Here is a 72089-nt window from a genome sequence, read left to right as displayed (position 1 = left end):
ATTTCTCTATTTCATCACACATTCCATGATTGACTCTTCCGACGTTAACTAAAAGCTCTTCATTGTAATGTATTGCATTGGGACGGAATACTCCAATCTTCCCTTCCACTAATTTCTCCCTTGAACCCCACTACACAATCTTGTATTTGGTGTGGTGCATTACAAGCTCTTCTTATGCTTTCGTTCCAAAGATTTATATAAGTGTGTTGTTGTGTCAGTCAGAGAACAAAAATAGAAATCATTTCTATTGCGATATTACTACAAATTCCACATTCCCTTCATAATAACATGCGAATATGCTGAAAATACTGAATTGACTACCAGCTCAATGAAATGCAATTTGATTGAGTAAAGCAGTGCTTCAAAACAGTTGCTCAATACATAAGTAAGCACAATCCCTTCAAGTTATATGTTACTGCAGACAGCTTATTTACTATGAATGCTATGAAAACACACTATAAATCTTCTACATCTGGCAAGTTCTATACAATATGATCATAAATCACTCAATATAATGCATAGCTTTGCAGATAAATAACCTCTAAATATACAGTACATATCACTTTTATTTTTGGTAGACATGATTAATGCTGTCTTTAGTATGTACTCTCTTTGCACATGAAAGAATGGATCAATATCACACATCTTCAAGATGCATCACAACAAAACGATATTTGCTAATCATCTGTGATGTAAAAATCTAGACTTCTTCTGCTTGCGATACAGTGTTCACTGTGAAATATACATTCATCTGTATTGGAGTGTATACATATACTAGAAACTAGGACTAAACAGCATTTGCATGTGGCAAATGCTGCAAATTCATTTAAAAAAACCTTGATGACTAAAAAAGGTTACTCGTTCTGAATCTCAGACTTCACTTTCACTCCCACAATCAAACAACAAAGTTATCACATCGGTAACCCTGGCCCGCATCTAAACTGAGACATTTATATTAAAAGATGACTGAGAAATCTCTCAAACTCCTTGCGTGCGGTGAAGAGAGCCTTGCATGCGCCATATGAATGTGAGAATGTGGCAAATTGATGAAAAACCCTCTTGAAAACTGCAAAAATATTTGGGCAAGTATTGCTGCAAGTGTTGGAATTCCATTCATTTTTGTTTTGTTTTGTTTTGTTTTTGTTTTAAACAGCCAAGTCCCATACATGAGAAGTGACCTACTGCATGGCACTCATTCTGCCTTCTCTCACTTACAATTCTTTTCTTTAAAATGGCCTTTAAGCAATCAATGCAAATATTGCAAGATGTGAGAAAGCATGACACACAAACAGCATTAATCCCTGAAGGATTTTGCTCGCCAGCGTGAAATGGTTTAGTTATGGACCAGCCACCAAGTACAATCAAATATTGTGCTACATTTGTCATCAAAATAGAATAATCATAATATCCACACATTAAATATAGAATATATATGATTGAACACTATACTCTGTAGTTCCTATTCTGTACCTCAACTGGAATAAAACAAGAAAAAAGAAAATAAGAAAATTCATGGCAGGAGTTATGTACATACTTCTACTACTGATTTAAAACATACACAACAGTCTGAGAGTATTCATGAAACATGCCTCAGTTTATTCACATTTTGCCGTCGGAGAAGCAACGTCAGATCGATCGGCGCACTTGCCCTCTGCCTACGACCGATTACGCAACCTGATTGCGCTCTGCAACGAGGATGAATTAATCTTTGACAAATTAACGTCTGAAGTGACATGATTGCCTGACACAAGCTTGCTTCCATAAAAAAAAATCAACCCCCGAACAAGAGTACCACACCTGTCGGATTTTCCTTTCACTCCTCAAACGACTTCAGTAGCTGCGCCTGCTCGACCCTCGAAAAGCCGATCGACTCGAGGTAGTCTGGAACACTGCCATAACTGCAGAACAGGTGGATTATGATCAGAGGAGGAGAATGAATGAGAAAGTTACATGTTGTGGAGTTGTAAAAATTCATTTACACTTTGAAATGGATGCATCCATCACATTCATGTTCACTTTAACAGATATTCATCCACGTTCACGAATATTAGAAGATATTCGTTCATGTTCACTTTAAAAAAGTGAAATCAAACAAAAAGGGAAAGTTTTATTGGAATAGAGAAAAAAGAAAGAGAAACGAATAGAAACTTGTTTACTTTTCTCTCATATTTATTCCTTACTGACCTGCTGTGATTCGCAAAATTACAATGAATGCAAAAGTTCTTGTCTACATTATATGCAGTGAATGCCAGTGGAAATTTGCAAAAACTTCATGCCGCAAATTGCTTTACAGTATGTGATTGTGACCAAGGATAAGATAAATTTGTTGCTGTTTTTGTCTGATTTTCATGGAACTTTCACTTTTTCACACTTCATTCTCTTGATTCAAGCCAACTTGAAAAATCGTCGAGGCATGACATCGTGGTACCTCCCCGTTTAATACACAACACTTGACATATTTTATACACATGATGACCCGTCATGGTACCTGTTAAGAAAAGTCACAGAGAGAAGAGCAAAATGGGTCATGATTCTGTCGAAAAAATAAGAAGTTTTATGCTAAGAAATGCAAAGCTTGCAACCTACAAACTCTGAACCTGTTAGTAAAGAAAAAAAATGTTTAAATTTTTTTTTTTTCAATAATGCATATATTGGGTTTTTGAACTGACCTTTCTTGGATATACTGCAGCATGCCTTCCATAGTTTCTCTCTTGGCGTGGGTGAAGGATTCATCCATGTTGGTTCTCTCCACAATCTCCTTGTAGATTCTGCTTCGAATTGGGTTGAGGCCGACCTAAAGAATGGTGAGGAACGCAACCAGAAAAGGATAAGAACCCTAGCACAAAGAGAAAATACATTTACCTCCCAATCTGAATACCGGTACCTTTTAACTTCCAAGTAGTTCCCAAGGCCTGTCTCATTCCAATTTCAAGAAGTCTTTCCAGACTGTATCATTTTTAATCACTGCAGCAATGACAGGCTCAAGGCATAACATACATGTAGCACTGTAGCAGGGAATCATCTCCAACAAAGTAGAGTTGCTGTGATTCTAGAATCTAGGGACTAGGGTATACATGATACTTTACTTTGGAAGGTACAGGGTTCAATTAGCCCTGCCAGGGCACTAGCTTTCCTTGAGCAAGACACCTGCTCGATTCTCCCTTTCTGTATGTTGATGGGTACAATGCAGGCAGCTATTAATTAAGTTAAAGTGGCATGTGTATGCCGTAAATTGGCAGGCTAGCTAGAATCGTCCCCATGGAGTGGAGTGCACTGCAGTTGCAGTTTAAATTGACTAAACAGGAGAAGACCATAATACATACATTACATCAAATGCATTGAACATCATTGATAATATAATGGAAAGGCACTACAACATTGAAAGAAATATCATCATGAAAAGCCTAATATACTTTAAACTATACTTAATCATACAAGGTTGGTGATACAATGGTTTGAGATGAACTACTAATATGTTTAAAGTTAGCTAAAACACACACACACACACATACACACACACGCGCACACACACACACACACAGAAAATGGAAAGACATAATAGAAAGAGGTAATCTCAGAAAAAGGTGCATGCCTCATCTTTCTTCCTCAGATCTGTCAAGGCTTGGAACAACCTAGCTACCAGCAGATCCTACTAATTCCCCATCCCATGAAACCCTGCATCAGTCTATGTTGAGGGAGGCTTGGCTTATTCTTACAATTGTACTACAAATATCATCAGTCCATTTTCAGATCGGATCGTTTCTAAATGCCTTGATGGAACAAAAAATAAACTACACTTTGTATCTTGCACCAACCTATAAGACAGTGCACATAATAATGATACTTTAAAGAAATCTGATCGAGCAACAATTACACACACGTGATTCGAGCCATACTCGCAGACTGTGTAATCTTCAGGACTGAAGGTCTACATGTACTTTAATGGAAGAAGAAGAGGAGGAGGAGGAGGAAAGACATCATCTGACTCACCTCAGACAGGGCATACTCGGAGGAGATGTACTCCTCTGACTTTCCCATCAGAGACAGCACCATGGCAACCAAGATACCGGTCCTATCTTTGCCATGAGCACAGCTCACCAGAGCAGGCAGGTTTCCTGGGTCAGACAGGATCCTAAGGGCTAGATGAAGAAGATGAAGAAGATGAAGGAGATAAAGAATTGATCGAAGAAGAAGATGAAGGAGTAGAAAAAGAAAGAAGATAAAGATGAAGAAGATGAAGATGAAGAAGATGAAGTGGAAGGTAATGAAGAAAGAGATGAACAAATAGGAGATGGGGAAACGAGAAGGGGACAAAGAAAGAGACGAGAGGAGGGACAAAAGGGTGAATATCAATATCTGTGAATTTGATTCCCTTTCTTACTTTCTTATAAAGCTAACACTATCATTCTAATCTCTTGAAGCTGGGGTCGCCTACCTGGTATGATGTTGGATTTTGCCCCTACATCGTATGAACGGTTGTATTCGGTAGATGTACCTCCAAGTCCTACTATTTGTACCTAACAGAATCTCCAGGCCTATGTATCAACATGGATGCAGCAATCAATTGATACATTTTAAGATTTTTCTGATTTGTTTACTTTGGACAAAAATTCAGTTGCGCGTCATCATTCAGTAGGGGCCTACCTGCTTTATGAGAAATAGAATGTTGCACACTTGTGTGTGCAGTATCCAGCACTATATTGATTCAAACAAATAAATTAACAGACCTAAACAAATCTGTGGCCCACTCAGCTCCAGCATGTCAATGTAATTTGCAAGCAAGCCAGCTGGATTCAGACATTCCTTAGCAAAGAAGGAGACAAAGTAGCGGTAGTGTGTGCGGAAAAGGACATCGACGATGAGATAGAGCACTGAAAGCAAACGTTTGTAGATCGGAATTCTCATGAACACCGTCGCCACATAATTGAGCTTGAAGAAGTTGATGAGGTATCGTCGCCTCGCAGGCGTAGCAACTTCCTGCTGTTCAATTACGGATTCATGGCCAGGACCGCTTGCGCCTGCTCCATTTTGAATGGCTTTCGGTGAAAGTTTGTTCAGCTCTACCGGTTTTACGGGTACGTCCTTGACATTCTGCATGAATTTTCGTCCCTTTGGAATGATGACCTCGAGTATTTCAGAATTCTGATCGAATATCTTCTCCCCGTTGGCGAATTTGTACTCGGCTTTGGAGCGAAAGTCGATGATGGTGCGAATCCCCAACTCGGACAACCTCTGACTATCCGATCGACTCAGCAAGTCCTGCCTCGATGACCTGTACAGCTTCCCCGCCCTGTCCACCCGCCTGAGATTTGGGAGCGTCTCGATGGGAATCACCTGCTCCTTAAACCTCGCATCGCCAATCGTCATGTTCCCGTCGACCACCATTGTCTAACTTTGTGTGTACCAGCATTCAGTTGAAGCTTCACAGATTCTTATGGTGAAGACGTACTTCCTTGGTTTTTCAACGACAGATTCGTCACCCAAAATTGTCCTTTGGGTATCACTCGATCGACACACTATCTTCACGATACCGCCTGATCTCTTCATGTGCAGACCATTCGATCAATCAATTACGCACGCTCACATCACACCACCATGCATCGATAGGGATTTGTGTTTACATTAGTGGAGCTGCTGATCACTTGATAACGTACGCCCTCTCTTGATAGGGGTAGGATAACCCAACATTTGTAAAAAAAAAAAGATTCCCTCACATACTGTGAGTTATGTACTCTATTTATCGACCTGGATCAATACGCTGCCGGACCGTATGGTATAGTGCAGCGGGGAGAGAGGGCGCGAACTAAATTAATCGTAACGAAGGTGGCTTTTTTCTATCTTGCTTCTGAAGACTTCTGGAGATGGGCTGTTGATCACTGTTGCTGGGAGGTGATTCCAAGCGAGGGGGGTGCTCACAAAAAATGAATGTTTATATTGCTTTGTGTTACAATGATGAACTTTAAACCCTTTATCGTGGTTTATCACTTGTCTTTCAAGAATATTCTGAGTTTTGTGATCTTTGAACTGTTTAATTTTGATATTTCTTTTAGGTCTTGTTCTGGTCAGAAAATTGTCAATGGGTAGACCCGGGACCAACCCCTCGACCGCTTTGAAGAAGGATGATAATTTAAGTACCTGCCTTCTTGATGCTAGGGTGGGTAGGTTTAGCCTCTGCCTCATGCTGGTGATGCAGCCAGGGGTCCTAGATGTGTAGTCTCCTGTGATGAAACGGAGAGCCCTGCGTTGTACCTGTTCAAGGTTGTCGATGTCCTTTTGAAGATGTGGGTCCCACACACATGCTCCATACTCCAAAACAGAGCGTGTTAGGGCAATGTATGCTGTTCGTTTGCATTGCTCTGGACAAAATTGGAGATTGCGACGGAGTAGTCCTAGGACTGCATTTGCTTTCTTGGTGGTACTGTTTATGTGTGGGGTCCATTTCAGATCATCACATAGTGTAACTCCTAGATATTTCTCTTGGGGTGTTTGCTTTAGGATGTGACCGTCCATGCTGTAGAAGTGTGACGATTTCTGGTCAATACTCATCACTTGGCACTTTGCAGTGTTAAATCTCATCCCCCATGTACGTGCCCAGTCATGGAGTCTGGACAGGTCATCTTGTAATCTGACATGGTCGCGTTGAGATGTGATTGGCCTGTCATGTACAGGACACAGTCGTCTGCGAACAAACGGATCTGGGATTTGACAACATTTGGTAAGTCATTGATGTGACATAGGAAGAGTAGAGGGCCCAATACCGTTCCCTGTGGTACCCCAGAGGAGACTGCTGCTGAGCCGGAGAGTTCCCCTTCTACTACTACCTTCATCTGTCTTTTGGTGAGGAATGATGAGAGCCATTGGTGGATAGGGCCTTCTATACCATAAAGGCGAAGTTTTGTGAAGAAGGAGGGAATGAGGCACGGTGTCAAAGGCTTTCTCAAAATCCAGTATGATGATGTCCATCTGGGTCTTTTTATCGTGGGCCAGCAAGAGATCATGCGCTACAGTGAGGAGTTGAGTTTCAGTGGAGTGGCCAGATCTGAAGCCATGATTTAATGTGGATAGAATGTTGTTATCTTCAAGGTGCTTACAAATATGGCGGCAAATAATGTGTTCCAGTTGCTTACATATAACTGATGTAAGGGAGACTGGGCGGTAGTTACAGGGTTGATGAATGTCACCTTTTTTGAAGACTGGCGAAATAAGTGCATCTCTCCAGTCAGATGGTAACGACCCAGTGCTTAATGATGACCTGTAGATTGCAGTGAGGCCAGGAGCAAGTTCACCTAACCCTCACCTAACCATCACCAGGCTGTGGATTTTAGGACCGTAGTTCGTGCATCTACTTTATATTCCAGGTTGAAAACGACATCATCTGAAAAAATGAAATAAAAGGCCCTAGAGCAAAACTAACAAACAGCTCAGTATCGTAATAATGAGAAGTGTCCCCTTTTTTGTTTTGCTGTTTATCTCCGTATTTCTGTATTAAATGATTGATTGACTGATTGATTGATTGATTCATTTATTTATTTATTCATTCATTCATCTATCTTTCTATCTATTCATTTATCTATCTATTTGTCTGTCTGTCTATCTATCTATCTCTCTATTTATCTCTCTCTCTATATATATATATCTATCTATCTAACTAACTATAATTATGATTATTCATTCATTTTTTTTGTTCATTCCAGTTGTAATATAGGGACATGGAAACCCTAAGATACAGACCTGACAGAAAAGTGATTCTGCATGATAATTGGTCCATGTAAAGAGGCGAAAACCCTGATATAACACTACGTACTTATAATATTATCACGGTCCATTGTAAGTTTTAGTGTCTAGGCTACAGGTGTTATAAGTATAAGCACAGGAAATTGACTTTTACCATGAAGGGTAAAGGTTTAAAAAAATGGATATTATTCACAAAATAGTATTCCCTTTGACAATAGACTAAAATATTTCCTAATAGGAAATCACAGTGAACAAGAAAGTAAATAGAGCGCATATCAACACAAGTCATACACTCTGTGATACGCTATATAAGTGTTGTTAATATTGTTGTTGACATTATTAATTTTGCCATCTCTTTTGTGCTCCAAAATGGGCACAGAATCGTAAGAACCCACAAGCTCTCTCAAAACAAATAGATAGATAGATAGACAGATAGATGGTATAGATAGATAGATAGGCCTAGATAGATAGAAAGAAAGACGAATATATGGATAGATAGATAAATATGTAAATAAACAAACAAATAAATGAATGAATGTATAGATAAGCACTAAATTTACGGTTGGAAAGGACAACATCACAAAACTGAAATTTCGGAAGTCTAAAATGTGGGGCTCCTTTATCCATGTAATCCATGATGTGTTATGCAATCGGTGTCATCGAAACCGACATCGACAAAACAAGCTTCCCATAAAGCAGTATACGATTTGTAAACATTTCAGTTCGGCCATTAATCCTAATTCTCAACACGGACGTTGATTAAAGTAGAGATAAGGTGCGATCGTATGTACACACCCTCTGTGAAATACTACTATTTCTATTATACTACAAGTTCCTTCTCCCTGTTGCCAATGCCTGCAATAAATCACTGACATGGCTTGTCGAGGAAGTTGCATTTGTTAAAATTCAGTTTATTCATTAATTCGGCTTTTGCCGTAGAAGATTGTTGGCTTTCTGCCATCATGGAGCTATATGCCTACTCCATGCTCGCATCATCTCGGTGGTCATTGATACGTCGAGATTATTGAAAAGTGTAAAATAAAACCCCTTTTATAGGACAAGCCAAATGATATCATGGGGAAGACGGGACGGATTCTAATCATACTGCTAACATCATGCCTCAGCGTGGGACGGGCTGAAGGTAGCTGTGAAGAACCTACCGGTAAGTTTAGCCGATTCGTTGTTGGGTTTGTTGTTGGTGGTGGTGGTCATGCATATGTCACAATACATCGGCATTATTATTATAGATGTACCTTGTCACTATTAGTAACAGCTCTCATTACAACAATGGCGTCAAAACTTCCTTTGTAGGCCTACAGAAAATAAATGATACAAACACACATACTGTACACACACACACACACACACACACACACACAAACACACACAAACAAACAGACAGACAGACGCAATTAATTTTGATTTTGTTCACTGCTGTTCATTTCCAGTATAGTGGCAAGATTTATGATGTACTTTATGATGATAAAATCATATCAAACCATAACGAAATAAGTAATATTTCCTGTGATGGATCCATCTTAAAGAGATCGTACAGTTTTGGTTGAGACCTATTTTCAGGTTTCTAACATTTTTTGTTGAAATAATGAGAAACTTCTTATGAAATATGAAAGAGCATGCAATTCTATGAGGAATTCAATGTTTATTTGATGAAAATTGGTTTTGAAATGGCTGAGATATCCAAAAATAGTGATTCTAATTTATAAAGTGTGGGACCCACACTTTATTCAGATCGCTTTGTTTTCCTTTGTTTTTTGATGTTTCAGTCATTCCAAACCCGATTTTCATCAAATAAACTTTGAATTCCTCTTAAAATGGTATGCTCTGTACTACATCATAAGTGTTTTCTTAAGTATCTCGCAAAAAGTCAAAAGTCCAATTCTCATCCCCACCAATACTGTACCATCCCTTTAATCATAGTTAAGCTCGTCTGCTTTATATGAAGATGGTCCCCTGCATTACCAATATAATTTTTTCAAAACTTTATTCGAAGTGTTTCCTCTGCTATAGTGTGGACTGTATACCTTCACTATGACATTACTTTATAGCCTTACTTTGTTTTTCCTACGATTACACTATGCAAATAATTCACATAATTATACTATAGTAATTATGCGTACACTATAATTTAGATTTTGCTATAATGTATTGGCATGTATTAGTATGTATTGGAATGCAGAAACTTAAAGAAAAACTTATCTATGAACTGCACTGAAAAGTCAAACTTCAAAACTTCAACTTCAAGTTTATTTTTCATTTCCATTAAATAAACAGGGATAATTATATACATGCATTAACAACAGAACATATTTATAACAGTTTCCAAAAACGTACATGATTGTGATCACGAGCAACAACATAAATGAAAGGTCCCACTAAAAAGCAAAGCTTGTATATAAGGTATGGGACCCTCGGAAAATACATACGAGAACAAATAATGACTTAATGAAACTACAAACATTATATGAAACAAAATTAAAGAAACCAATGTCAACTGACATGAAATCAACTTAGGAAGGAAAAAAGAAAAAAAAAGAAAGAAAAAAAGGAAAAAGAAGAAAAAAAGGAAAAAATGAAACTACAACACGCGCCATCGTGGACACAATTCTAGCAGACTGGATTTTATGATGTAAGTGTAATGATAAGACGCCCCCTGGATTGATATTGCGAAGGATTGGGTACATAGGCCCTACCGGTATAAATGCAGAAGAGCGGACATACAAGAGAGAGAGAGAGAGAGAGAGAGAGAGAGAGAGAGAGAGAGAGAATAGACACACTATTATACGGTACAATAAAAGTAACATCTGAGGAGGACATATGTTTGACATATTGTTTTTCTCTCTCTAAAAAAAAAAATTAAAAAAATGATTTCTGTATGATTCTTAATGCTTGTAAAAAAGATGACTTGTTTGAGACAATAAAAACGAACCTAATTCGGTTGTATATCATAAGATTTCAATAGAAATGATTTTAATTTGTTCTTGAAAGAATTCAAAGTTTGTGCTGATACTATGTCGTTGGGAAGTGAGCTCCAATACTTTGGCCCATCGTAGATGAAGGTGTGCTGAGCCAGCAAAGTCCTATACTAAAAAAATGGCAAATGGAATTCATTGGATCGCCTTGTTGGATAATTGTGAACGGATTGATTTCTTGAAAACATTGTTTCAAATATATTTGGAAGATTATTTTTATTATAATTATACATAAATTGTCCTAAATTGAACAAATACAAATCTTTGATTTCAAATATTTTGTTTAAAAAAATAACGGATCAGTATGAGACAAAAATGCAGTGTGACATATAATACGCAGTGACTTGATTTTTATGTTACACTTTGCATACTTTGTGACTTTTTTCACTTTTCTTTTTTTGCGTTCGTATGTAACTATTATGGCTTTTCTTGTGTTTCTCTTCATTGTATGATTTCTATGTTTTTGTTATCATTTCACGGCCTTGCTGAAAAACAGCTTTTAGCTGATAGCAAGCTTTTTACCGTGGTAAAATAAATAAACTCAAACTCAAACTCAACTTCTTTTGTATAACAGAAGTAATTTATCTAAGAGCGTTTGATATGTATTTCCCCACACAAGAATACCATAATTTAGATAAGGCAATATGAGGGATGAATATAATGGAAGTATAGGGATGACAAATGAAGGCAAAATTTAATCTTGTCAATTATACCAATATTTCGTGAAATAGTCTTACATATACTATCAATATGAAGTTTCCATGAAAGCTTATTATCAACTGTTATTCCCTGAAATTTAACATGGGAAACATTTTACATTCTACAGTATCATCGAAAACAATATCAACAGGTAGTGCCTCTATGGAGTTGCTAAAAGAATATACATGTATTTTGTTTTTTTGAAGATTAAAAGATAATTTGTTAGGTTTCATCTATTGAGCGACCGACTTTTTCTAATTCAAAATTTATTGTATTTACAAGGGTAAGAGGTTTATTATGCGAAAAAAAAAATAAATTTGAGTCATCTGCAAAGAGAAAGAATATTCATATTCATCATATTCATACATCATTCGGATGTATACATATCCACAATGCAAATAGACATATGAATATGATATATATGTATAATGATTCTGTTTGTGATCATCATGCTAAGACAATATGATTATTATATGGCAGCATTATGATATAAGAATTTATTTATATATATACATTTTTGGACATATGATGTTATTCTGATGATGATTTGAGGTTAGATTGGATATTTGTATTGAATTGAATGATTGATTTGTGTATATAAAGGAAATGATTTAAAAGATCGGTAATATGTGAAATTGCATTATATATTATATGACACATCAGGTTATTCATATAATAATCGTTCTGTTGGTAGGTCCTGACGAAGGCCCAATGACGGGCCGAAAGCTTGACAAATAAAAGGGAGACTAAGATCGAGAGCAACGTCCCGCCTCAGTCCAATTTCTTTCAACTATATGCATCCAACAATGCGGCACCGCGTACGTTCGGGACCCAGGGAACTATTTCTCACATTATATATATATATATATATATATATATATATATATATATATATGTATGTATGTATAACGAAATTTTCGCTTCTGGGAATTCAGGAAACTTCGCTATCAGTTTACTTAGAGTATTATAATAGATGTGTTGCAAAGCATCACTTCGCACCACACACAGCACGCAGTTCAGTCGGACAGGTTCGAGAGCAGTTAATAAGTAGAGTGGACACAGTATTTTTCGGGCATGACAGCAAGTTTATTAGTCGCTCTGTAGCATCTAATCTAAACCTGTGACACGTCTCTAACCAGACTCCTCTCAGCAGACTCACCCGATTTTCTACAAGGTCCGGGAGTCAATATTTATACCAACAGAAGCAGGAGTCGGAAGACAAGGATCTGGAAGGGAGAGAGGGAATTGTCGAAGACAGAGTAAATGGACAGATAGGGGGAGGGGGGGGGGGCGAGACCAGGGAGGTGAGACGAAAGCGTTACATAACCGTACTTGTTGGCCGACATAGCCTAACTCACAAGACGTTGGTAGTTATTTGTGAATACTGTATAAATCATCAAAATCTGTAACACTACTCACATTGTATCGCACTATATTGCATGTTCCATGTACTTATATAATTATATTCATAGGCCATATTTGCTGGAAATAAATGTCATTGAACCTGAACCTGAAACTGAGCCTGGAATATAATAAAGACAGTATGTGCATATAATCATGTGCATATCTTTGCAATATTTTTTTTCTTCTATTTTTCTCAGCACATTGTACTGTTCCAGGAATTGTTAATGGTAACGCGTCACTTTTACACGGCACATCGGTGATGAGCCAAGGGAGAATGACGCTTTTATGTGACGATGGGTTTACTCTGATTGGTCCCCGAGAGGTCACGTGCCATGATGGGGAATGGAAACCGTTCATTGGCCAATGCTCTGGCAAGTAGTCTGCAATTCACAAAGTCAGTTTGACTCAGTTAGTTTGTTTGTTTATCTATTTTCCATTTCACATTAAACAATACACAGAAATAATCAAAGATTACAAGATGGATGGGTTGCTAATATTGTCAGATTCATTATCATGATGATTCTGTTCTTCCATTGGGTCCAAAACTCAATTGGTATTCCTTGTTACTTGCTCCCGTACGCAAGATATACTGAATTATTAATGAATACAATATGCATAAACTTCAGACAAATAGACATGCATTTCTTTTTATTCTCTCTTTCTCTCTCTCTCTCTCTACACACACACACACATACACACACACATATATATATATATATATATATATATATAAAACATATGGTTAAAAATATAGAATTTATACATTGAAAAATGAATATATACATTTATAGTGTGTGTGTGTGTGTGTGTGTGTGTGTGTGTGTGTGTTCCGTGCGTGAGAGTTGACTATACAAGTGTAATCAACATACCACTCACGTAAATCTATCCCTTCTCAGCTAAATCTTTCTTGGGGATATGAATTAAAACACAAGAAAAATTCGAAATAATTATATGAGCTGTGATGAGGGCATTTATAAACTAGAATCAATCAACGATGATAAGTATCGTACTGCCTTAAATGTATGTATGGGATGGACGACAAGTATAGCAGTGATCATCGAATTAGTTTGCAGTCATCTACCACAATTACTTGGGGTATTGTAATTAAAAAGAACAACTGACCGATTGGAAACGTCCCTTGTTGAGTGTCTCCCCAAAAAGACAACTTTACCAAATCTACGCAGAAGTATCTGATTGTAAATTTCAGAGCATTGTTCCTACCCAACGATCGCCAATTCGAACCACGCAGAAGACGGCAGCGGCCCCATCGCACACGGAGATTACGTGATCGTGGAATGTGACGACGGGTATACTTCCGGGTCAGACTTCCCTACTCCCATGACCTGTGATAATGGACAGTGGGATTCTGACGTCACATGTGATGGTAATACAACAACAAAAATAACAAACAATGTTAAGATTGATATAAGTTGCCCTAAGAATGATCCAGTAATTACATTAGAGAACTGAGATGTACCAAAAATCAGATCCACAACCACTCTTCAAATGCGTTCTATAGTACTTATTATTGTCCTGTTTTATTGCATTTCTAATGTGAATACAAGTATGAATCCGAAAGCATTCATTCAATTCTGAGAATGGATGTTCATTTCTGGAGGAAGAAACTTTGTAAAGACAATGACAGGAGAGATGATATGTGTACGATATGTGCGAAATGAACGTTATATTTTTAACGACAGCAATGCATGATTCCTTTGCGCTACAACGGACACTTTAGCTATTACACGCTGGGTTGTGCACCCATGACGTCACATCACTGGCATTATTCATCGAAAGCCGTGATATGAAATTGGAATTTTGTATCATTCATTTCTTTTTCCAAGAGTAGCTTGAGTGTATAACTTTGTGATGCCATTACTGACTGAATTATTGTTAACAGAATACCGTAAACATCAAACTTTTGTTTTGGAAGGGGTCTTTGTTCATGTTATTTTGTTGAATTGTTGAAAGTATAATTTTGATACAAGATGACTGACTTCTTCCACAGAGGAAGGTGTGAACAAGTCGCCAGCAGTATACGTAGTTCCGGTGTTAGTGTCCGTGCTCACTATCGTGAATGTCGTGGTGGTATCCTACTGCGTGGCCGTGAAGAAGAGAAAGAGTCAGTAAGTTGTTGCTTTTAATTCCAATACTGAACATAGCAATTCAAATCACGTCGTCATTTTTATGTACCCATGTACTGTATTTGGGTGGAGACCATTACTCTAGAGAGAAGGAGACTCGACACGTCTGACTTTGTGCTGCTCTCAGAGGCAATCTGTTTATTGTAGCCAACAGGCTGGTTATATAACAAGTTCAGTGTATATCGTACATGTGTTTACAATCATGGGATGAAGAGGGTGGGTGGCAGAGGAAGTGAGATGGACAGGTGGTGGTGTTTGTGTGAGGTAATGAGGCATGGTGGTGGCTGGAGAAAGGAATGTCGGATAGACCGTGAGAAAGACAGGATAGAGTGACCAAAGCAGTGATGGTGGAATGATAACATGAGATGGTACAATCATGGAGGTACAACTTCTTGGCATTTATATACATGTACAAACACAATATCCCTCCCCTTGTTGAAAGAAAAAGTGCATAGTGTATCAGATTGAAGAGTCAAGGAGTCTAGAGGAAGAGTGAGTTAGAAATTAGGACAGTCAGAGATCAAGACAGAGGAAATCAGGGAGGTTCACATAACAATAATACAACAGAGCATGATTACAGTTCTCTCGTTCGTAACTAGGGCAGTATGTAACAATGCTTAGGTACTTGACAAGACAAGAATTTGCAAATATTCCTTGTTTTTCTTTTGTTTCGAGAGTGGGAGAAGAGAAGAGAAGAAAGGAGAAGAGTGTAGGAGCGAGTTTGAGAGCATTGGACAGTAATCAAAGGATATGAAACTGAACACAGAACTGAGAACATGATAAAATGATATTTTTCAGAGATATTTTTTTTTATCTTCTAGAACTTCGAACAATCTCAGATCTTCTAGAACTTCGAACAATCTCAGAACTTCTTAGTTAACCACAGAGCTTTGAATAAGCACAGAGACATACACAGAGACATATTATAGTATACATAATAAATGATCAACACTTTTCCTTTTCTTTTTTCTTTTGATTGTAAAAGAACGATTTCCATCTGAGCAGGCAAATAGGCTGTAGGAAAGAGTGAGAAGTGAGAAGTGGAGATAAGGAATAGTATGAAACAAGAAGAAACAAAGTATAGCCATACATGTATATACAAGACATGAACATACAATGCATGTACACACACAAAACATGGCATGATAAACATGAGTTTCACTGTTGCTTCATTATCGTTCAGTTTGTTCAGATTTTGTGTTCGCTGCTTCTTTTTACAGTCTTTTAAGTCATTATGTCACACTTTCTCATTACAGTTCACAGTTCGACACATCTCGAATGTCCGCGTTTCAGTTACGCAATTATTATCTGAACATATTTACACCGGCAGATATCTACATTGCTGGCCCACCGCGATAGTACGTAAATCTCTGCGGTTCCCGCCGTTGTCGAAGCGATCGCCGCGGTTGTTCGAGGTGTGTAGGTGTTGGGCGATTAACGACCGGCGGGGGCGGACGGCGGAGTTCGCGATTGTCGTCGTCGAATTCGTCTCGCTCTTGGGCATAGCGTTGCGATCCGTGCAGCTTCTTTACCCGCGACAGACGTCTCATGGTCTGTGAGTTGTCGCGCGCGATCACCACGCTGTGTCCCTTCCGTTCGACAACGGTCCACGGGCGCGGGTCGAACTTTGTCGCGAACTTGTCGGGTCGAGGTCGAGTGATGACGACCGTGTCACCACGCTTTATCGAGCTCTCGCGTGTTCTCGCGCTTCGATCTGCTCTCTGTTTCATTTTTCGTTTGTACGTCGCGTCGCGTCGAAGAGCTTCGCGGTAAGCGGTGGTTTTCGAAGGCGTTGTCGCTGATGGCACCTTGGTTCGTAGCTCGCGACCGAGGAGGAGTTTGGCCGGGGTCTCATTCGTCGCGGGATGGACAGTACTCCGATAGGTGAGCAGTATGTTCGGAAGAGAGCGGTGCCAGTCGCGACCGTCGTTGATTGCGGCTCGAATTCCTTTCAGAATCGTTGCATTGAACCTTTCCACCTCCGCATTCGCCTGCGGGTGGTACGGTGTCACCTTCCGATGTACAATGTCGCGATCGCGAGTGAAGTCGTGAAATTCTGAGGATGTGAACTGGGGCCCATTGTCCGTTACTATAGAAACGGGTAGTCCTTGCGTAGCAAATATGCGATCTAGCTTTGCTGTGATGCTGGTCGTCGTTGTGGATCTCATTACTTCAACTTCCGGCCATCGACTGGCGTTGTCGACGACCACCAAGAGAGTTTCGCCGTTTGGAAGAGGGCCACATAAGTCTACGTGCAATGTATGCCATGGGTGTGGGGGCATAACTGTCGGTTTGAGGGGCTGAAGAGGTGGTAAGCCACTTTCTAGTTGGCAGCTGCGGCACTCCTTTATGAGTTTCTCGATCTGTTCGTTGACTCCCGGCCACCACACCTTCGTTCTGAGGACCTGTTTTGTCCTCACCACTCCTTGGTGTGATTCGTGCGCGAGATCGAGCGCTCGTCGACGCAGTTCTCGCGGCATGACAATTCGTGCTCCGCGAAGAAGTATGTCGTTCTTAATCGCGAGCTCGTGGCGGACCTTGAAGTATGCATCGATTTTGTCGAAATTGTCCCAGTTGCCGGATTGGACGCTGGACATCACGCGTTGGAGTTCGCGATCGGCAATCGTCGCTCTGGCGATCTCGCTTTGTGACATTGCTCACGGTACCGCGTACGTTAAGACCGCGTTGATGTATTCCTCCGCGATCGCTCGCTCTCGGGATGCTTGATTTCGTAGTGGTAGGCGGGAGAGCACATCAGCGGGATTGGTTTTTCCCGGCTTGTACCTGATTCTATACCGATACTGCTGCAGGCGTAGTACCCACCTCTCGATGCGTGCGTGCGGTTTTCCTCGCGGTGTATACAAACACTCTAGCGGTTTGTGATCCGTGACTAGATCGAAGTCCACCCCGTAGAGATAGAGGTGAAAGCGTTCGCATCCCCAAACTACTGCGAGGGCCTCTTTCTCAGTTTGCGAGTACCTGCGTTCCACGTCCGTCAGTGTGCGACTAGCATATGCAACTGGCCGCGTAACACCGTCACGAGTTTGCATCAGAATTGCGCCCAGGCCGACTGGGCTGGCATCCACCCGGAGCTCGGTAGCTGCTCCAGTCTCGAAGTGCGCCATCACGTCGTCGCTAGATAACGCGTTTTTCAGCCGATCGAATGCCGTTTGCTGGGCCGTGGTCCACTTCCATTTCGCGTTTCCTCTTGTTAATTCTCTCAGCGGTTCGGAGATGGTCGCGAGATTCCGAATGAAGCGGCCACAATAGTTGACCAGACCTAGGAAAGATCGGACTTCCGAGGTCGTTGTCGGCGTGGGAGCGTCTCGAATTGCGTCAATCTTGGTTTGGTCAGGCGCCAGACCATCTCCCGATATGACGAATCCGAAGAACTTCAGGCTGCGAGCTCTGAATAGGCATTTGTCTCAACCCACGATCTCGCAGACGCTCTAGGGTACGCTCAAGTCGTCGATCGTGCTCCTCATCGTTCGCACCGAAAACGATGATATCATCCGAAATGTTCCTCACGCCTTCCAAGCCCTGCAAGGCTTGCTGCATCGCGTATTGGTATATCTCGCTGGCGGACGATATTCCAAAAATCAATCGCTTGTACTGCATGATGCCGTTATGTGTTACAAACGTCGTGATGTTGCGAGATTCTTTCGCGAGTTCGACTTGGTGGTATCCCCACTTAAGGTCCAATTTCGAGAACACAGCGGCACCATGAAGCGACTCGAGTGTCTCCTCCAATGTTGGTATTGGGTGACGTTCGCGCACAATCGCCTCATTTGCTCTCCGCATGTCCACGCAGACACGAACATCGCCATTTGATTTCGGAACCACGACCAGGGGGCTTGCCCAGGTCGTCGCGTCGCTGACGGGCTCGATGATGTCCATGTCCTGTAACTCTTTGAGCTTTTCGTCCACCTTCTTTCGAAGATGGAAAGGGATCCGACGCGGAGGCTGCGCGACTGGTGCTACGTCGGGCTTCACATGAATTGTGATTTCGAAGTCTTTAAGCCTACCGACACCGTCGAAGACTTCGGGGTATTTCTCTATCAGTTCCAGTTTCAGTCCCTGGGAGTCATGGGGTACATTCCCCACGTGAACGTTGTTCGCGTGCAATGTCAGCAATCCCAGATCGATGGCAGTGTCTTTGCCGAGGAGGCATCCTCCGGTACCGTCGACGACAACGATGCGAGCAGACACTCGCTTATCTGTCGCAGGTGAAATGATCGTGTGTTTGAACTCACCCTTCAATGGGAGAGGCTGTCGACTACCGTAGCCAAACAGGCGTACATGGCTGGGTGCAAGACGAATCCGCGGGCGTTGCTGATTGAGCTTATTCCAAGTCGTCGCATCGATGAGGTTAGCTGTTGCTCCAGAGTCCACGATCATGGAGATCGTGTGATCACCGATGTTGACGTCGGCGCGTGCGAGGGTGACATTCGCGGTGTGTATTTGGTAGTTGTATTCTTCGTCAGAAGATCCGTGTGGGGAGTCGCCATCGTGGTGGTGGTCGTCGATGGCTCGAACGGGATTTGGGCGCGACTGATACCGTCGTGAACTGCGACACACACGACCGAAGTGCCCAATTTTTCGACATTTGCGACAGGTGCGGCCTCGGGCAGGACAGCCAGAATCGCCAGGCTGATGACCATCGTCAAAACCGCAGTTTGTACAGGCCTGCGTCGATTTCCTGGTCGATTGGGACGAATGTCCGTGCTCCTGGTTGTTTCGTCGGGCTCGAAAATCATGTGGGATGACTCGTGGAGGGGCCTGATCACGAGGACGATTATATCCACTGCTGCGAGGCCGGGCAGCAAGGTTGATGTCCGAACGAGGTCGGGCAAGAGGTGTCAAACCATGCCCTTCCATGATTGCTGCTTGCTGGTCTGCCGCCTGGCTCGCCCGAGCGATGTCCATCAACGATGCGAGCGTCAAATTCGGTTCCCGAAGAAGACGTCGGCGCAGACCCGATGATGCACATTTGTCCACGAATTGGTCCCGGACGTGCTCATCCCTCTCAGTGAAAGCACAGGACGCTGCTAAGCCTTTCAGTCTGGTGCAAAACTCGTCCACCGATTCATCCGGGCGTTGAGCTGCCTGCCTGAATTGGTGGCGTTCGAAGGCAATGTTCGGTGTAGGCGAGAAGTATTCTTTAGCGCACTTAGCGCGATGTCATATTCGTTTTGGCCGGCGCTGGCGGCTGGGAGAGTGAGGGTTTCGAAGAGTTCCTGGACCTCTGGGCCTGCAATGTGGAGAAGGAGGGCCTTTTTCTGGCTCGAACGTGTTATGCCAGATGCCTCTACATAGTAACTGAACTGCTTCGTCCACCTCGTCCACGCAGTCGAGGCTCTCGCCGAGGTCATTCCAAAGGGAGCCGGCGGAGGGACGTCGATGCGTTGTGCCATGGTTATATTGCAGGTTCGAATGGTCCTCGTCGCCACTTTTATGTACCCATGTACTGTATTTGGGTGGAGACCATTACTCTAGAGAGAAGGAGACTCGACACGTCTGACTTTGTGCTGCTCTCAGAGGCAATCTGTTTATTGTAGCCAACAGGCTGGTTATATAACAAGTTCAGTGTATATCGTACATGTGTTTACAATCATGGGATGAAGAGGGTGGGTGGCAGAGGAAGTGAGATGGACAGGTGGTGGTGTTTGTGTGAGGTAATGAGGCATGGTGGTGGCTGGAGAAAGGAATGTCGGATAGACCGTGAGAAAGACAGGATAGAGTGACCAAAGCAGTGATGGTGGAATGATAACATGAGATGGTACAATCATGGAGGTACAACTTCTTGGCATATACATTCTATATACATGTACAAACACAATAGTCATGAACTAAAAATTCATAATTGATATTTTAATGCCACTGGGTCCTTTCCGCATAAATGAATGTAATAGACGGAATATAATCAAGCAACCAGACAGAAAAAGAAAATGTTTCATTGAAATCCGAACACAGTTACGAAAATTATGGATTTTTTGAGAGTCTGAAAAGATAAGAAGATAGTTATCGTAATTCATATAATCATGCAAATCGGATTGCTGACGATAGTGTCGTTCCTCCATAGATTTACCTTTAGAAATCACCTCTTACTAAGTATACGATTGTCATTTTTTTTTCTTGCAATTATTTCCAAAGGAGAAAATCATGCTCTTCACGAAGAATTATTATTCTAGGGATGTAATCACCAATGATAAAAAAAAAAATGGTGTATTAACAAAGAAAAGGAGGTTCATGAATTCTAGATTATTGAAAAAAATACATAAATCTTGATAGCATTTTAACCGACCAAACCAAAGGCACGCAAATTTGTAGAAAAATGTGATTCATGGCAATTCATGCTCAGCCACCCATGTTTTTTTTCTCACCTCCCTGCCCTAATTACCTAACATTGCGTACCGTCACAAAATAATATATCAGAACGTAGAACGACATGACATAATATAACATAAACATAACATAACATAACATAACATAACATAACATAACGTAATATTACATAACATAACATAACATAACATGACATAACATAACATATATATAACATAACATAACATAACATAACATACCAAAACATGACATGATATAACATAACGACATGGGCATGATTTAACGTTGCATTCTTGTACAAATTTCTCGAAAAAAAAAGACGTCCATGTTTCTTAGTTATGAACTCTTCCTCCTTGCTGTATGAATAAGAATGATCATCAGTACTGTATGTCATCATTACTGTATGAGCATACAAATGTCACATATCGTTTTTTTTTTTTTATTTATTTATTTTTTTTTTACAGTGAATACATGACACTGGAATAGGCATGGAGGATGAATGACCTTTTCTGATCATGAATGCGCTTATTGTGACCCCGATCTCACTTACTCACCTATTTGTTAATTACGTCACCCACTTATTTCGTCATTTCCAAGGGGAGCAACCTCTAAGACGCATCTTTCTCCTTCTCCGCCTATCGAGAAAATCGCAGCAGCTTCGCCGAAAATGACCGAAGAGGGCGTCCCTTCCAGTTACACTGATCTCATCCTGTCGAATATGGGTCACTCCGAGTCGGAGTATGCTTCTATACAGGGACTGGACGAAAGTCACCAAGGTCCTTACGACAACGTGGGCATTGACGAAGAGTACTTGGAATCATATGCCCATCACGATTACGAGAACATGTAGGGTACTCTTCCTTGAACCATTTCCTCATTGATACGAGCCAATTGGCCGTCACCAGTCAGAGACATCTGAATAGAACAATTCCATTTGCGCGTCGACACTCTGGACTATACTCTAGTCATGATAACATCATGTCGAAGATTATTATGCTTCATGCGTCACATCTTTCTCCTGTAAGAAGGCTATATTCCTGATGTCAGCCGCAGTAACACGATATAAAGGATAATGTAAAACGGATGCCATATTATTTCTATTTCTAGCTTAGCATTTTCTAGTGAAAGAGCTCTTGACTCGACTGCTTCTATAATATAGAAGGCATTAGAATCAACTTGATTAGCATTAACATTAATAACATTATGTAACTCAAAAGTAACAAGTAAAGGGATAGTGTAATTTTTACGAAAGGCATAATTGTTTAGATTTTTGTTTTGTCTTAGTTCTTCAAGATATCTGGTATTTTTGTCGCCAAGACATCCCGCGATAAGGACACTTGGATTTAAGCAAATCGTAACAGCTATAAACATTTGAAAGGTGTGTCCAACTTTTCTCTAGTTTCACTGATCATGTTCGACTCACTTTTCTCCATTGGCTAAACGCGCATTATGATACTGTATGGATTATTTAATGTTTTGGAGGTATATTGTCCCTTAAGAAGTAGAGCTGTTCAGTATGTAAACATAAGATCTATGTGAGCGTTTATATAACCGAAAAGTAAACATCTGATCTACGTGAACATTATATAATCATGATAACCGAAACTTATCAGTGTAGCTCAACTTTTCTAGAGAACGTCATAAGACCTCGTCTGTGTTACTGGAAAGCAAGCAATGTCAAGTATTGACAAATAGCAAAGTATCGTAAAATTTATGGTTTCAAATTCCAAGTCGTCCGTTTTGGTTAGGAAAATAATATATTGCTTTCGTTGAGTCATAAACTTGCTGATTGCAAATATAACACGCAAGAACCAAAGGGATGCACGTATGAGACTGTTAGCCATTATATTCTGTCGTAGATAATATGTGAAGATCACTCAAACTGACTCTTAAAAAAGAGAGCATTGTATTTACTGTACGTCTACTTTTGTGAGCTATAGTCACGTTTGGAATGTGTATTCATACATATTATCATCATGGGCACAGTCAGTGAAACAGAACCTTAACTCTTTTGAGACCGATACTGTCCCCTCTAAACCGGGGTTATCCCACGAACCCGACACCCACGAATCACACGGCCCTAGCTCAACAGTAAACAAATAAGGCCCACGAGTGCGACACTAAGGCAAAAATGGCCCACGAGACCAACGCATGATGTAATTTCAGTCTCGTGGGCCCTGTTTGCCTAGTGTCAGGCTCATATGCCTTTTTGCCTATAGTGTCAAAATTATGGGCTGATGATGTCAAAAGTCTGCTTGATACCGCATCTTTGCCGTTGTTGTCCTTGTCATAGTCCTTTCTTTCTGTCCGATTCGCCTGACGTCATGATGTCAAATTTTTCATACATGGATTCCTTGACGGATCTTGAGATGCCCATCTCTCTTGGAGTAATTCACAAAATTTACAAGCTATGCTTCTCTTGTGAATTCCTCTTTTCCGTACAGTTGAAAAGAAATTAAACTTGCTTGTTTCTTCCTTTATCGAAAAACAAAAAATGATAATACTAAAATTGTATACAATAAATTATTGTTGAAGCTTGTGTGATTTGAACTCTTTAAAAGCTGTTTAATCATGTAAGTGTTATGTATATTATTTTGTATTACTGTACCTGGAAATAAAATTGTTTGAATTTGAATTTGAAAAGGAAGTTGAGACGCGTCGGGACTTTTGCAATATTGAGTTTGAAATTGAAAACGCGAACTTCAATTATTATTATTATTATTTTCATTATTATTATTATTATTATTATTATTATTATTATTATCATTATTATTCATAATATTGTTACCATTTGCATTGACATCACGAAACGCTACTTGGGATCTGTTGTAATTAATCATTTTATATTACAGCCATTTATGGCAGTATTTAACAGCTGTGAGTGATCGGTGCAATTACAGATTTATAATTTTTTAAAAGATAATCAATTACAGGTGTCTATAGTCATCAGTATCACTTCCATTCTTTGCTTTTGTTCAGATTAACACAATCAATGTCAAGTTTGTCCCCCACTTTGTAGCGGTCCTTTTCCAAATGTCCAAAAATGTTCTAAATGGCGCTATACAGGATGATCTCAAATGAGGAACCATGATTTAATAATTATAGTCGACTGATTCGTCACTGAAGACAACGAACTTTGTGTACTTTGTCTAAGTCCTAAAACATATTCAGATAAGAAACTTATATTACAGCTGTATTGCCTGTTGAGCTCGTAAACATTGAGAATGCTGAAGGCAGATCTTTCAGTCTGCCAAGACGGAACAAACCAAGCTGTGTGCAGTCAATGTAAAGAGACACTGCTTACATATACAGGTTTGATAACAACATTGGTTGGAACGTCTGTTACCTTGTCTTTTTGTAACCTTCTCGGACAACAGAAATGATACAAAGAGATGATATGCATCGGGACGAAACATAAATTATAAGCTTTGGTGCACGGAACAATTATCTTAGCTTGCATCTGATGTTAAGTTGTGGACAAGCTTATGCAAGACTGATGACGATGGTGTGCTTTCCGCTGCGATTTCGTCAAGGGCTGTGGATTTATGCCCTCCTTCTTTGCTCATTGGTTGCGTATGTTAGGGGCAGCTCTAGGGATAATTGCCCTAATGGTGGCGGTAAGTTATTCGATGGCATCGTCACCTTGTCTGCAACATATAATATTATGTGACAAAATGATGACAAAGGATGCCGCAGGATGCCAGATTTGTATAGCTTTTGTCTTTCTCAGCTCATTGTCTGTGCACGATATGCAGGAATAGAAAAATAAACGTAAACGGAGGTGCATGGAATAAAAATATTGAACATTATAGAATGAAATAACATGCCATGGAATAACAGAGTTGAATTAGGACTGGAAGCGACTTCCACATAACACATTTGAAGCATGTTAGACACAGATTGACGCAAGTATTGCAGTTTGGTTTGCCTTTCACGGTTTAAACTTTCCTAGTGCAATGGGCAACATTTCCGGGTACCATGATGTCTTATTAGGTCTATGTTGATGACATCTAGTTATGAACCTGTGATCCTAAAATCACCGGGACACTTTATAAGACCATGTTGTCAATAATATCGACTGGGAACCGGCTGACCGCAAGTAAGTTAAAGCGCCTATAGTGGGTGGTCGTATAGCTTTGGTTGAGATTGGGATTCAGATCTTAATCTTTGCGAGAAAATTAGAAGCCATCTATATACCAGCTGTATACAATTCTTAAAGGAATCAAAAGTTTATTTGATGAAAATTGGTTTTAAAATGGCTGAGATTTCTATCCAAAAACACAGTAAAACAAAGTGGTCCTATACGATACAAAATTTTTGTGCCTACTTCTGAGCTCCAAGAAAAGGAATCAATGATAGGTCTTATCTCAACTAAAGGAAATCAGTTGGATTATTCTCTGTTGCTACTCTTTGTAACACACCAGATTGGGATTAAAATACAATTGAAATATACAACCATGCACCCGTTACATGCGTGGCCGCAAGTGTCCTCTTCAGTAATTGCCAATTTTGTGACGCAAAATTTGTTATTGTTTGAGGTTTGCTGCTCCCCATCATTGGAGTTTATTCAAAGGCAGTTGAGTTTTGAAAAGGCACCTCAGCCAAATAGGACCGAAATGAGGGAAACGGTTCTTTTGTCAGTGATGATGCACGGTTACACAATCGTCATTATCCAAACGTCTGAATGTACTCATTAAGATGCACATAATCAGTTGGCGGTGGTGATGATGGGATCAAAGAAAGCTCCGTTCACAGTCCGTGTATGTGTAGTAGGTCCATGATATACTCAACCTGTCACAAACCATGTTATGTAATATACTATATTCTATTACTACAAATCAAGGTTGTACGGAACCACAGGTGCACGGGGGTGGCAAACCAACATTCTCACCGGCTGCTTCGTGTTACGCGGATGGGACCGAGGTCACCATCGGGTGTAGCGGAAAGTTGTATGGTTTTCCGAATGTAACATGTGTTGCACATGATAGTCATGGATACTGGGACTTGCCTCAAATGCCAGCGTGTGAAGGTAGGAACACTAAAACGGATATTACGAACAAATAAACACAAACTAAGAGTGGGGAGGGGGGGGGGGTACGAACACAAGTATGAATAGCGGAACAATAAGGGTGCGTTTATCAACTCCTTTTCTCGGTAGAAACAGGTTTTCCAAACAGCTTTCAAGGAATTTTTACGAGTTGATAAACGCAAAGCTGTTTTGAAAGCCCTTTCGGAAAGCCTTTTCGAAAACCGCAAATTGCGGCTTTCCAAAAAGGTTTCCTCAATTCATAAGCAGGTTTTCAGAAACCTGTTTGTAAAAGCCTTTTGAAGTTGATAAACGCAAAGCTGTTTTGAAACGGCTTTGTAATATTGTACTGCAGTTACGAACAATGCACGCCTTATATGACCTGTTCTCTTCGGGTCAAATTGCGCAATGCAGTTATGCAGTGACAGGCCAGTTATCGTATTTTCGAAGCCGTTTCTAGACGGCTTTAGAAAGGGCTTTGGAAAGGGCTTTGAAAACGGCTTTTGAAAGCCGTTTCAATAGGGGAAAGTTGATAAACGCAGCCAAAGTCTCATGCCGCCACTCAGAAATATTTGAAGTATGTGCTAAACTGGAGCTGCCTCACAGGTAGGAAGACAATTGATTCATGTGGCATTGCATCATGACTCGTCACTCTCAGGGAAGATAATGTCTTTATGATGGTAATTGCTTTTCGCCGTCCCTTCTTAGAAAACAAGCGGCACATTAATACAGTATAGTACAGGGCTTTGGAAAGGGCCTTGGAAAGGGCTTTCGAAAGCCGTTTAAAAGGGGGAAAGTTGATAAACCATGGGCGTCACCAGGGGGGGTGCGTTGGGTGCGAACGCACCCCCCTTCAGATCCTTAAAAAAAAAAAAAAAAAAAAAAAAACAGTCTGCGAGCGACCTCAACGCCGGACGCTAAATAATTATTCTTTTCTATTTTTTTTTTAATATTTGGCACCAGAGACACACACAAAAAAAAATAAAAAAAAAAAAAATCGTCGGCAAAAACAATTCGCACCCCTGGTTCTGGCAGCACTGATTTTATACATATCTATTAGTATTCTACAGTGTTTACTATTTATCGACCGTACTGTACATCCGTGCGATACGGAGCACTTATACACGTTTGCACGTACGTGTGCTACTTACAAGTATGTAGGGTCTATGTACGTTACTTCTGACCAATCCATATTGCCAGCCCAAGAGCGAGCCTTAGCCTCATAAAAAAAAAAAATGGAAAAAAAAATGGAGGGCAAGCATATCATTTTGCCCACCCCCCCCCCTCCATAATTCCAGAGACGAGAAGATTTTCTTCTTTTTTTTTTGACAGAAAAACAAAATGTTACCCCCATAAAAATATTGGAGGGGCAAGCATATTTTAATTTTGCCCCCCCCCCATAATTAATAATTCCCGTAATGAGAAGATTTTCTTGCTTTTGAAAGAAAACAAAAATGTTGCCCCCATAAAAATATTGGAAGGCAAGCGCACCATTTGCCCCACCCCACATAATCATAATTCCCGCGATGAAAAGATTTTCTTACTTTTTTGTTAGAATTTAAGAAATCTGTCCAATTATTTCACCCAAAAGCAGTGGCGTAACTACGGAGGGGGGGGGGGGGGGGGTGCGCCCCCTCCCAATCCGCTGGTAAAAACAAAAAAACAAAAAAAAACAAAAAAACAAAAAAACAAAAACTTACCGAAATAGTAGTTCAAGTGTTAGTAAACTGCTTTTTGAATGAAAGGGTGATCAAGAAATAAGATATTTTTTCTATGATTTCTTTTAACCATAATTAAATAGGTATATATAGTGTGAAACATTGTTCAAAAAACGCGAACCCGACAAAAGATTGTGATTTAGCGTGACTCCTGGTTGGCATTCTGCATATTATAAGCAGGATGTGCGCAGTGTACTCAGTACATCCGAACGAAGAGTCGCTACAATGTTGCGCAATGTGATGTAGATTGTACACCTTTGTACCTCACGCTTCGTTATATCAAAGCTAGATCATTGATTTTGCAGTGTTGCTTTACATACTAAATGTCTTGCATTGCCAATAAAAAGAAAATCCTAACTTTTCCATGTATATAATACACACACACAAACAAACACGCACAATTAGTTTAGGGAATGCTCTAAAGTGCAGATTTTGGACATCCTTTCCACGACGCCACCTCGCTGGTCATAGCTCCCCCAGTCATGAACATAAACCCACACCCTTGACTACAGTGGCGGATCCAGGGGGAGGGGCGCACCGGGCGTCCCCCCCCCCTCCCCCTTTAATTTCCAAAGTGAAAAAAAAAATAATATAGCTTCAAACAACAGTTTTTGGACAGTAAAATGTCAAAATTTTCAAGCTCGCTCGCTCCTCTCGCTCGCATTTAGTCGTAATGCCATTCTCCTGAAGTTGCTGCCAGTAATTGCCGGCAGTTGCGCCTGGTGCGCCCCCCCCCCCTTTGATTTCCAAAGCGAAAAAAATATAGCTACAAACGGCAGTTTGGGGACTGTAAAATGTCAAAGTTTTCAAGCTCCCTCGCTCCGTTCGCTCGCATTTAATGTTTATGCCATTCTTCTGATGTTGCTGCCAGTAATGGCCTGCAGTTGCGCCCCATGCGCCCCCCCCTTAATTTCCAAAGCGAAAAAATATGGCTAAGAACGGCAGTTTTTGGACTGCAAAATGTAAAATTTTCAAGCTCGCTCTCTTCGCTCGCTCGCATTTAATCGTTATGTAATTCACCTGATGTTGCTGCCAGTAATTGCCAGCAGTTCCGCCCGGTGCCCCTCCCCCCCCCCCCCCCGCTTAATTTCCAAGACGAAAAAATATGGCTAAGAACGGCAGTTTTTGGACTGTAAAATGTAAAATTTTCAAGCTCGCTCGTTCCGCTCGCTCGAATGTAATCATTATGCTCTCCTGATATTGCTGCCATTATTTGCCAGCAGTTGCGCCCGATGCGCCCCCTTAAATTCTAAAGCGAAGAAATATAGCTACACAACGGCAGTTTGTTTGTTTTTTGTTTTTTACTGTAAAATGTCAAAATTTTCAAGCTCCCTCGCTCGCTCGAATTTAATTGTTACGCAATTCTCCTGATGTTGCTGCCAGTAATTGCCAGCAGTTGGGCCCGGTGCGCCCCCCCCCCCCCTCCTTTATTTCCAAAGCGAAAAAATATGGCTACAAATGGCAGTTTTGGGACTGTAAAATGTCAAAATTTCCAAGCTCGCTCTCTTCGCTCGCTCGCATTTAATTGTTATGCCATTCACCTGATGTTGCTGCCAGTAATTGCCAGCAGTTGCGCCCGGTGCGATCCCCCCCCCCCTTAATTTCCAAAGCAAAAAAAGATGGCTACAAACGGCAGTTTTTGGACTGTAAAATGTCAAAATTTTCAAGCTCGCTCGCTCGCTCGCTCGCATTTAATTGTTATGCAATTCTCCTGATGTTGCTGCCAGTAATTACCGGCAGTTGCGCCCGTTGCGCTCCCACCCCTCCTTTATTTCCAAAGCGAAAAAAATATGGCTCCAAATGGCAGTTTCGGGACTGTAAAATGTCAAAATTTTCAAGCTCGCTCTCTTCGCCCGCTCGCATATAATTGTTATGCCATTCACCTGATGTTGCTGCCAGTATTAAATTGCCAGCAGTTGCGCCCGGTGCGCCCCCCTCTTAATTTCCAAAGCAAAAAAAAATATGGCTATACAAACGGCAGTTTTTGGACTGTAAAATGTCAAAATTTTCAAGCTCTCATTTAATTGTTATGCAATTCTCCTGATGTTGCTGCAAGTAATTACCGGCAGTTGCGCCCGTTGCGCCCCCCACCCCTCCTTTATTTCCAAAGCGAAAAAATATGGCTCTATATGGCAGTTTTTGGACTGTAAAATGTCAAAATTTCCAAGCTCGCTCTCTTTGCTCTCTCGCATTTAATTATTATGCCATTCTCCTGATGTTGCTGCCAGTAATTGCCAGCAGTTGCGCCCGGTACGCCCCCCCCTTAATTTACAAAGCACAAAAATATGGCTACAAACGGCAGTTTTTGGACTGTAAAATGTCAAAATTTTCAAGCTCGCTCGCTCCGCTCGCTCGCATGTAGTTGTTATGCCATTCTCCTGATATCGTTGCCAGTAATTTGTCGTTTCACACCGTCATTCCGTAATCCATTTATAGGGGGTACAACCCCCTCCGGCACTTCCACACCCTCCCCCCACCCTTGCTCGCTCCCTCGCATACTAACCCCCCTCCCCCCCCCCCCCAAGATGAAATCCTATAGCTACGCCGGTGCCCTTTCCCCGCTTGGTTTCCCTAAAAAAACAGTAAAAGTCTAGGGATTGAAAGCTTCCTATATTCCAAATAGTCCATGGGCCAAGACCCGAAAAATAGGTTGTTGGTACCACCTGAGGTGGCACAACCTTTTTGGTGTCAGTTTGTTTGTCGGGCATAGATATGCTTATCAAGCTATGATAGCATTTCCAAATGAGTAGCTTAGTCATGATAAATGAATTTTTAACCAATTTGGTCTCGTTTTTATATCCCTATGCTTCTGAATCGAAACTAACCGCTATACAAAGAAGAGCACTGCCTTCTGTATGTCCACAGGTGTTCTGTTGTAAACGCGGTGCGCTTAGTCTTTATTCAAGGCAGCGAAGGGAATATCCAAAGGGTTATGATGTCCACAGCTGTCACGCGGTGCACTTAGTCTTTATCTAGACCAATGTACCGTTATCATATCTAAAGTTCCTCATAAAAGGGATTATCTATACTGTTTTTATACTACCCTATCAACAAATACATCAGTTTTAAACAAAAATCACTCTGCTCATTTACAATATTATCCATTATAATGTATCGTAGTGTACCGGTACATTGTTTTTGCATTATCTTATATTGTTGGATGGAAATAAAGCGACATTGGCGTGGTATTAGCGCTTTCATCGTAGCGTTTTCGCCGGAAAATGATAGATAATTGAAAAATACGGTAAAATTCACGAGGAATTGCTTTTGTTGTTGTTGTTTTTAGATTAAAGGATATACACTGTATCATACGCTTTGGATATTCCCTTCGCCGTCTAGAATAAAGACTAAGCGCTGTGGACATCATAACCTTTGGATATTCCCTTCGCTGCCTTGAATAAAGACTAAGCGCAGCGCGTTTACAACAGAACACCTGTGAACATACCATAGAGCTGCATTTTACAGCTCTATGGAACATACAGAAGACAGTGCCCTTCTTTGTATAGCGGTTAGTTTCGATTCAGAAGTATAGGGATATAACAATGAGACCAAATTGGTTAAAAATTCATTTATTATGACTAAGCTACTCATTTGGAAATGCTATCATAGCTTGATAAGCATATCTATGCCCGACAAAGAAAATGACACCAAAAAGGTTTTGCCACCTCAGATGGTACCAATATCTGGCCTGGCCCATGGACTAAAATGTCTGTCCAAAAAATCTCGTAAACATTTTAGTGTCAAAACGCACCCCCCTTGAAAAAATGCTGGTGACGCCCCTGTAAACGCAGCCTAAGATAGGCACTTCACTGCACTTCCTAGCATTCGGATGCCCGCTGAAGTGTACTTAGATAGGTACTATACTCTGAAATTCTTACTTAGTTGCGCAGTGATGTTTAAAACATATAGGGTGCCATCATTCTTCATTTATTGTTATTATAGTCTGGGTGCCAAAGCCACTTTTTGGGCCTAACCTTGTTTTACCGTCCACCCAATGTTTTTTAATGGTTTTGCCCTATTTCGAGGGTGCTGAATCCGAATCTGGATCATGCAACTCTTGCATCCTTGAGGGTTTTGAGATATTCAAGATGGCCGCCAAAATGGCCGCCCAAACCGGAAATTCCCATGTATTTCCTTCTAAATGGTGAGTAATTGAGAACAATTCATGGTTTTACGCTATTTCGAGGGTGCTGAATCCAAATCTGGATGATGCAACTCTTGCATCCTTGAGGATTATGAGATATTCAAGATGGCCGCCAAAATGGCCGCCCAAACCGGAAATGCCCATGTATTTCCTTTTAAATGGTGAGAAATTGGAAACAATAAGTATTGATGGTTTCACCCTATTTCGATGGTGCTGAATCGAATCTGGATGATGCAACTCTTGCATGCTTGAGGGTTTTGAGATATTCAAGATGGCCGTCAAAGTGGCCGCCGAAATGACCGCCAATTAAAACCAAAAATTCCGATGTATTTCCTTCTAAATGGTGAGAAATTGAAAACAATGGTTTTACCCTATTTCGAGGGTGCTGAATCCAAATCTGGATGATGCAAGTCTTGCATCCTTGAGGATTTTGAGATATTCAAGATGGCCGCCAAAATGGCTGCCCAAACCGGGAATTCCTATGCCATTTCCTTCTAAATGGTGAGAAATTAAAAACAATTAATGGTTTTACCCTATTTCGAGGGTGCTGAATCCAAATCTGGATGATGCAAGTCTTGCGTCCTTGAGGATTTTGAGATATTCAAGATGGCCGCCAAAATGGCCGCCAAAACTGGAAACTCCCATGTATTTCCTTCTAAATGGTGAGAAATTGAAAAAAAAAAAATTATTGTTTTACACTGTTCGGAGGGTGCTGAATCCGAATCTGGATGATAAATATCCTGCATCCTTGAGGATTTTGAGATATTCAAGATGGCCGCCAAAATGGCCGCCCAAACCGGAAATTTTCACGTGTTTCATTCTCAGTGGTTCAAAATTGAGAACAATTTTGATGGTTCTATCCTATTCCGATTTCAAAATGGCTGCTAAAACCGGAAATTTCCACGTATTTCAATTTAATGTTTCGCAATTGAGAACAATTTTATTGATGATTCTACCCTATTTCGATCACTAATGCTGAATGCGAATCTGGACGATACCACCTTTGCATCATTGAGAGTTTGGAGATATTCAAGATAGCCGCCAATGCTCGCCAGAATGGTGAGAAATTGATAACAATTGATGGTTTTACCCTATTTCAGGTTTTCGTCAATGGCAAAATCTAAACCCAACCATACTCTGCTGATAAACGAACGCATATTGTACATCCCAGTTTGAACTTGCTGTACAGTGAAACCAGCTTTACCGGATATCTTGGAGTTTGTAAGATACAGCTGTGCCAGGAATTAATCTTGCAAGACTGCAGATGCGGTTGAATATTTGAAAGATTACACTGTTTCATCTACATATCATGGATATTATGTTTTGAACACTAACAATCAGTGGACAAGACGTACCCATCTCGATCATATTGTAATAGTGATGTAGAAAAGTTTACTGAGATTCCCAACATTACCTGTTTTAATCCATGAACAGTTTTAATCGTTTCATCCATGAACACTCACATTGGTTAATTGGTATATATTGGTGGTCTTGATGACATTGCTGAAGACAAGAGTTGGACATTTTTATAGTTCTGCTTCAAATATTTCTTCAATATTATGTAATATCATATATATATATATATATATATATATATATATATATATATATATGGGCCGACAAACCTCGTATCTACAAAATGCCACATGTTCAGGAGAGAAAAAAAAAACCGAAAACAAAAAGTAAAAAAAAAAAAAACCAACAAAAACATGGCAGCCAAAGCACTATAACAAATGAGAGAATCTTTCCTTTGACATGCCATGGTAGCTTCATTTTTGGGGTAAGACAACTAAGGTTTGGACAGGACATCATTAACTGATTATCTGACTGTTTATTTAAAAAAGTCATTTTCACTAAAATTTCAGATACAGGGTCTTGTCGCCCAAGCGACGATATCATTATATACACACGAGGGGATGGAAAAATCAAAGGTAACGCGCAGTAAAAACACCAAAAAACAAAAAAAACAAAAACAAAAACAAAAACAAACAAACGACAACATGTAAGGTAATAGTTGATAGTCCAGTACTTACGAATATCATAATCACGCAGAGTGCTTTTGAAATTACCCTTATATTGATATCTACTATAGTGATCATGGATGCAACCATTTCCAGTGACGTAATCAGAATATGCCACAAAGTTTCATAAGAGTACGCGGCGAGACTCATAAGAATACGAGACAAATTTCAACACCAAATACCAGCAGGCCATGATTTAATATTACTCTTATAGCCAAAAAGGATTAACTTCACATCAGTGTGCGGAGCCTTTATTGCCCACCACAGGCATTACTTTATAACAATTGTGCATAAAAAATTTTCCGTCTTATCTTTGTGTTTGTACGTTTCAGAATGATGTCAATATCATTTTTCTGTACATTACGTGTTAAAGTTTCGTTTGAGACATATCGGAATATCTCAGTATATTACAATACCATTGTGACAGTCATTTTGGATGCCATTAATTGTTGGCAGATTTGACAAAGTTGCTCAACTGAGTTGAATTCAAGAATACGGATTATTGCTTTTTATCCCTCGCTTCACGTTATAGCACAATATCTCACAATTCATAAGAAAATATCAAGGAATTTCCGTTTATACAGGACATTTGTAAATAACTCAAACCTTCAGCACCCTCGAAATGGGGTGAGACCATCAACTAATTTTCAAATTTTCACCACTTAGAAGAAAAAATTAACATTGGAATTTTAATTTCTGCCAATTGTTTTGGCGGTCATCTTGGACATCTGAAAACCCTAAGGAATGCAAAAATGGCAACAAGAAAATGTCGAGGGTGCTGAATAAGGTCTCAGAAATTTCAATATTGACAGTATTTTGGCGGTCATCTTGGAATTCTAAAAACCCCCAAAACACAAGAGTTGTATCAACCAGGTTCGGATTCAGCGCCTTCAAAATAGGGTAAAACCATCAATTCGTTTTCAATTTTACACCATTTAGAAGGAAAAAGGGGGTTTACATATGAGTTTCCATTTTTGGCGGTCATTTTTTGTGGCCATCTTTATTATCTCAAAACCCTTAAGGATACAAGAGTTTTATCAAGATTCTGATCCAGTACCTTCGAACTAGGGTAAAATCATCAACAGTTTTTCAATATCTCACCATTTAGAAGGAAATACAGGGAATTTCCAGTTTTCGCGGCCATTTTGGCGGCCATCTTGAATATCTCAGAACCTTTAACAATGCAAGAGTTGCATCATCCAGATTTGGATTCAGCATCCTCGAAATAGCTTAGAACCATCTATAGTTTTGAACTTCTCACCATTTAGAAGGAAATACATTCGAATTTCCGGGTTTTGGCGGCCATCTTGGCGGCCAGCTTGAATATCTCAATATCCTCAAGGATGCAAGAGTTGCATCATCCAGATTTGGATTCAGCACCCTCGAAATAGGGTAAAACCATTAATTTTTTTTTTCAATTTCTCACCATTTAGAAGGAAATACATCTATAGGAATTTTCGGTTTTGGCGGCCATTTTGGCGGCCATCTTGAATATCTCAAAATCCTCAAGGATGCAAGAGTTGCATGATCCAGATTTGGATTCAGCACCCTCGAAATAGGGTAAAACCATCAATTGTTTTCAATTTCTCACCTTTTAGAAGGAAATACATGGGAATTTCCGGTTTGGACGGCCATTTTGACTGCCATCTTGAATATCTCAAAACCCTCAAGGATGCAAGAGTTGCATGATCCAGATTTGGATTCAGCACCCTCGAAATAGGGTAATACCATCAAAAAACATTGGGTGGACGGTATAACAAGGTTCCGCCTTTGGCACCCAGACTATTAGTAAATGTTGTGTCAACAAGCCAGCACAAGTATATCACGCAGTGCATTCGAAAATTATATGCAGATAATAAAAAAAAAAAAAAAAAACCAGGAGCGGGAAGGGCGAGTGGGACTCACAAATCTGCTCAAGGATGAGCGAAAACATAGGTAGCAGCATAGGAAAAAGTATGCTTGACACTTGCCCGAGTAAAATAGGTAACGTTGCATGTCTGTAAGTGGTGCAACTGGAGTATCGTTTGAACAAATGCAACAGAGCATGCGAAATATAATAATATACCTCAGAACACAGTGCACCACAGTGTGTTCACAGTGTCGTCATATCTATATATATATAATAGTAGACTATGTGAAATCGCTCGAATTTAACAGTGTGAAGATGATTTCACAATGTAGTTTGGTTTTCACTTTACAGATTGTTCACATGTGGTATAGTAATTCTTTGTTTCACACTGTGAAGAGATTTCACACTGTGTTCTTTCCAGCAGGGTGTGTGTTTGTGTGTGTGTGTGTGTGTGTGTGTGTGTGTTAGTGTGCGTGTGTGTATTACGTATACAACTAAAAGGAAAAAAAACACATTAATCTTTATTTCATTAATCAAATCGAATAGTATGATATTGAGCTATGGCTTGATGCCTGTTTTCCCACATCTTCCATCTCTCTGTGATGGAGATAACACTCTCTTCTAATCCAAAGCTTTGTACCTCTTTTAACACGGTCACAGTAATATCCAATATGTATATTTGTCCACCTTTAAAGGGTGTGTATAGTTCTGGTCGAGGTGAGGATTTAGCATCTAACGTTTTGCGAGATATTCAGAAACCACTCTATGAGATGTCAAAGAGCATGCAGTTCTAAGGGGTATCAAAAGCTTATTCGATGATAATCGGTTTTGAAATGGCTAAGATATCCAAAAACAAGGTGAAACAAAGAGATCCTAATAAAGTTGTGGCATGTCGCCTTTTATTATCAGCACTTTTTTTTTGGATATCTCAGCCATTCGAACGACCAATTTTCATCAAATAAACGTTAGATACTTCTTAAAATTACATGCTCTTTCATATTTCATAAGAGGCTTTTCATTATCTCACTTAGGAATGTTCAAAACATGAATCCCACCTCAACCAGTACTGTACAGTCCCTTTGATATACCAATGTATATATTACATATATATATATAAAGTTAGTTCCCCCTAAAACAAACCTCTGTAATTTATGAATTGGGAACCTTTGAGGAAATCTGAATGCAGGATCATGTAGCTGTATTTCTTGGTTACCTGTCCTGTGAAATTCAGTGGATGTCACTTGGTCACGCTTGAGTGAGCATGACTTAAAGTAAAAATGGTCACTTTTTGAAGTTCACAAGCCCAATTGTGCAAATTTGATTTGGTGATATCGGAACAAATTTCAATTTTTGAGGATAAAAAGGCATGCAACGTATAATATGTCGTGCTTCTTATCGTACCATGTGACTTGTGCACTAAATTTCACGGTTGAGTGACCACGGAGTGAAAATTGCCAAAATGGCCGATTTGACATGTTTCTTGTGGTAATTTCTATCTATTGAGATTGAATTCGTTTGTTGAACTGTTTTTACACGCAATTCACGTTATTTCACGGTTCAATGAACACATTAAATACAAAGAAAAATAACAAATTGTTCAGTAAGAATCATAATAATTTTGCGCATTGAAATATATTGTTTAATGCTTTTTGTATTGTGTTTAATATCACTGTGCATACAGTGATCACCTGGCATTTCAGTCACGCTTCAATGAGCATGTGGGGTTGGAAAACCCATTTTTACCCTATATGATAAAAAAAATATTCATTTTCTATGTTTTAGTTGAAATGTCGGGAAATTACTCTGATTTCAATGAAAAAAAAAACATTTCAATGAAAAATGACACTGTGACATGCTTCGGTGAGCACATAAGATGAGCAAAGTGTGCAGGTCAAAACCATTTTTTGTGGCTGAAATTTCCATAAGATATACAATTGTTTTGTATATGCAGACGTGTTAGCGGACAGAGCCTAAAAAGTGAGTGCAGATGCTACCCAATTTATGTTATATTGAAATAACGATCGCATAAAAGTCAACCAACATTTTAAGCAACTATCATCACCATCACAATCATCAACACCACATGAACAACAAAGGCCACTATCTCACCACAATCAATATCTGTCTCCAGACTCTCAGTGCATATTTGCAGCACGGGAGGATATTGATGTTTAACAAAAGTGAAATTTGGTACCATGTCAAATTTAGTACAAGCGGGGCCCATTTCATCAAACTAAAACTAAAGACAGACCAATTTCCCACGAATACTTCCATATTTAATCAAAGGTAGCCATGAATTATAAGGGGGGTTTCCGGCCCCATGTACCCTTTGACGTGTAAAATTTTGAAGGAATGCCAAGGATCACTGAGACATTTATATCGGTCCTAAAACGCAATAATGAAATGTTTTTCAGTTGACTTTAAACGCAGAATATCAATGCAACACCTGCTGGATGATTTCAATAAGATAAATCATTGTTTCATATAATGTGGTCATTCAACCGTAAAATAAACCACATGGCATGGAAAAGCCATTGTTAGCTTTCAAAAAAATAAATTCCTCCTCTTCACACGAACTTACCATGGAGATTATGACCAAACTGCCAATTTTTCATTATGTAGGGTTAAAAAAAAAAAGGTTTCCAGCCTCACGTGCTTATTGAAGCATGACTGAAATGTCAGGTGGTCACTGATATGCGTGTGGGTATTAGCATGATATGAAAAAGCATCATACAGCTGATTTCAATGCGCAGAATTATCGCAATTTAAATTATTTTTCTTTGTTTTTAATGTGCTCATTTAACCGTGAAATTATGTGAATTGTGGGTAAAAAATGTTCAACACACGAATTCAATCTCAATTGATAGAAATTACCACGAGAAACATGTCAAATCGGCCATTTTGGTAATTTTCACCCCGTGCTCACTCAACCGTGAAATTTTGTGTATAAGTAACATGGTACGATAAGAAGCACATAAATTATACGTTGCATGCCTTTTTATCCTCAAAAATTGAACTTTGTTCCGATATCACCAAATCAAAGTTGCAAAATTGGGCTTGTGAACTTCAAAAAGTGACCATTTTGACTTTAAGTCTGCTCACTCAAGCGTGACCAAGTGATATCCACTGAATTTCACATGAAAGGTAGCCGAGAAATACAGCTACATGATCATGTATTCAGATTTCCTTAAAAGTTCCCGATTCATAAATTACAGAAGTTTGTTTTAGGGGGAACTTACTTTTTGTTTAGTGTTTATATTATATATATATATATATATATATATATATATATATATATATATTGAAACAAGGAAGGAAGGAAGGAAGGAAGGAAGGAAGGATATATATTATTTGAGGCTGACCATTCCTTGTATGAAACATAGATCGTTTTTAAGTTTCAAGCAGGGAAATCGAGGGAAGCAACTAAAAAAAAAAACAGTCAAATATATACAAGGGCAAATTCCATGATATTGTTTTTGCGGTATGTAAGTGCGTCAGTTCTTATATTGTTACAATATTAAATTTTATCGACTTATCCACATTCATTCATTCATTCATTTATTCACTTTTTATTTTCATTTCCAAACAATATACATGAATATATCACAACCATCAAGATAGTAATATGTACCATTTACAGAATATCACATAAATTATAAGAAATTTACGCACTTGTTTCATTTAAGTCGGGAAGTGACAATACTTATTGAGTGGCTGCTAAAAAGTGTTGTCCCCTCACTTACCGTGCTTACATTACTTTACTACAATACATTAATAATTCAAAATTTGCAGCTTAAGTAACCATAAAACAAGTTAACCAGTGTAATAAAACACTTGTCATCATATCAGTGGTAAACGTGACGCGTGTATACACATGAACACATAAAGACACACCCAAATTATTTTACACACACTATAGCGCAGAACAATATACAAACAACAAAGTCACAAGTGTTTCCGTTACCCAGTAAAGAACAAAAAAATGAGGAAAATGTAGCGAATGACGAGAGAGAGAGAGAGAGAGAGAAGAAAGAGACAGAGAGGGAGGGGGATGAGTCGGATGGAAGAGTGAAAGAGTGAATTAAAAAACAACGATAAAACCATTTCCCAGGGCTTTATGAATTAGGTAGGCATGATATATCCCTCATCGTTGTTTCATTTATAGATTGCTCACTGTATACAGAAATAAAAACCTGACGTCATATTTTTACAGAATCCTTCTGCTCCTCGCCAAGTCCTCCCGATCATGGATCCGAATTATACCCAGTGGATGAATACGTGCTATACGACACCGCCATCTTTTTCTGTTACAACGGTTACAGTTTGGTCGGATCCGCAGAGGTGGGCTGTACCGGTACTGGCGAGTGGGTGCCGACCATACCGAAGTGCACAGGTGTAACGTGACGTGATTTAAATATTACGACATCTTGTGTTTTAGCCATCATTCCGTCCATGTTTTAGTTTCATCTGTTGATCAGAAGCACGCATTTCCTACCATAATAATTTTGTCGTAGCTGAGAAAAAAATGATGATGTTTTAGGAATTCGGATACCTATCAACGATAATTAACCCTCATACTCTTGAGATGGATTAAGTACCACGCATGCGCAGTCATGCCGTGAAGAAGCATCATTTCAGCAATGCGAACCGTATGCCTTGCATTTCGGGCTCATTGTCTGTTCAGAAAAAAAACAAACAAACAATGGTATCAAAACGACAAAAACATTTTTCGGTCATGTAGATTGCCACTCGTGGCCACACAGCATTAAGATAAAATGCAAAATTTGTTCAGCCCCGACAGCGCCAAAGACACAAATGTTTCAATTCAAGAATTTACAATTTACAAAGAATTGACACTACTAATAACAAAATAATAAAGGGATGCTTACATAATTCGTGATTTGCGTATTCAGCGATATTGTATGCAGTAATACTAGTCAATGTTTTGCAGAACACTGCACCGTTCCTGTGGTTGCCAATGGAAACACCTCATCTGCATACGGCACGTCAAAGTCTGAAGGGCAACGCATAGAAGTGACGTGTGACGAGGGATACAGCCTGACTGGTCCTCATACCGTCACGTGCAATGACGGAAACTGGGAGCCGTTCATCGGTCAATGTTTGAGTGAGTGGGCCTTTAAGGGGTATGGTAATAGTATCGGTTGAGGTGAAAATCGACTTTAACTTTTTGCGACATACTTAGGAACCATTTTAGAAAAAGGAAAAAGACCCACACATTATTCTAAGAGGAATTTAAAGTTCATTTGACAAAAATCGATTTTGAAACCAGGACCAGTTTAACTCCAGTACAAAGTGATAGTGCGATCACGCTCTGCATTATTTCTGTCGGCTGATTAAATACTTGACGCTGATTCCATGCACCTGGTATCTCTACCATAATTATGAAAAAAGAAGAAGGATTTTGAAATCTCAGTGTAAGGGTTTTTCATTATCTTGATGACTAGGTAAGTAGTTTTTACTGTGTTGGAAAAAGTTCAATTATCAATTATTTCAACTAATTTATGAATAAGTAAATATATTTTAGCGAATTAATGAATAGATTTGAGAAAGGATATTAGAAAACGCACAAATTTTTCAGCCGGCGTGCGTATAACTTACATAATACATGCATAGATGATGATATACATTCATTTTTCATGTACATATCACCTACTAGAAGGCACAAGAGAATACTGAAATACATACACATAAAACTTTTTTTTCTTTTCAAAAGAAACTTAGCCAATCATTTTAGATCGACCAACTGCACGGAGAATCTTTGACTATAGATATAATTTTTATGTTGTTTTAATTCTAGCGGGGGGTTCCCGCCCTCACGTTTGAAATGTTCTCAAAGTATAGGTTACGCCAGTAGGCGTAACAAATCATAAACGCTCTGCTTAATTTCTGTTTTCAAAATGATCATAATTGCAGTTGATTCTACTTGTTGTCAATTCAATCCGATAGCATATGCGCACTTGATTCCGACGAACACTGTTTGTTCACCCAACGTGACCCTGGTGAATTATGGCTATAAACGACATTACATTTATTTTTTATGCTAGGCTTTTCTAATCCCATTTCAGAGTACAGTGTATGCTACAAAGCAATAAACGCTACCGAATATTACTCGTGGTTCGAGTACGTCCCTCAAGTTAACCGCAACAAAAAGAAATTAAGCAAAACAGTAATAATACCTAAACATGCAAAGGTTAGTGATTACAAACGCTTTCATATGAATCGAGATAAGAACTAATGTTGAGTCGCTTGCTGAAAAATCGTCCAAATTGTCTTACCAGCTCAAGCGCACTACATTGTAATTATAGCCAAAGAGTCACCAGCCTTTTGTTCTGCAGTCGATTTTTTGGGTGCACGTCACGAGACCGACACCCACGAGTCATACAGCCCACAAGTTATACAGCTCACAAGTCATACAGCCCACGAGTCATACAGCTCACAAGTCATACAGCCCACCAGTTATACAGCCCACGAGTTCGACACTGAGTAAATAAAGCCCACGAGTTCGACATCAAGTAAAATAAGCCCAGGAGTTATACGGCTCACGAGACCGACATTACGCACAAAAGGCTCATGAGACCGACAGTAAGCAAACAAAGCCCACGAGACCGACACTACACTTAAAATGTCCACGAGACCGACGCTACGCATACAAGGCTCACGAGACGTACATTACGCAAAAGAGGTTCACCAGACCGACACAAAGCAAAGAAGGCCCACGAGACCGACAGGATGAACAGTGCCACCTATAGACCAATAAATTGTATAGGGTGTCCTGATAATAGCATAGGAAGATGTGAGAGATGGAAAAGAAGAGTTGCCATCTCCGGCAGGGTGTTACCCTATCAGTTCCCCCCCCCCCCCCCCCCAGGATCCATGGGTGTGTGTTTGTGAAAAAAATGATCAGGATCTTTAATTGTGTTTGCATGGGTGTGTGTTTGTGAAAAAAATGAACAAAGTACAGTAAAAGTGTGTAACAGATCTTTCTACAATAAACCTGCGAGGGTGTTGATTTAGTATCAATTAAAAATAAAAAATAACGTAATCGTCTATTCAGTTAGCGTTTGGGATTCGGAAAAAACCAGATGCATCCATGAAAAAAGCTATTGTATTTAACGATAAAAATGTACTGTTCGGAGGAGAAAACACAAGCCACAAAATTGAGGTGAATCCCTGCGATATTAAAGTTTTAATCAGTAGATTACATTATAGTTACAGAGAAAATTACAAATAGATCTTACTGCAAAACGTCAAAGCAGGAGGGTAGAATATCTAAAATAGAATAGGTAACTAGTGAATCGGGAAAGAGAAGAGGTAAAATTTTCATCTTGTCCATCTTCTAGCTAAAAACTGGAAAATCCTATTGAAAATAGCACGATGGCATTATCAAAGCTCTAAAATTAATCCATACATCGTTATTGTCCTCTTTTAAATTCATTTGTGTTTTTTTGTCTCTTTTTTGGGGGGCTGAAGACTAATAATTCTTCTATTTTTTTTTTTTTTGGGGGGGGGGGGGGCGGGGGCATGAAGAATACAATTTAATTTTTCTACTTGATAACAATGTCGCTCCCTGACACACTTGCCCCCCCCCCCGAAGTATGTAGAAATACATATTTGATGACGTTTATAATTATGTAGATGGTCACCATCTTTCAATTGATAGCGTTACGAAATTACACCCGCCAGTATGTTATTTTTCCGTTCATGGAACACCCTGTACAGGTGATTGACAAGTAGATGGCGCTGTTTATCCTGTCGGTCTCGTGGGCCTTCTTTGCCTACTGTCGGTCTCGTGGGCTTTCTTAGCTTAGTGTCGGTCTCCTGAGCCTTTTTAGCTTAGTGTCGGTCTCGTGGGCCTTTTGTGCCTACTGTCGGTCTCGTGGGCTTTCTTTGCCTAGTGTCGGTCTCATGAGCCTTTATTGCTTAGTGTCGGTCTCGTGGGCTATGTTTGCTTAGTGTCGGTCTCATGAGCCTTTTGTGCGTAGTGTCGAACTCATGGGCTGTATGACTCATGGACCTATTATTAATGTCGGTCTCGTGGACCGTATGACTCGTGGGTGTCGGTCTCGTGGGATGCCCCCGATTTTTTTACTTCAGAGGGGATATCACATGAAACCTTTAACGAATTTCATTCTAATGCAGCCTTTAACAATGTAAAGTTGGACTAATGTTGTCTGACATTATTCTAATATGTATGTCAGGTCATTGTCGACACCCGACCGTGCCCAACTCGAATTTCGCCGAAGCCGATAGTCACGTGACCGTGCCACATGGAGAGTACGTGGTGGTTGAATGTGACTTTGGTTACTCTCCTGGTTCAGGAGCCAATTTACCCGTGCCTTTAACATGTAATGACGGTTCGTGGGACTCCACAGTGATTTGCTCAGGTAAACTTAATTGCCTTCCTTTTGTCAGGGCCGTAATCCTTACGTCGATCGTTCCCTATAAAGCTGTAATAAGGTCTTTTTTATACTGTTATGGGTAATGGGATGGAGGGGATTCTTGCGACTTGAGTATTAATTGTGAGTTTAAGATAGAGTCTGAAGTTCAAGGTAGTTTTCCACTACTGTTTCTTTTTTAGCTCATTTGAACGAAAAATGTCAATTTTAGCTGTATTTAGGTTTATTCATGGTCCCGTTCATGGTCTGGCGTCCATGACAGATTTTATCTATAGGTTTTCCCGGTCAATTTCGTACTTATGTCATTCAAGTTCCTATTCCGAACATTCAATTTCACGCATTTCACGCTCGCAGCACTGAACCAGCAATCAAATTCAAAATCCGGTCATTCGAATTCAAAGATCCGAACATTCAAATTCACTGTCGGAGCATTCAAATTTACTAACGGAGCATTCAAATTCACTATCGGAACGTTCAAATTCACTATCAGAGCATTCAAATTTAAGAGAGGAGCACGCATTTCATCAATGAGCATTCAAATTCATGTCAAGCTGGCGACGGAATCTCGTCGGTCATTCAAATTCGTGAATAGGCAACCATGTTCCAAATAACTGCATCCAATTTAAAAGAAGTCGTGAATTTAGTTAGTTTTGGGCCGTGTATGCATGTGTTTCTCATTGGGCTTTGAATATATTGGGATTTATGATGATTATTTATTTTGCAGTAGAGGTCCACCTGTTCATTGACAATTTTGAACTCGCGCTTAGCAGAAACAGGCACATGTCCCTCGGATTAGAATGGAGGTCCCATGTGTAAGATAGTCACAACTCATGCACGTAAAAGATCCCACTTCATTTATTCATCGCAAAGAGCAGAACATCTAACTGGGCCCCATATGGAAGACCATCTTTTGCAGCTGAATATGGGTTATCCAGCAATCTTCTTTCATAGAGAAGGAAACAAACAAAAATTAGGCACTGTATAGGCCTACAGACGAGCATAGTACGGAGGGTTGGTTGACACTTTCGAGGAAAAAGAAAACCAATTTCGACTATATTGAAACTGATACATGAACATTTTATACGTCTTGTCTGTTGTGTATTGCTGTCTTATTGATTTACTTTTGCGGGGCTATGTAAAGTGAGATCATTGTGTGTCAGTTTGTCTTTAAATGTATTGTTGAATTGTCATTATCATGAATATGTGGTTGGTGTTGGGGCGTTGTCAGCATGCAGTATCATCAAGAAATATGATTACTAGTCGTTGTGTTGTTTGGATGCATTGCTGGTTGGACATTGCAATTTGAAATTTATTGAGATGAAAAACAAAGAATACATTAACCGAGAACAATGTAGATCCTGTAAACAGTCCTAATTGCACTATATGCAAGCATTCATTGGTTGTGTTGGCTCCTTTTCCTTTCTTAAAAGTCTCCTCCATTTTCCTCGTTAAATTGATTGCACGAAGTAGGAACTTGACAGCCTAAAAATGAATTTGAACGCTCCAACGAAGCTCATTGGAACTATCACGTGACTACCGCATGAATTTGAATGCACGAGTAGGAAAGTCGGTGCTCGCATTTTGAAATTGAATGCCCAATCGTGAATTTGATTTCACGAAAACGAAATAGAACGCTCATATATGAAATTGATCGCTCGGATTCTGAATTTGAATGCCCGAATATTTTCGCGTGCGTGCGCTGCGTGAATTTGAATGCACATTAATGAATTTGAGTGACAAAAGTATGAAATTGACCGGGAAAACCTATATTAAAACTTGGCAGGTAGAAATTTTGGCGTGATAGGATCCTAATGTTCCCAACTGTTTTAAATGAACACTATGCCCTGTGATTTTGGTCTTATTGTTGAAAACGCATGGTCAAGTTTTTACCCATCTTGGCAGATGTAGATCAGTGCCATTGTGATTATAAAATTTACAAATTGACACCATGCCTTCCGTGCAATAAGATGGCCCTAAGTTTGCTGTATGCCAAGTATATTGTTAAGTTTGCTATATTTTTTTTTTTTTTGAATAGGTCTGCAAGAATTTCTGGAAAGTGAATTTGCGAGCGTCAAACCACCGGGTCTCTATGTTTGTTTGTTTGTTTGTTTGTTGTTGTTGTTGTTGTTGTTGTTGTTGCTGCTGGTGCTGCTGGTGTTGTGTGTGTGTGTGTGTGTGTGTGTGTGTGTGTGTGTGTGTGTGTTTCTCCTAGTGCGTTTCGTGGATCCTCAAAATTCCGCAGTAATTAATCTTCACACTTTTATAGTCGCTGAACCGTTATCGATCTCTATGCTTTGCTTTTGATCATGAACATTCAAGAATCCGAAGAGTGCTCTTCGACGCCCGAAGTACTCGGGGGTGGTACTCCTAGCTTCTCACCGGATGCGACCTGCTACCCACTCTTCGCTGAGGTGGAAATCGGCTGCAGTGGGGTGCTGTTCGGCTCTTCGGGTGCTTTCTACAATGGTTCCTGGTCTTACGACTGGACCTCATCTTCGCCTACGTGTGAAGGTATATAATAGAAAAAAGAACGTCCTTGACTAGAGACACAGCACAAACATTTATGTAGCCCTTCTGCAAATATAGTAGCTTACACATTTTATACAATGAATAATGTTTGTATTTGATGTTTATAGAGCGCACTATTAAGATTTTCCTGCGGTTAATGGTTAAATGTTCATTTTTCAACAAAGGTTACTGGTAACATAATATACAAACAATAAATAATAATAACATCCTTGAAGCGCTGAGGAGCACTCTTTTTTAATACAGCTACATAATCAAAGTACTATCCTTTCTTCATCTACCGCTTGGTGGCGCAATAAAAGAGTCCAGTTGCAATATGCTAACTCCTCCTGAACATGGATCCGAAGAATACCCTGGCGATCAGTACACTTTGTACGACGTGGCGTCATTCGATTGCGACGACGGCTACAGTTTGATCGGATCCAGGGAACTGATGTGTACCGGTACGGGCCAATGGGAACCAGCTATTCCTTCGTGTGCAGGTAATTTTACATGATTTGGATATAAAACAAACAAACAAACAAAACAAAACACACAAACGCATAAAAAACTTCCCAGATTATCAAGAAACAACAGATTTTATCAATCGAATTTGATATCAAAGTCATAGTCACTACGTTCCATTTCAATGGATCAATGATGGACCAGCACCGGAAAGTCTTGAATCTCTTGGAAATGCAATTAATTCAAAATTAGTCAATACTATACCATTGGTCTGAAAGGTTTTCCAATTGAATTCGAGTTAAATCAGTCTGTTTAATCGATGCTGTCTCCGACACTGCATACAAAGGTAAAATTTTACATAAAGTAACTTGCTTTGCCATTTCCTGACTCTAAGCAAGTGCTTGAGAAGCATGCAAAAGTAGCACTTAATCAGAGTGTTTTTTTTAAATATTTTTCTTCAACAAAATGAATACCGTCATATATCGATTCCGTGATGTTTTTCTTATATTCTCTTTCTTTTTTTACAGTAGGATATTGATCTTTATATGATTATTAACAAATTGTTTTATCATATCACGTAATATTGTTTCTTTCTAATTAAGGCCAATTTCTATATTTACAAAAATATTAAAAGATCCCTATTTCTTAATATAACACTCACATAGGCCCTGTTCGGCTTGTGCCGAAAGGTTGGGTTGGGTGGTGGCGCGTCGCGTTAATGGGAACACCACCCTTCGTCCAAAGCCCCCCCCCCCCTCCCCCCACCCCGCCCCCCCCCCCCCGGTTTTGCCGAAAGGGTTCGTTGGGAGCGTTGGGTCGCGTCGCGTTGACTGGAACCACACCCTTCGTCCAAAGGCCCCCCCTCCCGTTTTGCCGAAAGGGTGCGTTGGTACTTTTTCTCATGTAACATTTAAAGACGAGTTTTGAATTTATATTTAACCTTCAAACAACCATTTCAAAGAGGCTATCGTCCGGATCGGTTAACACTCTATTACCACTTGGTCTACAGCCAGTTGGTCTAATAGACTGTTTAATATCAGTTGGTCTAATAACCAGTTGGTCTAGTCATCATTTCGTCCAATTAGGCCTTGGAGTGGTTCAAGACTTATTTAGCTGACAGAAAACCGTTTGTTTTAATTAAAGATAATAATTCAGTTATAAGAGATGTAAAGTGTGGTGTTCCATAGGGAAGTCTATAGGGCCGCTGCTATTCATAATATATATCAATGATTTTTCCTCTGTTTCAGAGGTACTTTCCTTTATACACTATGCTGATGACACCAGTGTTTTTCTTGCCCATAACGATATCGATGTTCTTGTTCAACAAGCTGATACAGAATTGTAAAAAGTGACCAACTGGGTCAGAGCTAACAAGTTGTCATTGAATGTTCAAAAAACAAAATATATGCTTTTCAGCAATACTGTTGATTCTTTGAATTCAGAAATAGTTCTGGATGATTGTAATTTAGAAAGTGTGTCATATTTCAATTTTCTTGGTATTTTTGTAGATAATAAACTTTCTTGGAAAATACATATTGATCATATTTGCAAAATCATCTCTCGAAATATAGGTGTTATGAACAGACTAAAATTTTATATTCCTGAAAAGACATTACTTGTGTTATACTCCTCTTTGATACTCCCTTACCTTCATTATGGAATTCTAGCTTGGGGCAATACACATCAGACGCTGCTGAATAGAGTGTTATTATTGCAAAAGAAAGCCCTCCGTATCATTTCCAATTCTCCCACTCGTTCACATACAAATGTATTGTTTAACTGTAATAAGCTACTAAAAATTAACGAATTATTTTCATACAACTTAGGCCAATTTATGTATATGTATGATAACAGTGTACTGCCACCTATCTTTGGTTCTATGTTCCAAAAAAAAATCAATCATTCCATAATTACCCCACCCGACGCTCTAACGAGTTTCATTTACCACTTCTTCGAACGATTCTAGCAAAGAATACACTTATTTACACTGGATCTAATTATTGGAATTCCCTGAACCACGATATAAAATCTGCTCCCTCTATATACTCCTTTGAAAGGAGATTGAAGTTTTTTCTTTTGCAATCCTATAATGACGACCCCCTGAATTAGATTAGTTCATAGGTTTATTTTGTTTCCCGTCCGCAAAATCTTTATTGCTGTTTTTTTCATTATTGTTACTTTTGCCTTAGCTTTGATTATGATAAGATCTTCTTTAACTTATACCTCGCAGTTGAAGGGTTTGTTGTATATTCTTCTTTTCTTCTTCTTCTTCTCTTCCTCTAACCTTCGAGGATCGTTGTCTCTGTTGCTTACTCCTGTCTATTTTGTTACCTCTTCGTCGCGCTGTAGTCTTGTTTCCTGTCGTGTCGTCAAGTCAATTTTCTTCCCTATAGGTAGTCTTGTTGCTGTCCCAGTCTTGTCTCATGCTCATTATTTCGTTTGTTATTGTTTTGTGTGTAACCGTTTGTCCGTCTGTCTCTTAGTGGGCTGCTAAACTTTTTATGCCAAACTTTTCGTGCTGCTTTGTTGCTATATTTAGTCAAATTTTGCATCGAGTTTTTAATACAAGAGGGGCCCACACTCTACAAGCATTGTCTTTTTAGTGGATCCCTCCGTTTTTTCACACAGTGCATATTGACAATTCTTTCATTTTCGTTACTTCTGCAACAATTGCAATGTGTTGATACTATTAGTTTTTCTCATTATTGTTGGTTTCTTTGTACGAATTTACATACATTGTTTCTATCACTCAAGAAAGTGAGATTTATGTCTGTATGATTTTATTGTGGAAAAACGAATAAATTCGAACTTGAACTTGAACTTGAATTACTGTTTGGTCTAATTTTTATTTGGTTTAATTACTATTTGGTCTAATGATAGCCATTTGGTCTATTTTTGGTCTAACACCAATTTATATCATCGAATACCGACAGAGTGTAAACCGATCCGGACGATAGCCTCTCTGAAATGGTTGTTTGAAGGTTAAATATAAATTCAAAACTCGTCTTTGAATATTACATGAGAAAAAGTACCAACGCACCCTTTCGGCAAAACCCGGGGGGGGGGGGGGCGCTTTGGACGAAGGGTGGGGTTCCAGTCAACGCGACGCGACCCAACGCTCCCAATGCTCCCTTTCGGCAAAACCGGGGAGGGGGTTGGGGGATTTGGACGAAGGGTGTGGTTCCAGTCAACGCGACGCGACCCAACGCTCCCAACGAACCCTTTCGGCAAAACCGGCCGGGGGGGGGGGGGGGGGGGAAGGCTTTGGACAAAGGGTGATGTTCCCATTAACGCGACGCGCCATCACCCAACCCATCCTTTCGGCACAAGCCGCCCTGGGCTACCATGATCTCTTGGATAAAGATATACAAATCAAAGGAAAGTAAAAACTGAAATGTTGCATGTGTGGACTAATGCCTGTCTATTCCCTTCCCTCTCCCCTCCTTATTAGAAAATTGCATCGGTCCCTCAGTTACCAATGGTAGCTGCAGTTTTGCACCCGGCACCTCTGTTCGCTCTGGTGAAACCATCAGTATTTTGTGTGAAGACGACTTTACTCTCACCGGGCCTGATTCAGCAACGTGTCGTCATGGAGTTTGGGAACCAATCATCGGCGAATGTCTCAGTGAGTAGATGCATTGTTGTTAAAAAATAAATTACAGGAAGGTAATTCTCGAAATACAAGATTAATGAGAATTTTTGGTTGTAATTACATTTTGACGTTTTACGAAACTCTTCCGACTTTGATATTAAGATGAAGTGAGATCTTGTACAATAATGATGATTGTTTATCCCCAAGAGTTCAGAGAAAAACGATGAGAAGGCAATAAAGAAGCAGTAATGATTGAAACCGTGTTCTAATTGCTCCGTTAGCTCTCTCTTATGAATAATGCTGAGCATGCAGCGAAAAGTTCACTAGGTCCTCTATTGTCATGATAGAGAACTGTCCCGTCCCGACCATCGCCAATTCGAATCACGCGGAAGACCAGGGCTCCATCGCACACGGGGATTACGTGATCGTGGAGTGTGACGAAGGTTATACTTCCGGGTCAGACTTCCCTACTCCTGTGACCTGTCATGACGGCCAGTGGGATTCTGACGTCATGTGTCATGGTATGCAGAGACACCTGCCTGGAACAGCAAAGTTTGCGTAACAGTATCTCGAATACTATAGTAGTCATGTCATCAGTGATGGGGTAGTGGGAGGGGGGGGGGGATCGTTGAGGAAGCATCGATTTTGTGTCACGAGTTGGGGTAAGCACAGGTATGTGCGTGCGGGTTGTGTGTGTGTGTGTGTGTGTGTGTGTGTGTGTGTTTTGGTGTGTGAGGATAGATAGAGAGAAAGAGAGAGAGAGAGAAATGGCACGTGCGCATGCATACTGACTTGAGAAGAATTCATTTTCCTCACTTTTATTTTGTCGATGGTACTGAAAAAAAGTTCTTTCATATCTGCTTTAGATGTCATATCCTCTTGAACAACTTTGAGGCGTAAAAGTTCCGTCTATGTATACCATTGTTCGTTAATGATTAACCAATTTTTCCTCTGAAAAAAATGTTCTCTTCATAAAGGTATCGTGAAAGCATATTACTTTTGAGGTGACGGTAGTATGAAAGTGTATGATAATCATGTCAAACCCTATCTTGCTTTTTGGTTCATAACATAAACGCCACCCATACTTTTTGGTTAAGGCATGTTCCCCCCCCCCCCCCCAAAAAAAAAAAGAATAAACCAATGGGATTGCAGGTCTTCTGAGATATTGAATATTGAAAAAATGCATTTCATATTTGTGTTTACTTTTGGAAATAGAGTTATTAAGCCCAATAGATGAGTTGTTTGTAAAAGTCTGAAATAATCATTTTACATTTTAATTCTGAAAATGACTGTGTCTCTTTGAGATTATCATGACAGATTTTCATCCGGGTATTTCTATCTACCTTAAATCAGTTACTAAGAGAGTCACTTATTGTATCATTCCCTTCGTTTCAGAGTATGCGAACTGCACATCTACCCCAACGGTCTACGGGGGTGGCACTCCTAGTTTCTCTCCGTCAGTTTCCTGCTACCCCGGAGGATGTAACCTGACTATTGGCTGTAGCGGCGTCCTGTTCGGGTCGTCGAATGCGTACTGCAGCCATCTGAGCTATTGGTATTTTGATGATTACGGGTCGCCACCTACCTGTGAGGGTAAGTGCAATATAAACGAGCTATAGATCTGCGATGCTATCAAGGTTATGACACGATTTCTCCCGAGTTGGACAATGGGGATAAATGTGCAGAATTTTTTTTTTCTCCGAGTTTCTAGAATGTCGTAGACCTAAAGCCTGCTATTATGCAGTTCTGCTGTCGGAAGTAAAATGTTCGCTACACTATAATTTATCCATTTTTAGGATGGCACAAAAACATTGATGCAGTTCACTTCATTTAAACTGTAGTGTATGTAGACTTCATCTTCATTCATTTATGTGGATTCTCTTTAAGAGAGGGACTTGCACATTATAACTACTTTTTTTTTTCAACTGGTCCTTCGATTTTTGGCTTACTTTAAAGGCATACGATCGTCATCCCGTATGGTACGTAAACTCCGAACGACCGAAGTTTGTGCATTCAATTGCGCAATGCCAGACTCGGTGCTATATCCATAAACTTTTGGGACAATTCTGCCACTGAGACACATGTGTGTGTTTGCGTGTGTGTGTACGCATCATACATAAACATTGTCACCGCGAGCTGCGGTGATTGGAGGAGAGAGGCCTGAAGACGCGGGGCTCTGTTGGCCTCTCTTCATGCGCATGCGCACTGAGAGTGTGCGTCCATTCGGAAGCTCTGGTGGCTCGCTAGGACAGCCATTTTGGGTTAGGAGATTAATGTGTAGCACAGAGCTCTTGTCGTCTAGCGTGTTGTTCGCTGACCCATTGAGCCAGCGCTATTCTCATTCGGGGTCACGACATTTGATACAGAATAGGGGAGGCAGCGTGTTGCGTTCGTCTCCGTGCCGCACAAGCCACTCGCCACGATTGAGTACCTTTAATCTTAAACTCACCTGCTATTGTTCAGACAAGCGTATTTATTTAAAAAAATGATACTTGCAAATTGATTACACTGTATCATATTTTAATTCGACCGCCTTGTAGGAATTAATCGAGGCCTACTTTTGAAAAAGAAATGAAACAGAGTTTGAATTGAAATGAAAAGAAAAGCAAAAAACTCCAAAAAACTTTCCCTTCTATTCTATGTAGTCACAAACACGTAAAACCAACGTTTGCTACCACACGTTTTGTAAAGAAAAAAAAAAGAGAACAGTCAAACAACAATTTCTGTGTATATCGCTTTAATGCATGTGGTAAGTTGAGGAATAAATGTCCCTGCGAAATCTTAGGACTTCCCGTTTTCAGAGCTCTCTCTGTCTGAATGCATTTTATTTGCCATTCACAAGGTGATTGTGAATTTCCGAATGAAATCATTTTTTTTTTGTTTCGTGTGCTAATGCATTCACTGAAAAGGAGACATACAGATCAGCAATTATTACACTTATCTTTTAAACACAGCACAACGCCAATGCCATAAATGATAGAACTGAAAGGCCTACTACAAATCTATATGATTTAATATCTCGGTCTATTTAAGTATCAATCGATCAATCGATCAATCAGTCAATCGATCAATCAATCAGTCAATCGATCAATCAATTAATCAATCAATCAGTCAATCAATCAATACATCTATCTATCTATAAATATGCATTTTTTTATTGAGCCTCGCCAAAAAGTGCGCTTCGTTTTTCAAAGATAATGTCAATTCCATGAGTTTACATGTTCTTTGGAACAAATTTTTGTTCGCAGAAAATTTCTGTCCACCACCTACTCCTCCCCTTCACGGATCCGAAGAAGATGCCACGAACCATTACTTGTTATACGACACTGCGTTCTTTTCCTGCGACTATGGGTACAGTTTGTTCGGATCTCAAGAAGTAATGTGTAGCGGAACTGGCGAGTGGACACCGACCGTGCCGACTTGTGAAGGTGTGTGTGTGTGTGCGTTTGTGTGTACAGATGACGTAAGATTTGTAGGGTATAAACCGTAAAGAATCTGTTACTTTTCACTTCATTTACTATTTTTTGTCAGCTAATCTTGAATATCGTAAATGGCTTAACCCGGAGCCAATTTAAACAAAAAATATTGATAAGAATACGTTGAGAGGAATCAGTAAAGAAAATCATACAATTTTCTTCGTCTTTTTTTGATGAGCCGTAGAATAGTGTGTACAATACCGAGTCAAAATGAAATATGACTAAACATCGAAGGCATTCTTTAGATGTTTTTTAATGATTATGTCATTCTTCTAAATTTGCATTGTGTTCCGCAGAGCATTGCGTTGTGCCAACTTTGTCCAATGGTAACGCCTCTTTTGCACCCGGCACCTTGGTGCTGAGCGAAGAAGTACTTCTCGTGTCATGTGATCAAGGCTTCACTCTTAATAGTCCAAATTCGGTCACGTGTCGGGATGGAACGTGGCAGGCTGCTATTGGTCAATGCCTAGGTACGTATCAGTTTCGTCAGTCCGGAACCGTTGAACTGACATTTTTATGCAAGATTGGGGATTTATGATTAATCAAGAGGAATAAATCAACACTGATTTAAACTTTGGAAACATCAGCGATAGTGGACAGGTTGATGTCATCATTTTGTTTTGATTTTACTTCACAAGATTTCTTGTGACATAAACATGAATCAGTCATCATATCATTCATTCAGCATAAATTTGTTTCGATTTTTTCACAACCAGCATGCAGAATCAGTGAAGCCTTTGGTACAGGTAAGATTTAGGACTAATGGGGTAAGAAAATGGCCACTGAGATCCAACGGAAGTTCGTCACTCATCCCAACAACCTAAGTAAAACTGAGTGGTGCTGATAAAACATGGGTCTCATGTTTTATTAGGAACTCTTTGTTTCTGGATATCTCGGCCATTTCAAATCAATTTTCTCCAAATAAACTTTCAATTCCTCTGAGAATTGTAGACTCTTTCATATTTCATAAGAGACTTTGAATCATCTCTCAAAAAATTTGAAACCTGAAGCCCCATCTCAACCAAAACTATTCCATATCTATAGATTTGAAAATTATGACTCGTAATGACTGAAATGAGTTGAATTCATTCAACGTGAACTCTACGTTGCTAAGAAAAAACGAGTAAAGTTTTATTTAAGATTTACCCATGGACTATAACATTTCGTTGATGCGTGCGTATACATAATACATAAATCATACATAGATGATAATATACATCCATTTTTTTCATATACACAAGAGAGTACTGAAATACATAAAACTTTTTTTTTCTTTTCAAAAGAAACATTACAGATCGACCAAATGCACGAAGAATCTTAGACTATAGATACTATTCTTATGTTGTTTTAATGCTAGCGGGGGTTTCCCGCCGTCACATTTGAAATGTTCTCAAAGTATAGGTTAACCCAGTAGGCGTAACAAATCATAAACGCTCTGCTTAATTTCTGTTTTCAAAATGATAATAACTGATGTTGATTCTACCTGTTATCAATTAAATTCGATAGCATATGCGCACTTTGATTCCGACGAACACTGTTTGGTCACCCAACGTGACCCTGGTGAATTATGGCTATAAACAACATTAAAGTTATTTTTGCTTGCCATACTAGGCTTTTCTAATTCCATTTCAAAGTACAGTGTATGCTACAAAGCAATAAACGGTACCGAATATTACTCGTGGTTCGAGTACGTTCCTCTAGTTAACCGAAACAAAAAGAAATTAAGCAAAACAGAAATAATACCTAAACATGCAATCATGGCAAAGGTTAGTGATTACATAACCGCTTTAATATGAATCGAGATAAGAACTAATGTTGAGTCGCTTGCTGAAAAATTGCCCGAATTGTTTTACCAGCTCAAACGCACTACATTGTATTTAAAGGGAGGGTACAGTATTGGTGGAGATGAGAATTGGGCTTTTAACTTTTTGCGAGATACCAAGAAAACACTTACGATATAGTACAGAGCATACCATTTTATGAGGAATTCAAAGTTTTGGAAGGACTGAAACATCCAAAAACAAAGTAAAACAAAGCGGGACCCACACTTTATTAGAATCGCTCTTTTTGTTATATCTCAGCCATTTCAAAACCAATTTTCATCAAATAAACGTTGAATTCCTCATAGAATTACATGTTCTTCCATATTTCATAAGAGGTTTCTCATTATCTCACCAAAAAATGTTCGAAACCTGAAATTAGGTCTCAACCAAAACTGTACGATCCCTTCAATGTAAATATAGCCAAAGAGTCACCAGCCTTTTGTTCTAGAGTCAATTCTTTTACTTCAGAGGGGATATCACATGAAACCTTTAACGAATTTCATTCTAGTGCAGCCTTTAACAATGTAAAGTTGGATTAATGTTGTCTGCCATTATTCTAATATGTATGTCAGGTCATTGTCGACACCCGACCGTGCCCAACTCGAATTTCGCCGAAGCCGATAGTCACGTGACCGTGCCACATGGAGAGTACGTGGTGGTTGAATGTGACTTCGGTTACTCTCCTGGTTCAGGAGCCAATTTACCCGTGCCTTTAACATGTAATGACGGTTCGTGGGACTCCACAGCGATTTGCTCAGGTAAACTTAATTGCCTTCCTTTTGTCAGGGCCGTAATCCTTACGTCGATCATTCCCTATAAAGCTGTAATAAGGTCTTTTTTATACTGTTATGGGTAATGGGATGGAGGGGATTCTTGCGACTTGAGTATTAATTGTGAGTTTAAGATAGAGTCTGAAGTTCAAGGTAGTTTTCCACTACTGTTTCTTTTTTAGCTCATTTGAACGAAAAATGTCAATTTTAGCTGTATATAGGTTTATTCATGGTCCCGTTCATGGTCTGGCGTCCATGACAGATTTTATCTATAGGTTTTCCCGGTCAATTTCATACTTATGTCATTCAAGTTCCTATTCCGAACATTCAATTTCACGCATTTCACGCTCGCAGCACTGAATTAGCAATCAAATTCAAAATCCGGTCATTCGAATTCACTATCCGAACATTCAAATTCACTGTCGGAGCATTCAAATTCACTAACGGAGCATTCAAATTCACTATCGGAACGTTCAAATTCACTATCAGAGCATTCAAATTTAAGAGAGGAGCACGCATTTCATCAATGAGCATTCAAATTCATGTCAAGCTGGCGACGGAATCTCGTCGGTCATTCAAATTCGTGAATAGGCAACCATGTTCCAAATAACTGCATCCAATTTAAAAGAAGTCGTGAATTTAGTTAGTTTTGGGCCGTGTATGCATGTGTTTCTCATTGGCTTTGAATATATTGGGATTTATGATGATTATTTATTTTGCAGTAGAGGTCCACCTGTTCATTGACAATTTTGAACTCGCGCTTAGCAGAAACAGGCACATGTCCCTCGGATTAGAATGGAGGTCCCATGTGTAAGATAGTCACAACTCATGCACGTAAAAGATCCCACTTCATTTATTCATCGCAAAGAGCAGAACATCTAACTGGGCCCCATATGGAAGACCATCTTTTGCAGCTGAATATGGGTTATCCAGCAATCTTCTTTCATAGAGAAGGAAACAAACAAAAATTAGGCACTGTATAGGCCTACAGACGAGCATAATACGGAGGGTTGGTTGACACTTTCGAGGAAAAAGAAAACCAATTTCGACTATATTGAAACTGATACATGAACATTTTATACGTCTTGTCTGTTGTGTATTGCTGTCTTATTGATTTACTTTTGCGGGGCTATGTAAAGTGAGATCATTGTGTGTCAGTTTGTCTTTAAATGTATTGTTGAATTGTCATTATCATGAATATGTGGTTGGTGTTGGGGCGTTGTCAGCATGCAGTATCATCAAGAAATATGATTACTAGTCGTTGTGTTGTTTGGATGCATTGCTGGTTGGACATTGCAATTTGAAATTTATTGAGATGAAAAACAAAGAATACATTAACCGAGAACAATGTAGATCCTGTAAACAGTCCTAATTGCACTATATGCAAGCATTCATTGGTTGTGTTGGCTCCTTTTCCTTTCTTAAAAGTCTCCTCCATTTTCCTCGTTAAATTGATTGCACGAAGTAGGAACTTGACAGCCTAAAAATGCATTTGAACGCTCCAACGAAGCTCATTGGAACTATCACGTGACTACCGCATGAATTTGAATGCACGAGTAGGAAAGTCGGTGCTCGCATTTTGAAATTGAATGCCCAATCGTGAATTTGATTTCACGAAAACGAAATAGAACGCTCATATATGAAATTGATCGCTCGGATTCTGAATTTGAATGCCCGAATATTTTCGTGTGCGTGCGCTGCGTGAATTTGAATGCACATAAATGAATTTGAGTGACAAAAGTATGAAATTGACCGGGAAAACCTTTATTAAAACTTGGCAGGTAGAAATTTTGGCGTGATAGGATCCTAATGTTCCCAACTGTTTTAAATGGACACTATGCCCTGTGATTTTGGTCTTATTGTTGAAAACGCATGGTCAAGTTTTTACCCATCTTGGCAGATGTAGATCAGTGCCATTGTGATTATAAAATTTACAAATTGACACCATTCCTTCCGTGCAATAAGATAGCCCTAAGTTTGCTGTATGCTAAGTATATTGTCAAGTTTGCTATATTTTTTTTTTTTGAATAGGTCTGCAAGAATTTCTGGAAAGTAAACTTGCGAGCGTCAAACCACCGGGTCTCTATGTTTGTTTGTTTGTTTGTTTGTTTGTTGTTGTTGTTGTTGTTGCTGCTGCTGCTGGTGCTGCTGGTGTTGTGTGTGTGTGTGTGTGTGTGTGTGTGTGTGTGTTCTCCTAGTGCGTTTCGTGGATCCTCAAAATTCCGCAGTAATTAATCTTCACACTTTTATAGTCGCTGAACCGTTATCGATCTCTATGCTTTGCTTTTGATCATGAACATTCAAGAATCCGAAGAGTGCTCTTCGACGCCCGAAGTACTCGGGGGTGGTACTCCTAGCTTCTCACCGGATGCGACCTGCTACCCACTCTTCGCTGAGGTGGAAATCGGCTGCAGTGGGGTGCTGTTCGGCTCTTCGGGTGCTTTCTACAATGGTTCCTGGTCTTACGACTGGACCACATCTTCGCCTACGTGTGAAGGTATATAATAGAAAAAAGAACGTCCTTGACTAGAGACACAGCACAAACATTTATGTAGCCCTTCTGCAAATATAGTAGCTCACACATTTTATACAATGAATAATGTTTGTATTTGATGTTTATAGAGCGCACTATTAAGATTTTCCTGCGGTTAATGGTTAAATGTTCATTTTTCAACAAAGGTTACTGGTAACATAATATACAAACAATAAATAATAATAAAATCCTTGAAGCGCTGAGGAGCACTCTTTTTTAATACAGCTGCATAATCAAAGTACTATCCTTTCTTCATCTACCGCTTGGTGGCGCAATAAAAGAGTCCAGTTGCAATATGCTAACTCCCCCTGAACATGGATCCGAAGAATACCCTGGCGATCAGTACACTTTGTACGACGTGGCGTCATTCGATTGCGACGACGGCTACAGTTTGATCGGATCCAGGGAACTGATGTGTACCGGTACGGGCCAATGGGAACCAGCTATTCCTTCGTGTGCAGGTAATTTCACATGATTTGGATATAAAACAAACAAACAAACAAACAGAACAAAGCACACAAAGACATAAACAAACAAACAGAACAAAGCACACAAAGACATAAAAAAGTGCTCAGATTATCAAGAAACTCGCAGCAGATTTTATCAATCGAATTTGATATCAAAGTCATAGTCACTACGTTCCATTTCAATGGATCAATGATGGATCAGCACTGTAAAGTCTTGAATCTCTTGGAAATGCAATTAATTCAAAATTAGTAAATACTATACCATTGGTCGGAAAGGTTTTCTAATTGAATTCGACTTAAATCAGTCTGTTTAATCGATGCTGTCTCCGACACTGCACACAAAGGTAAAATTTTACATAAAGAAACTTGCTTTGCCATTTCCTGACTCTAAGCAAGTGCTTGAGAAGCATGCAAAAGTAGCACTTACATCAGAGTGTTTTTTTTTTAAATATTTTTCTTCAACAAAATGAATACCGTCATACATCGATTCCGTGATGTTTCTCTTACATTCTCTTACTTTTTGTTACAGTATGATATTGATTTATATTATTTTGATTATTTACAAATTGTTTTATTATATCACGTTATTCTGTTTCTTTCTTATCAAGGCCAATTTCAATGTTTACAAAACTATTAAAAGATCCCTATTTTTGATATAACACTCACATAGGCTTTGTTCTATCATGATCTCTTGGATAAAGATATACAAACAAAGGAAATAAAAACTGAATTGTTGCATGTATGGACTAATGCCTGTCTATTCCCTTCCCTCTCCCCTCCTTGTTAGAAAACTGCATCGTTCCCTCAGTTACCAATGGTAGCTGTAGTTTTGCACCCGGCACCTCTCTTCGCTCTGGTGAAACCATCAGTATTTTGTGTGAAGACGACTTTACTCTCACCGGGCCGGATTCAGCAACGTGTCGTCATGGAGTTTGGGAACCAATCATCGGCGAATGTCTCAGTGAGTAGATGCATTGTTGTTTAAAACATAAATTACAGGAAGTTAATTCTTGAAATACTGAATCAATTGGGCCTAAGAATAAAGTAGTCATTATTCAGTAAATATAGCGCAGATTGACATCTTGTTCCGGTAATATTCCGTGTTTGGGATCCAATCATCGGCGACTGTTTCCGTAAGGATAACAATAAGGAAAACGACAAATCAATTATATAATGAAGGTAGCTCATTTATTCGATAAATGTAGTATAATGGCTTGAATTCCCTCCGCGATATACTTTACGCTTTATAACCTTGTTAAAGTCTAGGTATTTTGGCAAGATTAATGAGAATTTTTGGTTGTAATTACATTTTGACGTTTTATGAAACTCTTCCGACTTTGATATTAAGATAAAGTGAGATCTTGTACTATGATGATTGTTTATCCCCAAGAGTTTAGAGAAAAACGATGAGAAGGCAATAAAGAAGCAGTAATGATTGAAACCGTGTTTTAATTGCTCCGTTAGTTCTCTCTTATGAATAATGCTGAGCATGCAGCGAAAAGTTCACTAGGTCCTCTATTGTCATGATAGAGAACTGTCCCGTCCCGACGATCGCCAATTCGAATCACGCGGAAGACCAGGGCTCCATCGCACACGGGGATTACGTGATCGTGGAATGTGACGAAGGTTATACTTCCGGGTCAGACTTCCCTACTCCTGTGACCTGTCTTGACGGCCAGTTGGATACTGACGTCATGTGTCATGGTATGCAGAGACACCTGCCTGGAACAGCAAAGTTTGCGTAACAGTATCTCGAATACTATAGTAGTCATGTCATCAGTGATGGGGTAGTGGGGGGGGGGGGATCGTTGAGGAAGCATCGATTTTGTGTCATGAGTTGGGGTAAGCACAGGTATGTGCGTGCGGGTTGTGTGTGTGTGTGTGTGTGTGTGTTTTGGTGTGTGAGGATAGATAGAGAGAAAGAGAGAGAGAAAAAAAAATGGTACATGCGCATGCATGCTGACTTGAGAAGAATTCGTTTTCCTCACTTTTATTTTGTCGATGGTACTGAAAAAAGTTCTTTCATATCTGCTTTAGATGTCATATCCTCTTGAACAACTTTGAGGCGTAAAAGTTCCGTCTATGTATACCATTGTTCGTTCATGATTAACCAATCTTTCCTCTGAAAAAAAAAATGTTCTTTTCATAAAGGTTTCGTGAAAGCATATTACTTTTGAGGTGACGGTAGTATGAAAGTGTATGATAATCATGTCAAACCCTATCTTGCTTTTTGGTTCATAACATAGACGCCACCCATACTTTTTGGTTAAGGCATGTTCCCCCCTCCCCCCCCCCCCCCAAAAAAAAGTAAACCAATGGGATTGCAGGTCTTCTGAGATATTGAATATTGAAAAAATGCATTGATGTCATCATTTTGTTTTGATTTTACTTCACAAGATTTCTTGTGACATAAACATCAATCAGTCATCATATCATTCATTCAGAATAAATTCGTTTCGATTTTTTTCACAACTAGCAGAATTAGTGAAGCCTTTGGCACAGGTAAGATTTAGGACTAATGGGGTAAGAAAATGGCCACTGAGATCCAACGGAAGTTCGTCAGTCATCCCAACAACCTAAGCAAAACAGAGTGGTCCTGATAAAATGTGGGTCTCATGTTTTATTAGGAACTCTTTGTTTCTGGATATCTCAGCCATTTCAAATCAATTTTCTCCAAATAAACTTTCAATTCCTCTGAGAATTGTAGACTCTTTCATATTTCATATTTCATAAGAGGCTTTTAATTATCTCTCAAAAAATTTGAAACCTGAAGCCCCATCTCAACCAAAACTATTCCATATCTATAAATTTGAAAATTATGACTCGTAATAACTGAAATGAGTTGAATTCATTCAACGTGAACTCTACGTTGCTAAGAAAAAACGAGTAAAGGTTTATCTAAGATGTACCCATGGACTATAGCATTTCTTTGATGCGTGCGTATACGTAATACATATATCATACATAGGTGATAATAATAATACATCCATTTTTAATGTACATATCACCTACTGGAAGGCACAAGAGAATACTGAAATACATACATAAAACTTTTTTTTTCTTTTCAAAAGAAACTAAGCCAATCATTACAGATCGACCAAATGCACTATATATATTATTCTTATGTTGTTTTAATTCTAGCGGGGGTTTCCCGCCGTCACCTTTGAAATGTTCTCAAAGTATAGGTTACGCCAGTAGGCGTAACAAATCATAACGCTCTGCTTAATTTCTGTTTTCAAAATGATAGTAACTTATTTTAATTCTACTTGTTATCAACTGATTTCGATAGCATATGCGCACTTTGATTCCGACGAACACTGTTGTTCACCCAACGTGACCCAGGTGAATTATGGCTATAAACGACATTAAAGTTTTTTTTGGTTTGCCATACTAGGCTTTCCTAATCCCATTTCAAAGTACAGTGTATGCTACAAAGCAATAAACGCTACCGAATATTATCCGTGGTTCGAGCACGTCCCGCAAGTTAACCGCAACAAAAAGAAATTAAGCAAAACAGAAATAATACCTAAACATGCAAACATGGCAAAGGTTAGTGATTACTTAAACGCTTTCATATGAATCGAGATAAGAACTAATGTTGAGTCGCTTGCTGAAAAATTGTCCAAATTGTCTTACCAGCTCTAGCGCACTACATTGTAATTACAGCCAAAGAGTCACCAGCCTTTTGTTCTGGGGGGTGTTTCATAAAGCTGTTCGTAAAGTTACGAACAACTTACGAGCGACTGGTGATCAGTTGCGATGTGCTATACTTACTAGAATTTCAATAATTCACCACAAGAACTGATCACCAGTCGCTCGTAAGTCGTTCGTAACTTTACGAACAACTTTATGAAACGGGGCCCTGGAGTCAAATCTCTTACTTCAGAGGGGATATTACATGAAACCTTTGACGAATTTCATTCTAGTGCAGCCTTTAACAATGTAAAGTTGGATTAATGTTGTCTGCCATTATTTTGATATGTATGTCAGGTCATTGTTTACACCCGACCGTGCCCAACTCGAATTTCGCCGAAGCCGATAGTCACGTGACCGTGCCACATGGAGAGTACGTGGTGGTTGAATGTGACTTTGGTTACTCTCCTGGTTCAGGAGCCAATTTACCCGTGCCTTTAACTTGCAATGACGGCTCATGGGACTCCACAGTGAATTGCTCAGGTAAACTTAATTGCCTTCCTTTTGTCAGGGCCTCCTTTGAAATGTCGATCATTCCCTATAAAGCTGTAATAAGGTCTTTTCGATATCATACTTCTACGAATAATGAGATGGGGGTGGGGATGCTTGCGACTTGAGTATAAGTGTAAGTTAACTGTTAGAGTCTGAAATTCAAGGCTGTTTTCTGCTCTTGTTCTTTTTAGCTCGCCTGAGCGAAAATGCTCAATTTAGTTATTGGAGTTCTTAATCCGGCGTCTGTTGTGCGTCGTGCATCTTTTTTTTTTCAACTTCTTATTGAAAACTCCATGACGGATTTTAACCAGATTTGGCAGGTAGCATTCCTGAGGTGATTGGATCCTAACTGGTTTAAATGGGCACTATGCCTTGGGATTTTGATCTTATTGTTGAAAACGCATTTCCACAATCTTGGCAGGTATCAATGCCATTATGATTATAGAATATACAAATGGACATCATGCCCTGGCCCTCAGTGGGGTAACCCGAAGTTTGCTATATGCCAAGTATATTGTTAAGTTTGCTATTTTTCTTGCGTAGTAGTCCGCAAGAATTTGTGGAAAGTGAACTTTAACGATGTTTGTTTGTTTACTGGTTTGTGTGTGTGTGTGAGTGTGTGTGTGTGCGGGTGTGTGTGTGTGTGTGTGTGTGTGTGTGTGTGTTGTGTGTTTGGGGTATGATGATACAATATGTTGTAACTGTGCATGTATGGTGGTTGTGCAGTGGTATTGGTTTGTTTGTCTGAGTGTATACGTGTGCCTGTATGCATACGTGTGTATGTGGGTACGTGCCTCATATCATGAATGACCCAATGTTTATACGCTCAATGCCGAATTTGAACCTTCCCTTTGTCTTTTGACAATCTTTGCTCAATTTTAAGACATTTTGACGCCTGCTTAAAATGCAACTTCTTTAGAAGGAAAAACATACACAAAATTAATGTTTATCACAAAGTGGCGACAGGCCAAGTGAAAGTGGTATCTGAATCGCATGCAAATGCCATTGGCAGTCATAAATATGCGGAAGTGTATTCGTTGCAGTAATTTTCAGTTCAATTGATTTTCCCCATCTTTATTTACAATGCCAAGAGGCGAGAGACCGATGAGCAAAGAAATTTAGTGAGACAGCATGCTGTGCGAAATAAGTTTGGTTCGTACTTCTCGCGTGACGAAAGGGTTGATAGTATGCTTTTTACAGAGTACCATCTAGCTGTGTTTCACAGTTGATGATTCTAGATTTTCTAGAATGTAGGGAATGTTCTAATGTCAGGGATTGAAACGCTACTTCGCGTTAAAAGTCCCTCCATCTCGAGACTAAAACATCCCTCAGTTCCTTTTGAAATCCTTTTGGTCTAGAAATTGTAAATGTCCACTTCGCCACCTGTCATCATCTTTACAATGTTTCGTGTTCTCTACCAGCCCTGGACCCTTGCCGGATGACGCCCTGTCAGAATGGTGGTACCTGTAACTCGTCCCCCGATCATACCAGCTACTCCTGCACGTGTCCGGCGTTTTTCACACACATCAACTGCAATACAGAAATCATTCCTAATGGTTGGTTTATTGATTTTTGTTTTCATGTCACTTTTTACCCTAAATGTACACCAGTTTATTAACTTGAAACACAGTTGAGAACCTTTCTCGACCCCAAAAAACAAGCAAGCAAGCAAACAAACAAACAAACAAACAAACAAGCAAACAAACAAACACAGGATGTGCAGTCTCTAGCGTTATAAAATAACATGAATACATTTGCGCTTTCTTTCAACTTCGCAGAGTTCATCGCTCTGTAAGTCATGCCATTTCCGGTCTTCTAATAGTGTTTGGAAATTACAATAATGTTTGTTTCATAAAATGATTTGTTTCAGAGCCACCCACCGTTGTAACCCATCCGTCAGCTGCAGAAGAAGTGGAAGCACTGAGTCGAGTTGAGTTGCACTGCTCCTTTATGAATGTTGTTAGTTTCGACTGGTACAAGGGAACCGAAGTGATCAGTGGGAGCACCAATCTATCCCCTTTCGTCATCAGTGAAGTACTCGCCGAAGATCAGGGCTACTATTCCTGCCGAGGAATCGGGTTTGATCAAGCAACAGTGACGACGAATAAATCACTGTTGACTGTGAAAGGTAAGTCGAGTTATTAGACTTTTCTCCACAAAGACATTCATAAATTCATAAATAAGATACTTATCAAATTTTCCTGACAAATTTTGGCATTGTAATCTTTCTGAGATGAAAAAAAAAAAAACAGAGACAAAAACACATGGACCTGCATGCTCTTGTTTATAAATGTGCTTGGGTGTGTTTGCTGTATATACCTGTGTGTATCCTTTTTCAGTACCTAATATAATGTTTATTAACATCGTTTATGATTGCAGGAGTTGTCACCTACGTCGCTTCTACGTCTTTCAATTTGAACTTTACTAGCGCGCTCTTAAATCCCCTGACACAACAGTACCAAGAAACTTCTGCACTTATTAAAAATACGGTGAGTGTGTTGTCTAGTAAATTAGCTTACTCTCTCTCTCTCTTTCTTTTTTCTTTCTTTCTTTCTAGGTGTTACATGTTACAATTGTAGTAAATATCATAAATTCGTGGAAAACGACTTAGCTTACTTACATAAAAGAATCCCCTATATTGTTCGATGTCGTGTCTTGGACAAGTTTCGCGGAGCTTTTACATCATGTATATCAAACCAGTTGTTAAAATTCCTTACAAAAATCTAAGCTATTTTTTTTTTAGCGTAAAACTATCTTTTATAACAGCAGCACATCGTCTAACGCCAGCACATTGGTATTATAACTTCCGTTTTGGGTAGCTGGAGACAGTCATTCAGAACGGGCTTCCCCAACAAGTATCGGTGGCGATCAACGGGTTAACAGAAGGAAGTGTGGTGGCAATCTATCAGATCTATATCTATAGTGGGACAACTTCAGATGGTGATCAGCGCGCAGAAATTGGCTCCATACTGATCGATTATGCCCTCAACTCTGGTGGTCTGGTTAATCCCGATTCGATTGTTGTGTTGAGCACAGGTAAGACATGGAAAGTGTCGCTTGAACTTATATCTCAAATGTTTTAACGTTTACACAGACTACAAACTCCACGGATATTTCTTCAAAAGCTTTCATTAGCCGGTAAGCTTTATAAATCTCCTTGTAATGGTTTATACAGTATAGTCTCTGCATAATGGGATACCTCTTTATTGGGTAGTCTGCTTCATGGACGCATGGACTGAACAACAGTTCCAGTTCATGTCATACTTAATACCTTCTAGTAATCGGTTAGGCATTTCGGTAAATTCAGTTACAATTTCTAGACATCTGTGGTATATTTTTATATTTAGTTTTCCGCAAGAAATCTTCCAAATTGGTGTAGATATAAATTCTGAAGAAATGTATGAGCTCCGAATAGATAGAGGGCTTAGGTTTTGTTTAAGCATGTTAATATACAACACCTTAATTCTTGTTATCCGATTGGTAGATTACTCATCATGTGACGTGCAATTAAGTACCATTGCACGCTGTCACTTTTGAGCGGTTCAAGTTTGTTCGGGCAAAATGGATAGCGCACGGCTGACGAACGTCACCAATTTACATTGAATTCGGTGTTAAACTGGAACCTCGATAGTTTTCACCTTTCTTAAAATTGGCATGTTTACACAAGAAATTTCATGTATTACGCATTTTTTGGCCTCTGATTGTGGTCCTGAGCGAGAAATTATGAACAAAATTCAGCAAAAAACGTGAGTCGTCGGATGACTTCATTCATTCATTCATTCATTTATTTTTCATTTCCAACAAAAACATATAAATATATTACAAAAATTTAATACAGTGCATAAATTTCATCATACAAAGTAAAGGATAAATTTACAGAAAACTTGTAGGTATAGGAAAATGTTGGAAATGGGGAGGAATGCTAAAAAGCTGAGCTTGTAGGCTGCATTCCCCCCACACGTAATACAAGAAATTATATGATCGATAGACTGATAAGCATTGAAAATAGATGAAACAAAGAAACTAAGACAAAAGGACCTATAACCTAACTTATCCGAAACAAAAACCCTGAACAAATCCCTACACTACACTAAGTCGCTGTCATGCCGGAAAAGAGAGGAGAGAAACAAAATAGTATGTGTGTGTGTGTGTGTGTGTGCGTGAGTGTGTGTGTGTGTGTATGAGAGAGAGGGGGGGGGGGGAGAAAGCAGCTTAATGCGTGGTGTGAAGATAAGAGACAAAAAAAAATAGAAGGACACGAGAGGTAGTGGATGGATGGAGCCGCTTAGCTGTAATTCCAATAGAATATAAGGTTGGATTTTACACTTCTTTGCAACCAATAAAGAATCAACAATTCTTATAACTGTTCAAAATATTTTTCTTCAGATTACTCTTAAAGGAACTTAAACTTGGAGATGTCCTCAAACTGTTAGAAAGGTTGTTCCAATATTTAGGTCCAGCAAATGTAAATATAGAATGTGTAAACATTGTTCTAGTTAAAGGCAGATGGAATTCATCTGAGTGACGAGTTGGATATTTATGGAACGAGCGGTTTCTCGCAAACATGCTTGTGAAGACAGACGGCAACAAATTATTAGAAAGTTTATACATAAATTGGCCAAGACAATAATAATAAATATCAGTTATCTTTAAAATTTTGTTTTCAGAAAATAAAACATCGGTGTGGGCTCTCCAAGAAACATGACAAATTATTCGAAGAGCTTTTTTCTGGAGACGGGACAGTCTGTCGAGATATGATGGATGTGTGTTCCCCCAAGCTATGATGCCATAATTCAAATAAGGTAAAATCAAAGCTGAATATAACATTAAAAGGGTGGGAATAGAAAAATAATATTTAACTCTATTAATAACACCAATATTTCGAGATATTGTGTGACAAATACTATCAATATGTGACTTCCATGAAAGTTTATTGTCAATAACCAAACCTAAAAACTTCATTGATGCAACTTCATCTATAACTATATCATCTATTTTTATATTATTAGGAAGATTATTTAAAGTATTACTAAATAATATACATTTAGTTTTAAGAAGATTTATAGACAACTTATTTGACCTTATCCAACATAACAATCTCTTTAATTCAGAATTTAACAAATCCACCAAAATATGAGGATCTGAATGAGAAAGAAAAACATTAGAGTCATCAGCAAAAAGTACAAAAGATAAAATATTAGAAGCATTTATTATATCATTTATATACAAAATGAATAAAAGAGGTCCCAGTAAACTACCCTGAGGTACACCACAGGTGACAGATTGGTTGCAGGAGTTTTGACCAGATAGAAAAACATACTGTTTACGATCAGAGAGGTAACTCCTGAACCACTCCAAGGCCTTGCCACGTATACCATAGTGACATAATTTGTGAAGTAATATTTTATGATCAATGGTATCGAAGGCCTTGGAGAGGTCCAGGAAGACACCCACTGTGTGATGAGCCCTATCTACTGCTTTGGCTACTTTTTCAATAAAGGAGAGAATTGCTTGAGAAGTGCTATGTCCTTTGCGGAAACCAAATTGTGAATCAGAAATGATATCATAAAAATCAAGAAATTTAAGGAGTCTAGAATAAACAACTTTTTCTAACAGTTTTGAAAACGATGACAACAATGAAATTGGTCTATAATTACTAATATCTTCCTTATTACCTTTCTTATAAATTGGGATTACTTTAGCAATTTTCATTCGTAGCGGAACAACACCACTGCTTAATGACAAATTAAAAATGTAAGTTAAAGGTTCAACAATATTCTCAGCTATATTTTTCAAAATAACGTTATCAATACAATCAGGTCCCGAGCTTCTTTTACTTTCCAAACTCATAATGATATCTTTTACTTCATAACTAATAATCGGATCAAAAAAGAATGAATTTGAGTTGGGTAATTTAAGAAATTCATAGAAATTTTTTTGACAAGCAGGAGTTTTATTAGCAAGATCATGTCCAATCTGCGAAAAGTAAAGGTTAAATGCATCTGCAATCATCACAGGGTCTGTTATTTCCTTGTCACCAGAAACAACTCTTGTAACACAAAACTTATCATTTTCTTTATTTATAGCACTGTTTATTATTTTCCAAGTTTTACTCATGTCATGCTTACAAAAGGATATCTGATCCGCGTAATACTTCTTTTTTTCATAACGCAATATTCTTGTAAGAGTGTTTTTATACATAATATATTTACGATGAGATTGTTCAGTACGTTTAATTTTGTCTGCATAATACAAATTGTTTTTCCGGTTTATAGATCGTAGAAGAGATTTTGTTATCCATGGTGATCTAGGATACTTTTTGTAATCACGTTTAACTTCTACCAAAGGAACATATTTCTCTAAATGAGAATTCAAAATATTCATAAAAACATCAAATGATAAATCCGTATCATGAGTGCTATATACTTCTCTCCAAGTTTCTTCATTCAGACTATTCTTCAAATTCTGTAAGTTATCCGGTGTGACTTTTCTAAATACTTCTCTAGTGGGACTAATTGGTTTCGTGGTGACTGGGATGGATGTGAAAATTGGAAAGTGGTCTGATATATCTGCTAAAATGATATTCGATTTAGGAGTAGGCGTAATATTACAAAATATATTATCAATAAGTGAAGCTGTATTATCTGTCACTCGGGTGGGTTTAGTAATAAGTGGTAAAAAAGAAGCTGAAAACATACTATCAAGTAAATTCTGAGAGGCATTTACTGTGTGGCATTTCAATATATCTATATTGAAATCGCCCATAACAAAGCATTTTTTATTAACAAAAATTGGGTTATGGATGAGATCCTGTAACGCTTCTAGAAATAATGCACTGCTGGAGTTTAACTAATTCGACTTAATTTCGAATACGGGGGTAACGCGGAGTAGCCTATGCCTATAATACGAGGAAGAGTTCGTATTGATTTTTATCCATGATGTCCGTGATGAAAAAAAAAATCCACGGACATAACGGAAGAACAAGAACCATGCCAGATGACTTCACGGAGTCAACACGGTCATGACGGAACGGTGTACGGATCTGATCCTGCAACGACGACCGGTGATGATACCTGATGCGATCCGTGAAAGTATAAACGGGCTGAACGCATTCACCGTATACTGTGTACCTGCGTGCTTTACAAGGCCAGTGCACTGTTTTCAAAAGTGTGGGGGCCCACTTCCGGGTTTCATAAGCTAACAAGCAAAAAAAAAAAAAAAAAAAAAAAAAAAAAGAAAGGGTCCTCAGCTCATCTCTCCCCGTCCACTTCCGGGTTTCTTTAGCTGACAAGCAAAACAAAACAAAACAAAATAAAAAAGGTCCTCAGCTCATTCTCTCCCCTCCCATTTCCAGGTGTTATAAAAAAAAAGGTCTTCAGAGAAAACACATAACCTTACCGCCGCCATACTTCAAGATCTCTATCTATTTCTATTTTAGTGCCGCTTACGTACTTCCGGGTTGAAAAAAGTGTGGGGGCCCAAAGTGATGACACCTTATGTATTCCTTTGTATGGTGCACAAAAAATGTGGGGACCCGAGCCCCACGGCCCCCACGGCTGCGCCGGCCCTGCTATACCCATCATCGATGCGACTCGCGAGCGCCCTCCCTTTACTGGCTGCTTAAACAGCCCCTGACGCGAGGTTGGCCTAGTGGACAGTAACACAACTCGTGTCACGTACACGAACCCGAAACGGTTGTGATTTGAGCATGTGCTGTATTTGCTGTCATCATTACAGTTTAGAGTGGATTTTGAAGCTTTTCACAAAAGTAAAGTGTTTGAA

At 39.4% G+C, this 72089-nt stretch overlaps 2 protein-coding genes across 2 annotated transcripts; one reads left to right on the top strand and one right to left on the bottom strand.

Moving 5' to 3' along the window:
* Positions 1–1813: 1813 nt before the first annotated feature.
* LOC139736412 (uncharacterized) lies at positions 1814–5490 on the bottom strand. The gene is made up of 4 exons (XM_071647167.1): positions 4728–5490; positions 3991–4139; positions 2670–2794; positions 1814–1898 (listed from the first exon to the last, which is right to left on the bottom strand). Exons 1-4 carry the CDS (start codon positions 5383–5385, stop codon positions 1814–1816), a joined length of 1017 nt encoding a protein of 338 aa, XP_071503268.1. The 5' UTR covers positions 5386–5490.
* A 16493-nt stretch (positions 5491–21983) lies between these two features.
* On the top strand, positions 21984–51094 carry LOC139736381 (C4b-binding protein alpha chain-like). The gene is made up of 6 exons (XM_071647139.1): positions 21984–22162; positions 40988–41199; positions 44294–44479; positions 46811–47002; positions 47365–47499; positions 50913–51094. The coding sequence occupies exons 1-6, from the start codon at positions 21984–21986 to the stop codon at positions 51092–51094; spliced, it is 1086 nt and encodes a 361-aa protein (XP_071503240.1).
* The last annotated feature ends 20995 nt before the right edge of the window (positions 51095–72089 follow it).

This window comes from Diadema antillarum, unplaced genomic scaffold, assembly GCF_040938485.1.
Source record: "Diadema antillarum isolate AM-2024a unplaced genomic scaffold, OU_Dant_1.0 scf00000028, whole genome shotgun sequence".
Taxonomy (NCBI): Eukaryota; Metazoa; Echinodermata; class Echinoidea; order Diadematoida; family Diadematidae; genus Diadema; species Diadema antillarum.
This window is presented reverse-complemented; position numbering and strand designations above follow the sequence as displayed.

What these genes read in the sequence shown, in the direction of transcription:
- LOC139736412 (XM_071647167.1), bottom strand. Translation starts at nt 5,385, where the DNA reads ATGGTGGTCGACGGGAACATGACGATTGGCGATGCGAGGTTTAAGGAG. An exon ending in TGGGCCACAGATTTGTTTAG is followed by an intron (nt 4,140 to 4,727) that starts GTCTGTTAATTT and finishes TTCTTCATCTAG; the next exon opens with CCCTTAGGATCCTGTCTGAC. An exon ending in CCGAGTATGCCCTGTCTGAG is followed by an intron (nt 2,795 to 3,990) that starts GTGAGTCAGATG and finishes ACCATTCTTTAG; the next exon opens with GTCGGCCTCAACCCAATTCG.
- LOC139736381 (XM_071647139.1), top strand. Translation starts at nt 21,984, where the DNA reads ATGACCGAAGAGGGCGTCCCTTCCAGTTACACTGATCTCATCCTGTCG. An exon ending in CATCACGATTACGAGAACAT is followed by an intron (nt 22,163 to 40,987) that starts GTAGGGTACTCT and finishes TTGCGTATTCAG; the next exon opens with CGATATTGTATGCAGTAATA. An exon ending in CTCCACAGTGATTTGCTCAG is followed by an intron (nt 44,480 to 46,810) that starts GTAAACTTAATT and finishes TGAACATTCAAG; the next exon opens with AATCCGAAGAGTGCTCTTCG.